Source organism: Tachyglossus aculeatus, chromosome 5, assembly GCF_015852505.1.
Source record: "Tachyglossus aculeatus isolate mTacAcu1 chromosome 5, mTacAcu1.pri, whole genome shotgun sequence".
Taxonomy (NCBI): domain Eukaryota; kingdom Metazoa; phylum Chordata; class Mammalia; order Monotremata; family Tachyglossidae; genus Tachyglossus; species Tachyglossus aculeatus.
This window is the reverse complement of record NC_052070.1, coordinates 1,674,494-1,746,055: the sequence shown is the minus strand read 5'-3', so window position 1 is coordinate 1,746,055 and position 71,562 is coordinate 1,674,494. Positions and strand designations below refer to the sequence as shown.

The following is a 71,562-nucleotide window of genomic DNA, read 5'->3' as shown; positions in this document are numbered from 1 at the left end:
GCAGATGAACCCAAGTAGCTGAGTGAAGTATGGATTGGAGAGGGGAGAGATTAGAGACTGGGAGAGAAGACTGTAAGCTCACTGTGTTATATCATACTCTCCCAAGCGCTTAGTATGGTGCTCTGCACACAGTAAGCCCTCAATAAATATGATTGAATGAAACAAGGAGGTTGATACAGTAGTAATAATAATACTAATTGTGGTATTTGTTGTCTACTATGTGCCGAGGACTGTACTAAGAGCTGGGTTGATATTATAATAATAATAACAGTATTTGTTAAGTGCTTACTATGTGCCAAGCACTGTGGTAGATACCAGGTAATCCGGTTGTCCCATGTGGGGCTCACAGTCTTAATTCCCATTTTACAGATGAGGGAACTGAGGCACAGAGAAGTGAAGTGACTTGCCCAAAGTCACATAGCTGATAAGTGGCGGAGCCAGGATTAAAATCCACGACCTCTGACTCCCATGCTCTTTACACTCAGCCACGAAGATAAACAATGGCTGAAGTGAGAAATGAGGGCCTGGACCAGGGTGGTGGCCATTTGGCTGGAGAGGGAGAGGCAAGTCCAGAAAATGTTATAGAGGAAAGTCGACAGAATTTGGTAGTAGACTAAATATGGGCATTGAAAGAGAGAGAGGACTCAAGGAGAATGCCAGGGTTACGGGCCTCAGTGATGGAGGGAGACTAGTTCAGTTTTAGACATACTGAGCTTGAGATGCTGGCCGGACATCCAAGTGGAGATGCCCTGGAGGCAGGAGAAGATACGAGATGACAGAGAAGGAGGGGTAGCGAGGTTGGCATAGAGGCAGTAGTTGAAGCCAAGGGTGCGGGTGAGAGCTGTGAGCTCCCTAAAAGAAGTGAGTGTAAAGTGATAAGAGAAATGGACCTGGAGCAGAACCTTGAGAGACACATACAGTTAGGGAGAGGAAAAGCCTGCAAAAATGACTGAGGAGTGTTGACCAAAGAAGTAAGAGGAGAACCAGGAGGTAACTGAGTCAGAAAAAGCAAGGTTAGATAGTGTTGTTAGGAGAAGGGTGGGAGCGGGGGGATGGAGGGTGAGAGGGGGGAGTCTACAGCATCAACGACAGCCAAGGAGCACTGGGACACAGTAGAAGCCATTAGATGAGGCAAGAAGGAGGTCATTGGTGACCTTGGAGAGAGCAGTCTCAGTAGGTTGAAGGCGACAGACACCAAGTTGTAGGGGTGAAGGAGGGAGTCGGAGAAGAGGAAGAAGTATCAGGTGCACAAGATCTGTTGGAGAATTTGAACTAGAATGGGTAAAGGGAAATGGGGGAATAGTTGGATGGTGCAGTGGGGTCCAGAGAGGGCCTTTTTTGGACGAGGAGAGATGAGTGACTGTGACTTCTAGACTGTGAGCCTACTGTTGGGTAGGGACCATCTGTATATGTTGCCAACTTGTACTTCCCAAATGCTTAGTACAGTGCTCTGCACACAGTAAGCGCTCAATAAATACGATTGATTGAGATTGAAAGCAATGGGAAAGAAACCATCGGAGGGAGATGCAGTGGGCACAGATGGAGACCACCCACCTAGCCACCCAGCCACCCCATGCGGTTTAGCTTCACCTCCTGCATCTCTTGCCTAGTGACGGGAAAACAACAGTGAGCGTTCTCACTCCGTTAGCAGATCACCTTAGCTGTTCTGCCTCCAAAACCGGGAACTTTGTCTATACAACCATAGAAAATCAGACTGAATGGTTCCCCGTTTTCTTTCTAAGAGCAAAGCAGATGAAGTCCTATTGAAGGGGATAAGGTTGCTGGCTCCCCTCTGGGTGGCTGTTTGCTATGCTGTAGATGCTGTGCTTCCTTTCGCACTCAATTCTCCTCTCCTTCCAAATGTCTCCAATAAATTGGAACATCAAAGATGGGCTGACAGTGTGTGCTGGGCATCCGGCGGGTCAGCTACGACTCCTGAGACCCCGTTCCTGCCTCACCAACATGGGCAAAGTGAAATGAAGAATTAGCGACATGTCCTTCTAATTTGAAGAAGCCACAACTGATGGTGACGTTCACCTGTTAGTGTGTGGGGGAGGGGAGGGAAGGGGAGGTGATGGAAAGGCCAGTGTGAGATCCACTGTCCCAGCCATATGGGGCACACAAAAATGTGGTCCCTTGTGATGTTATGCTTCATGTAAGAATTGAGTAGTTTCCCAAGGAAGCCAATCTCCACAGACAACCCATCCGGATTATGCCTTCCCACCCAAAATAATCCATTTTCCTCAAAAGCGAGTTATTGGGGCATTGCCAAAACTATCCATTTTTCAACTCTCTGGCTCAAACGTCCTGTTTGGATTCATTCATTCATTCATTCATTCAATCAATCGTATTTATTGAGCGCTTCCTGTGTGCAGTGCACTGTACTAAGCGCTTGGAAAGTACAATTTGGCAACAGATAGAGACAATCCCTACCCAACAATGGGCTCACAGTGTAGAAGGGGGAGACAGGCAACAAAACAATAACATCAATCACAACAAAATAGATAAATAGAATTATAGATATATATTGAACCCAAGTGCAGTGAAGAATGAACTGGCTGCAGGGCCTTGACAGATTCTGTAGTCCTCTCCCGACCCCTCACGATAAACTTCCTAGAAGCAGAGTGGCTTAATGGAAGGAGCCCCGGTTTGGGAGTCAGATGTCATGGTTTCCAATCCTAGCTCCTCCAGTTGTCAGCTTGGTGACTTCGGGCAAGTCACTTCACTTCTCTGGGCCTCAGTTATCTCATCTGTAAAATGGGGATTATGACTGTGAGCCCCACGTGGGACAGCCTGATTACCTTGTATCTACCCCAGTGCTTAGACCAGTGCTCGGGACATAGTAAGCGCTCAACAAATACCATTCATTCATTCATTCATTCAATCAGGTACATAGTACGCGCTCAACAAATACCATTCCTTCATTCATTCAATCATATTTAATGAGCGCTTACTGTGTGGCAGAACACTGTACTAAGCACTTGGGAAGTACAAGTTGGCAACATATAGAGACGGTCCCTACCCAACAACGGGCTCACAGTCTAGAAAGGGGAGACAGACAACAAAACAAAACATATTAACAAAATAAAATAAATAGAATAGTAAATATGTATAAGTAAAATAGAGTAATAAATCTGTACAAACATAGATACAGGTGCTGTGGGGAGGGGAAGGACGTAGGGCAGGGGGATGGGGAGGGGGAGAGGAAGGAGGGGGCTCAGTCTGGGAAGGCCTCCTGGAGGAGGTGAGCTCTCAGTAGATGCAATCTTTGTGTTAGAATGAATCTTTGAACTTCTTTCTGCTGCAGTTTCCCTGTCAAGGGGGACACGTTTTTTGATGTATCCATAGAAACACTCAGACACGCTTCCCTGAGAGCACCCACATGTTCATTCATTCCATACTAAGCGCTCAGGAGAGTACAGTACAGCAATGAACAGACACGTTCCCTTCCCATAAGAAGCTTATACTCTACATGTTCAAACCACCCCATCTCCACAGCAGGAAGCCCCGCAGTCAATGCCATCCGAGGCTGTCTATCCAACGGGAATGAATCTGACTGTGTGATATGAATAATCAACCTACAGTGGGAGGACTCTGTGGCCAAGCAGGGCTGAGAGGGAAATGTGAACCACGGAGAGTCGTTATGGCAACGGTTATGGGGCTCAGAAAAAAGTGAAGGTTTTATTTTAATTTTTTTAAAGGGTATTTTTTTTTTATAGTATTTAAGTGCTTACTATGCACCGGGCACTGTTCCAAGCGCTGGGAAAGATACATGCTAATCAAGTTGGATGCAGTCCATCTCCCACATGGGCTTGTAATCTTAAACTTCATTTTATAGACGAGGTAACTGAGACAGAGAGAAGCTAAATGACTTGCCCAAGGGCACACACACAGCAGACAAGTGTTGGAAACAGGATTAGAACCCAGGTCCTTCTGACTCCTAGACTCATACTCTAGCCATTAGACCACACTGCCTCTCTTCCTTTCAAGTATTTACTATGTGTCAAGCACTGGTCTAAGCACGGCGTTGCCATGAGATGATAATCAGTTTGAACACAGTCCCTGTCCCACATGGGGCTCCCAGTCCAAGACTGGGACGCTTCCCTCAGTTCTCCAGCTGTCCCGATGAAACCACAGGCACTGACCAGACCACGTTTGCGCATTTTGGCAGGGGTGTTCTGGTGCCACCTGGACCCAATTGCTTCCTTTCTTAGAGCCTTAGGAAACTCCAAAGGGTAAATAAGTTCCCGAAACACCCAAGTGTCTGATCTGCTGCTTTCCTGTCCAGTTTTATAGCCAAAAGTCATTTTTCTATGATGCAGCAGTGTCCAGTTCAGGGGCCAGAACACTGTTCTCTGGAGCAAGTCAGCACTTCCTGGAATTAGGAAATGGACAGCTCGTGGCTCAGTGGAAAGAGCACGGGCTTGGGAGTCAGAGGTCATGGGTTCTAATCCTGGCTCTGCCACCGCTCAGCAGTGTGACTTTGGGCAAGTCACTTAACTTCTCTGGGCCTCAGTTCCCTCATCTGTAAAATGGGGATTAAGACTGTGAGCCCCACGTGGGACACCCTGATCACCTTGTATCCTCCCCAGCACTTAGAACAGTGCTTTGCATATAGAAGTGCTTAACAAATGCTACTACTATTATTATTATTATTATTATTATTATTATGTCAAATGAAATGGATTCCATCTCAACTGAAAGGTGTGCTCTCAAAATCCTACGCAGGATTTGCGTCAGGATAATTGGTCTTTCTCACAGGTCGCTTGAACAGAAATCAGCTCCACTAGCATGGCACCACCCTGTTTCCTCCTTAGAGGCAAACATGAAATCTTGACTGATTTTAAGTGCTTAGTCCAGTGCTCTGCACACCGTAAGCACCCAAAAATACAATTGAATTAATTAATTTCCTGTGCTTCTCCTTCCCCTTCAACTACTCTGCTTCCCCGTCCACACCTGGGCTTCCCTGCTCCCAATCTCCTGGAGCTCTCCACGTCGGGGCCCACACTGAGACTCCTCACTCATCCTGGAGGCCCATTTACTCCACACAGGTAGAGGACAAGACTCATCTGTTATGAAACCCCTCTGCCCGGGACCTGGTCCAATCAATCAATCGGATTTATTAAACTCTGTTAGTCCCCCTCTAGACTGTAAACTCCTTGTGGGCAGTCTGTTAGTCAATCATTTGTATTTATTGAGCACTTACTGTGTGTGGAGGGAATGTATCTCACAGACAGTTACTATCCAACAGACAATGACTCTCCTCTCTTCAAAGCCTTATTGAAGGCCCATCTCCTCCAACAGGCCTTCCCTGACTAAGCCCTTCATTCCTCTTCTCCCACTCCCTTCTGTGTCACCCTGACTTGCTTCCTTTATTCATCTCCCCCTCCCAGCCCCACACCATTTATATCCATATCTGTCATTGATTAATTTATCTTAATGACTGCCTCCCCCTCTAGACGGTAAGCTCGTCGTGGGCTGGGAATGTGTCTGTCTGTTCTTAAATTGTACTCTCCCAAGCACTTAGTACAGTGCTTTGCACCCAGCAAGTGCTCAATAAATACAATTGACTGATTCTGCCCTCTGCCCCCTGTCTTCTGCCCCTTCCCTATTCCCTACTGTCTGCCTCTTGCCCCTCACCCTCTTCCCCCATCCTCTGCCCCTTTCCCTCTTCTTCCATCCCCTGCCATCCTGCCCCATCCCGTTCCCTACCCTCTGATCCCTGCCTCCGTGCCCCCTGTCCCCTGCCCTTGAGGGTGCATAGCACACCCTTTGTCTTCTCTCCTTTATCATGCCAGCCGGTTCTCAGCTAAGGGTTGGGTGGAGGTGGGGCTGGAAGTCTGGACAAAACAAGTAATTATGGCAAAGCAGCTCTAGTTGCCATGGAGACCATCATCAGCCTGCGTCTCACTGACTGGCTGTCTTCTGTTTGGTGACAGGCGTGGTTTCTGGACCCTCGCCCAGCCCAGCCCACTTCCCCCGACGTGGGAACGGGGTCTTTCCTGGAGTGGGGGCGGGGGTGGGGGCAGCATCACAAGGAGGAGAGGTGAGGAGCGTAGAGTGGATAACGTTGGCAGTGGGAGCCAGAGGCCCCACAGAATCTGAGGCCCCCTTGGGGGCTCTCGGTTTCTGAGACAGGACATGCCTTGCCCCGATCACTGGCTTTCCCCCCTGTGGTCCTCTGGGCTAGGAGGTACCCAACCGTTCCCAGAAATGACTCTACTAGCCCAGGGGTCTGGGGGTCTGGGGGACACAGGGAGCAGCATGCTGCAGAAGGCAGAAGCCACTGACAGTACTTTCAAGCCCACCCAACCATCCATCAGTCCTGCTGACAAGGTTCCAGACAGGCGGGTAGCCGTTTCTTCCTCTAGACTGCCAGCTCCTTTTGGGTGGGGAATGTGTCTACCGACTCTGTTGGAGTGTTCTCTCCCAAACGCTTAGCACAGGGCACTGCACACAGTAGGTGCTCAATAAATACCATCGATTGATTGATTCCTTTTCCTTACCCTGCCCGATGTCTAGTGAGGGTCAGGACACATATCTTTGACCTAAAGAGTACCGTTACCCCTTCAGAGACCTCCCTCCCACTCAAATTCACCAAATTGCATCCCCCACCCCTTCAAGGCCTCCTAGATACCTCCAGGCAAACCTCCCCTACCTCATTCCCTCTTACCTCCCCTCCCTTCTCCCCTTCTCCAGCCCAGCAAGCACCGTCCGCTCCTCTGCTGCCACTAACCTCCTCACTGGGCCTCATTCTCACCTGTCCAGCTGTTGACCCCCGGTCCATGTCTCACCTCTGGCCTGGAATGCCCTCCCTCCTCACATCTGCCAAATAGCACATTTCTCCCCATCCAAGCCTTACTGAAAGCTCACCTCCTCCAGGAGGCCATCCCAGACTGAGCCCCTCTTTTCCTCTGCTCCTCCTCCCTTACCCATTGCCCCAACTCCCTCCCTCTGCTCTACCCCCCTCCCTGCCCCACAGCACTTGTGTATATATGTATATATTTATGATTCTATTTATTTTATTAATGATGTGCATATATCTATAATTCTATTTATTTATTTTGATTCCATTGATGCCTGTCTATTTGTTTCATTTTGTTGTCTGTCTCCCCCCTTCTAGACTGTGAGCCTGTTGTTGGGTAGGGATTGTCTCTATCTGTTGACAAATTGTACTTTCCAAGTGCTTAAGACAGTGCTCTGCACACAGTAAGTGCTCAATAAATATGATTGAATGAATGAATGAATGAATGAATTACCATCCACAACATGGCCTAATGGATAGAACACAGGCCTGGGAGTCAAAAGGACCTGGGTCCTTATCCTGGCTCTGCCACTAGTCTGCTGTGTAACCTCGGGCAAAGTCACTTCACTTCTCTGTGCCTTAGTTACCTCATCTGCAAAATGGTCTCTCCTTGACCCCCTCCAATCCAATCTGGCTTCCGTCCCCTTAGCTCCCCAGAAATCACCCTCTCAAAGGTCACCAGTGATCTCCTTCTTGTTAAAACCAACAGCCTCTACTCCATCCTGATCCTCCTCAACCTCTCAGCTGCCTTCGACACTGTAGAACACCCCCTTCTTCTGGCAACGTTATCCAACCTTGGCTTCAGTGACTCTGTCCTCTCCTGGTTCTCCTATCTCTCTGGCCATTCATTCTCAGTCTCCTTCGGGGACTCCTTTTCAGCCTCCCACCCCTAATCGTGGAGGTCCCTCAAGGTTCAGTTCTGGGTCCCCTTCTATTCTCCATCGACACCCACTCCCTTGGAGAACTCATTCACTCTCATGGCTTCAACTACCATCTCTATACAGATGAAACCCAAATCTCCATCTCCAGCCTTGATCTCTCTCCCTCTCTGCAGCCTTGCATTTCCTCTTTACTTCAAGACATCCCTACTTGGATGTCCTGCTCTTACCTTAATCTTAACACACCTAAAACAGAACTCCTCATCTTCCCACGCAAACTCCATCCTCCACCTGACTTTCCCAACACTGTAGATGACACCACCACCCTTCCTGTCTCACAAGCCTGGAACCTGGGCATTATCCTTGATTCCTCTTCCTCATTCAACCCACGTATTCAACCCATCACTAAATCCTGTCGGTCCCACCTTCACAACACCGCTAAAATCTGTCCTTTCCTCTCCAGCCAAACTGCTACCACATTAATACAATCACTCATCCTATCCCACCTGGATTACTGCATCAGCCTCTTTGTTGACCTCCCAGCCTCTTTTTTATGGTATTTGTTATGTGCTTACTATGTACAAAGCACTGTTATAAGCGCTGGGGGGGATACAAGGTGATCAGGTTGTCCCACGTGGGGCTCACAGTTGTAATCCCCATTTTACAGATGAGGTAACTGAGGCACAGAGAAGTTAAGTGGCTTGCCCAAGGTCACACAGCTAAGTGGTGGAGCCGTCATTCGAACCCATGACCTCTGAGTCCCAAGCCTGTGCTCTTTCCACTGAGCCATGCTACTTCTCCAAGAGAGCCTCTTGTCTCTCCTCACTCCAATCTATACTTCACTCCGCTGCCCAGATCATTTTTCTACAAAAGCATGCAGGACACGTCACTCCATTCCTCAAAAAACTCCAGTGGTAGCCCATCCACCTACAAATCAAACAGAAACGCCTCACCATTGGCTTTAAAGCAGTCAATCACCTATTCCCCACCTACCTCACCTGGCTACTCTCCTACTACAATCCAGCCCGCTCACTTTGCTCCTTTAATGCTAACATTCCCACTGTGCCTCAATCTCACCTGTCTTGTGGCCGACCCCTAGTCCAAATCCTGCCCCTGGCCTGGAACGCGCTCCCTTCTCAAATTCGCCATTTACTCTCCCCCCACTAAAAAGCCTTATTGAAGGCACATCTCCTCCAGGAGGCCTTCCCCAACTAAGCCCACCCCTTTGCCTCTTCTACCACTCCCTTCTGAATCACCCTGCCTCTGCTCCCTTTCTCTGCTCCCTTTCTTCTTCCCCCTTCCCAGCCCCACTTATGTACATGTCTGTAATGTATTTATTTATATTAATGTCTGTCTTCCCACTAGTCTATAAACTCTTTGTGGGCAGGGAATGTGTCTGTTCATCACTGTATTGTACTCTCCCAAGCACTTAGTCCAGTGCTCTGTGCACAGTAAGCGCTCAATAAATATGATTGAATGAATGAAAGAGGTTAAGACTGTTAGCTCCATGTGGGACATGGATTGGGTCCAACCCTATTATCTAGAATCTACCCCGGCTCTTGGTACAATTCCTGGAACATAGTAAGCACTTAACCAATACCATAAAGGAAAAGAAAAACTCAACTCTCATTGAGCATTTGGTCCAGTGCAGTGCATCCAGTGGGCTCTCAGTAAGTACCATCACTACCATGGTCACTCTCAGATTCATGTATGTTGTTGTGGTTATTCCATTTATTTGTTCATTTTTATACTTATTTTGGTATTGCCTCTTGGGCCTGTTTTTCCTCGTTAGAAAAGCAGTGTGGCATAGTAGTTCTCTCTTATGGATTTGGTGGGCGTGTGCAGCCTGTCCTCCCAGTCTGTCCTTTACTGCTTTCAGTCTGGCAGATTCACTCATTCGTTCATTCACACATTCACTGTGGCATTTACTAAGGACTTATGATGTGCTCCACATTGCGGCAGGTACAAGATTTTCAGATTGGACACCGTCCTCGTCTCACACAGTACTCACAGTTGATCTTATCCCCATTTTCAGATGATGAAACCGAAGCTCAGAGAGGTTAAATGAGCTGCCCAGGGTCACAAAACAGGCCAGTGATGGAGCGGGGCTAGACCAAGGGTCTTCTTGACTCCTTATCCGGTGCTCATCCCCCTGGGCCAGGATGCAATCTGACTCCTTTTTGGGGAATGGGAGGGCTACCATTGAGGTGCCCCCCGTGGGTAGGTTCTCTGTTCCCCAGGGGACCAGCATCCCCAGAGGATGGCAGGAAAGCGGACTGTGAGCGGAAGGTGTCTAGTCTCTGTGACAGAGGGAGTGCAGCTTCCCACTACCGTTACATGGCTGGGAGGTTCGAGCCGGGCAGGGGGAGGATGGGCAGGGGGAAAGCAGGGAGAGGGCAAGGGAATAATAATAATAATAATAATGGCATTTATGAAGCGCTTACTATGTGCAAAGCACTGTTCTAAGCGCTGGGGAGGTTACAAGGTGATCAGGTTATCCCACGAGGGGCTCACAGTCTTAATCCCCATTTTACAGATGAGGTAACTGAGGCCCAGAGAAGTTAAGTGACTTGCCCAAAGTCAAACAACTGAGAAGTGGTGGAGGTGGGATTTGAACCCATGACCTCTGACTCCAAAGCCCGGGCTCTTTCCAATGAGCCACGCTGCTTCTCTGGGATGGGAAGGGAAGGGAAGGGAAGGGAAGGGAAGGGAAGGGAAGGGAAGGGAAGGGAAGGGAAGGGAAGGGAAGGGAAGGGAAGGGAAGGGAAGGGAAGGGAAGGGAAGGAAAGGAAAGGAAAGGAAAGGAAAGGAAAGGAAAGGAAAGGAAAGGAAAGGGCAGAGGCTCTGCACTGTGGCTCTGCAGCATATTTCACCCAGTTGCATGGAGTGGGGAGCCGGCTTCCAGTCCCTGCTTTGCCATGGCCCCGTATGGCAGGCTGGGCAAGTCATTTCATCTACCTGGGCCTTGGCGCCCTCCGTAAAATGGGGAATTCAATTCTTGTTCTCCCTCTCCGTGTGGGAGACTGAGTGGGTGCAATCCGACTAGGTCAAAGCTCCCCAGCTCTTAGCACAGTGCTTAGTATTCATTCATTCAATCGTATTTATTGAGAGCTTACTGTGTGCAGAGCACTGTACTAAGCACTTGGGAAGTACAAGTTGGCAACATATAGAGACAGTCCCTACCCAACAGCGGGCTCACAGCCTAGAAGGGGGAGACAGACAACAAAACAAAACGTATTATCAAAATAAAATAAATAGCATAAATATGTACAAATAAAATAGAGTAATGTGTACAAACATATATACATATATACAGGTGCTGTGGGGAGGGGAAGGAGGTAAGGCGGGGGGATGGGGACGGGGAGAGGAAGGAGGGGACTCAGTCTGGGAAGGCCTCCTGGAGGAGGTGAGCTCTCAGTAGGGCTCTGAAGGGAGGAAGAGAGCTAGCTTGGCGGATGTGTGGAGGGAAGGCATTCCAGGCCAGGGGGAGAACGTGGGTCGGGGGTTGACGGCAGGACGGGTGACAACGAGGTACAGTGAGGAGCAGAGGGTGCGGGCTGGGCTGAGGAAGGAGAGAAGGGAGGTGAGGTAGGAGGGGTCGAGGGGATGGATGGACAGCCTTGAAACCGAAGGTGAGGTCCCAGTAACTAGGTCCCAGCAAACCCCCGGGTTTGCTGATTCCACCCGCTGAAACTCCACCCGGGGGAGAAGAGTTAGAGGCCGGAGAGGAATGGAGTGAAGCGGACGGCCTGCCCCGCTCTGGCCTGAGGAAGGGGCAGAATGCCAGCCCACCTGCGCCCGGGGTGGAGGGCGCCTCCTTCTATTTGTCATGGTGCCAGCAGGAGAGTCTGGGACGCGATGACCATGGTGGAGGCGGCAGTGGGACTCCAGCGGTTCCATTGATCTCTGGGGTGGGCTGGGGTGAGGGCGGGGGCAGGGGCAGGGGCGGGGCAGGGGCAGGCACTGGGCCGTCCTGTGACCTTCCCCAGGAAGCTTTAGAGTCGAAGACTCAGATGGAGACTCAGGGACTGTAGGGAAAGGAAGGGATCTCCTCGGCCCAGTCTGGAGGAACCCCAACAGAGCACGCCCCCGTGGCCAGGCACCCCCTACGGCAGCTCCCCCCGACCCCCGGCTGACACAACGGGAAGCCCCTTCTTGGGCGCCCACTGCGGGCACACCAGGAATCCATCGTAAAGAAGTAGCATGGCGGAGTGGATAGAGTACACGTCTGGGAGTCACAAGGTCATGAGTTCTAATCCCACTTCAACACTTAATGATGGCATTTATTAAGCGCTTACCATGCGCAAAGCACTGTTCTAAGCGCTGGGGAGGTTACAAGGTGATCAGGTTGTCCCACAGGGGGCTCACAGTCTTCATCCCCATTTTACAGATGAGGGAACTGAGGCCCAGAGAAGTTAAGTGACTTACCCAAAGTCACACAGCTGACATTTGGCGGAGCCGGGATACGAACCCATAACCTCTGACTCCAAGGCCGGGGCTCTTCTCCACTGAGCCACGCTGCTTGTCTGCTGTGTGACTTTGGGCAAGACGCTTCACTTCTCTGGGCCTCAGTTGCCTCATCTGGAAAATGGGGATGGAGACTCTGACCCCACGTGGGACAGGGACTGTGTCCAACCCCATTTGCTTGGATTCCCCCTTCTAGACTGTGAGCCCACTGTTGGGTAGGGACCGTCTCTATATGTTGCCAACTTGGACTTCCCAAGCGCTTAGTACAGTGCTCTGCACACAGTAAGTGCTCAATAAATACAATTGATTGATTGATTGATTCACCCCAGTGTTTAGTACAGTCCTTGGCACATAGTAAATGCTTAACAAATACCATAATAATAATTATTATTATTACAACCAGGACTCCCCCTGGAGCCACACCAGGAAGCCCTGAACCCGGGATTCCCCTGCAAGTACACCTAAACCCTTTCCATCCCAGGCTCCCTCTACCAGTAAGCCATGAACCCCCAAGCCTGGACTCCCCACGCTACCACAACATGAGCCTCCTCAGCTCTGGCTCCCACTGCCACCTCAGCAGAAACCTCCCCACCAACTCCTTAGCCTACTCTTCCCGCTTCCCCTGCGGGCACACCAGGAATACCCCAAGCTGAGCTCCCCGCTGCCTGAGTACCGGGAACCCCCAGAGTCCGGGCTCCCCTGCTGGCGCTTCTCTTCTAGACTGTGTGCCCGTTGTTGGGTAGGGACCGTCTCTATATGTTGCCAACTTGTACTTCCCAAGCGCTTAGTACAGTGCCCTGCACACAGTAAGCGCCCAATAAATATGATTGAATGAATGGCACACCAAGAATGCCCCAGGCTGAGCATCCCCTGCCAGAATACCAGGAGTCCCCAGAGATGGGCTTCCCCTGTGAGCATACCAGGAATACCCCAGGCTGAGCTCTCCCCAGCAAAATACCAGGAACCCCCAGAGCCCAGGGTCCCACTACCGGCACACCGGGAGTATCCCAAGCTAAGCTCCCCTGGCCAGAATCCCAGGAATCCCCAGAACCCAGGCTGGCTCTGCAGCACACCAGGGATATGCCAACCCTCAGCTCTACTTTCCCAAGTACTTAGTTCAGGGTCTGAATCTAGAAAACACTCAATAAATACCAGCGATTGACTGACCCAGACTTCTCCTGCCAGCATACTAAGAACTCCTCGGAAGGGTCCCCTTGCTGGCACAATATTCCCCTAATCCCAACCCCAACGCACAAACACACTCTCTCTTTATCTTTTCTTCTCTTCTTGTGTGTCTCTCTCTCACTCTCTCTCTTCCCCACCCCGCTTCCAGAACATTAGAAACCTCTAAGATGGATCCACTCCCTGCTCTGACTCTCCATTTCAGCATACCAGGAACACCCCAAATCCCATCTTCTCTGCACGCAGTATACGTTGTGATTGGGGCACTCCAAGCCAGTTGGGACGTGTGCACTTGGTACCGATTATGATATGTGGGCTTGTTGCCAGTTACGTGTGCACTTGGTACCGGTTGTAATGTGTGGGCTCGGTGCCGGTTGTGATGTGCGCACTCAGTGCAGGTTGTGGTTCATGAACCAGTGCGTGCTGTAAAGTGTGTGCTTGTTAGTTTGTCCTTTCCACTCAACACAATTCCATGTCTCATCGGAGGTCCTAAAAAACTACTTCGGGTCAGCCGACCAGCGACTAGGGAGGCACTCTGGGGGAGAGAGAGGGCGGGAATGTGCCCACTAGCTCTGCTCTCCTGAGTGCAGAGTGCCATCAAACAAAACGTCCTCACCATTGGCTTTAAAGCCAATCATCTTGCCCCCTCCCACCTCATCTCCCTATTCTCCTACTACAACTCGGCCCGCACACTTCATTCCTCTAATGTAACTACATCTTGTCTATCTTGTTGCAGACCTCTCACCCACATCCTACCTCTGGCCTGGATCGCACTCCCTCCTTGTATCAGACAGCATCTATCAAGCATCTCTTAAGGGGGCCAGCCACATATCTGCCGTGCACAGGGTGGTGATTGTTTTTAATTGGCAGGGAACGTGTTAACCAACTCTGCTGCATTGTACTCTCCCAAGCACTTATAATAATAATAATGATGGCATTTATTAAGCGCTTACTATGTGCAAAGCACTGTTCTATGCGCTGGGGACTTAGAACTTCTAGACTGTGAGCCCACTGTTGGGTAGGGACCGTCTCTATATGTTGCTAACTTGTACTTCCCAAGCGCTTAGTACAGTGCTCTGCACACAGTAAGCACTGAATAAATATGATTGATTGATTGATTGACAATTGCTCTCCTCCACTTCAAAACCTTATTGAAGGCACAGCTCCTCCAAGAAGCCTTCCCTGACTCAGCCCCCCTCTCTTCTCCCACGCCCCTGTTAAATGCTCAATAAATACAACTGACTGATTGACTGTGCCGCTCTTATTTGCTCCTTCATTCATTCTCCCTCCCACAGCACATAGTATATCTGTAATTTACTTATTTATCTATTTATTCATAGCAATGTCTTTCTCCTGCTCTAGACCATAGGCTCACTGTGGGCAGGATGTGTCTGTTGTTATATTGTACTCTCCCAAGCGCTTAGTACAGTATGGCTTAGTGGAAAGAGCATGAACTCGCCTCTTGTCAGCTGGGTGACATAGGGCAAATCACTTCACTTCTCTGTGCCTCAGTCACCTCATCTGTAAAATGAGGATTAAGACTGCAAGCCCCACGTGGGACAACCTGATCATCTTGTAGCTACCCCAGCGCTTAAAACGGTGCTTGACACATAGTCCTTCAAAGTCCTACTGAGAGCTCACCTCCTCCAGGAGACCTTCCCAGACTGAGCCCCCTCCTTCCTCTCCCCCTTCTCCCCCCCGCCTTACCTCCTTCCCCTCCCCACAGCATCTGTACACATATATATATATGTTTGTATATATTTATTACTCTATTTTACTTGTACATGTTTATTCTATTTATTTTATTTTGTTAATATGTTTGGTTTTGTTGTCTGTCTCCCCCTTCCAGACTGTGAGCCCGCTGTTGGGTAGGGACTGTCTCTATATGTTGCCAACTTGTACTTCCCAAGCACTTAGTACAGTGCTCTGCACACAGTAAGCGCTCAATAAATACGATTGAATGAATGAATTGTAGGCTCTTAACAAATACCATTATTATTATTATTATCATTACTTTGCACAGAGTAAATGCTCAATAAATACGATTGAATGAACGAATGAATGAGTGGCTAGTGCGATGCTTCGACAGAGCAGGTGCATAGCCAAGATTCCGGAATGGCTGACAAGTGATCAGCCGGCCCTGGCCCTTGGATGGTTCATTTATTCATTCAGTCAGTCTTATTTATTGAGCACTTACTGTGTGCAGAGCACTGTACTAAGCGCTTGGGAAGTACAAGTTGGCAACATATAGCTGTTCTAAGTGCTGGGGTAGATACAAGTTAATCAGATTGGACACTAAGTAGGAGGGAGTAGGATTTAATTCCCATTTTATGGATTTTAACTAAAGCAGAGAGAAGTGAAGTGACTTGGTTAAGGTCACATAGCAGATAATTGGAAGATCCCGGTTTAGAACCCACGTCCTCTGATTCCAAGTCCACATTGCTGAGCTCCGTGTGTAGAGCACTATACTAAGTGCTTGGGAGAGTACAATATACCAATATAACAGAGACACTCCCTACCCACAACGAGATTACAGACTCTGTATATATCTGTAATTTATTTTAAGCATAGTGCCTCAGTGGAAAGAGCACAGGCTTTGAAGTCAGAGGTTAATCAATCAATCAATTGTATTTGAGCGCTTACTGTGTGCAGAGCACTGTACTAAGCGCTTGGGAAGTACAAGTTGGCACCACATAGAGACAGTCCCTACCCAACAGTGGGCTCACAGTCTAAAAGGGGGAGACAGAGAACAAAACCAAACATACTAACAGAATAAAATAAATAGAATAGATATGTACAAGTAAAATAAATAGAGTAATAAATATGTACAAACATATATACATATATACAGGTGCTGTGGGGTAGGGAAGGAGGTAAGGGGTGGGGATGGAGAGGGGGAGGAGGGGGAGAGGAAGGAGGGGGCTCAGTCTGGTTCAAAGCCCGGCTCTGCCAATTATCAGCTGTGCGACTTTGGGCAAGTCACTTAACTTCTCTGGGCCTCAGTTACCTCAGCTGTAAAATGGGGATTAAGATTGTGAGCCCCACGTTGGACAACCTGACCACCTTGTATCGCCCCGGCGCTTAGAACAGTGCTTTGCACATAGTAATCAATCAATCAATCAATCAATCGTATTTATTGAGCGCTTACTGTGTGCAGAGCACTGTACTAAGTGCTTGGGAAGTACAAGCTGGCAACATATAGAGACAGTCCCTACCCAACAGTGGGCTCACAGTCTAGAAGGGGGAGACAGAGAACAAAACCATACTAACAAAATAAAATAAATAGAATAGATAGGTACAAGTAAAATAGAGTAATAAATATGTACAAACATATATACGTATATACAGGTGCTGTGGGGAAGGGAAGGAGGTAAGATGGGGGGTATGGAGAGGGGGACGAGGGGGCGAGGAAGGAAGGGGCTCAGTGTGGGAAGGCCTCCTGGAGGAGGTGAGCTCTCAGTAGGGCCTTGAAGGGAGGAAGAGAGCTAGCTTGGCGGATGGGCAGAGGGAGGGCATTCCAGGCCCAGAGGAGGACGTGGGCCGGGGGTCGATGGTGAGACAGGAAGGCTGAGTAGGTGCGAATGAGGTTGTCCTTAATGTAACTTGGTGATAACAAGGAAGGGCCTTTTTCCCGGGGGGTGGGGGGGGGGAAGCGCTTAACAAACACCATCATCATTATTCTAGACTGTGAGCCCACTGTTGGGTAGGGACCGTCTCTATCTGTTGCCAACTTGGACTTCCCAAGCGCTTAGTACAGTGCTCTGCACACAGTAAGCGCTCAATAAACACGATTGATTGATTGATTTATTATTATTATTATTATTATTATTATTATTATATGGGTCGGTTCGATGTCAGCCGGCCCTAGGTGCCCGCCCGCCCGCGCGCCCTCAGGGCATGCACACACGCTGCCCACCGGCGTGCTTGTACAGGTACTGCCACCTCCATCGTCATCATCATCACCACACACACACACAGAGAAGCAGCGTGGCTCAGTGGAAAGAGCCTGGGCTTTGGAGTCAGAGGTCATGGGTTCAAATCCCGCCTCCGCCAACTGTCAGCTGTGTGACTTGGGGCAAGTCACTTCACTTCTCTGTGTGCCTCAGTGACCTCATCTGTAAAATGGGGATGAAGACTGTGAGCCCCCCGTGGGGCAACCTGATCACCTTGTAACCTCCCCAGCGCTTAGAACAGTGCTTTGCACCTAGTAAGCGCTTCATAAATGCCATCATTATTACACACAGACACCCGGCCCGGCCCCTCGCGGTTAGTCAGTCAGTCAATCGTATTTATTGAGCGCTTACTGTGTGCAGAGCACTGTACTAGGCGCTTGGGAAGTACAAGTTGGCAACAGCATCATCAATCGTATTTATTGAGTCAGCTGTGTGACTTTGGGCAAGTCGCTTCACTTCTCCGGGCCTCAGTTACCTCATCTGTAAAATGGGGATTAAGACAGTGAGCCCCCTGTGGGGCAACCTGATCACCTTGTAACCTCCCCAGCGCTTAGAACAGTGCTTTGCACATGGTAAGCGCTTAATAAATGCCATCAGCATTATTATTATAAAATAAATGGAATAGATATGCACAAATCAAATAAATAAATAAATACAGTCATAAATATCTACAAACATGTACACAGGTTAGCCCTCGGCCGACCCGCCGAGCAGGGCGCGGCCGCCCGGGGGCGCTAGCGCTGAGCACACCGCGCGCCTGCGCTGGGCTGGGCGGACCGGACCGGATCGGACCGGACCGAAGCGGAGGGGAGGGGAGCCCGGCCGGCCGCGGCTCCAGCCAATCAGAGAGTGGCGGGAGCCCGGCCGGCCGCGGCTCCAGCCAATCAGAGAGTGGCGTGGCTGCGGCGATGGGGCCTCCTCAGCCGGAGGAGGGGGGAGCCCGCACTCACGCCACCGCCCTCCCGGCCAATCAGATGCTAGCTGTCCCCCGCCCCCGTCGCGCAGGCGCACACACGCCCTCCCTCCCTCCCGCCGACAGGGAGCGGGGCGCCCCCTGCGGGCGGTGAGGGCCGTGCGGGCTGAGGAGCCGCGTGGCCCGGTGGAAAGAGCCCGGGCTTGGGAGGGAGAGGTCGTGGGTTCAAATCCCGCCTCCCCCACTTGTCAGCTGGGTGAAGCAGCGTGGCTCGGTGGAAAGAGCCCGGGCCTTGGAGTCAGAGGTCATGGGTTCAAATCCCAGCTCCGCCACTTGTCAACTGGGTGACTTTGGGCAAGTCACTTTAATCAACCAATCAATCAATCGTATTTATTGAGCGCTTACTGTGTGCAGAGCACTGTACTAAGCGCTTGGGAAGTACAAGTTGGCAACATATAGAGGCAGTCAGTCAATCAAGAGTATTTATTGAGCGCTCACTGTGTGCAGAGCACTGTACTAAGCGCCTGGGAAGCACAAGTTGGCAACATAGAGAGATGGTCCCTACCCAACAGTGGGCTCACAGTCTGAAAAGGGGCGACAGAGAACAAAACCAAACATACTAACAAAATAAAATAAATAGATATATACAAGTAAAATAAATAAATAGAGTAATAAATATGTGCAAACATATACATATATACAGGTGCTGTGGGGAAGGGAAGGAGGTAAGATGAGGGGGATGGAGAGGGGGATTCACTTCTCTGGGCCTCAGTTCCCTCATCTGTAAAATGGGGATTAAGACTGTAAACCCCCCCGTGGGACAACCTGATCACCTTGTAACCTCCCCAGCGCTTAGAACAGTGCTTTGCATGTAGTAAGCGCTTAATGTTATCCAAAAAAAAAAAAAGTCCCTTAACCTCTCTGGGCCTCAGTTCCCTTATTTGTAATCTCCCCCATCTAGACTGTGAGCCCACTGTTGGGTAGGGACCATCTCTATATGTTGCCAACTTGGACTTCCCAAGCGCTTAGTACGGTGCTCTGCACACAGTAAGCGCTCAATAAATACGATTGAATGAATGAATGAATGAATGAAAGAGCCCGGGCTTGGGAGGAAGAGGTCATGGGTTCAAATCCCAACTCCCCCACTTGTCAGCTGGGTGACTTTGGGCAAGTCCCTTAACCTCTGTGGGCCTCAGTTCCCTTGTCTGTAATCTCCCCCTTCTAGACTGTGAGCCCGCTCTTGGGTAGGGACCATCTCTATATGTTGCCAACTTGGACTTCCCAAGCGCTTAGTACAGTGCTCTGCACACAGTAAGCGCTCAATAAATACGATTGAATGAATGAATGAATAAAATAGGGATTAACGTGAGCCCCCCGTGGGACAACCTGATCACCTCGTAACCTCCCCAGCACTTAGAACAGCGCTTGGCACATAGTAAACACTTAATAAATGCCATTATTATTATTATTATTATTATTCTCTGAGCCTCAGTGACCTCATCTGGAAAATGGGGATGAAGACTGTGAGCCCCCCGTGGGACAACCTGATCACCTTGTAACCTCCCCAGCGCTTACAACAGTGCCTTGCACATAGTAAGCACTTAATAAATGCCATTATTATTATTTATTATTATCTGGCGGCTCCTCAGTCCGGGCAGGGACGAGAGCGGCATCACTGGCCGTTTCCGGTCTGTCGGGGGAAGCCGGCTCTGCGAGCAGACCAGTGGTCGTGTCAGGACAGGGGCTGGGTGGAGTCCAGTCTAGTTCAGCTAGTCCCGAGCCCAGAAGAAACCCCGGGGCCACCGTCCGTCCAGCTCCCTCGGGGCAGAGCGGGAGTCCTGGCACTGGAGTCCCCTCCAGATGGCCCAGGGCCACAGTCCCGTCTGGTCTGGCTGGCCCAGGCAGAGATCATGGGCCCCGAGTCCAGTCAGCCCAGGGCCCACCAGACCTGCCGGGGGCCTGAATAGGGCCAGCTCCCTCAGGCAGACCAGACCACACCACCTGTCTACTCGTTTTGTCGTCTGTCTCCCCCTTCATAATAATAATAATAACGATGATGGCATTTGTGAAGCGCTTACTATGTGCAAAGCACTGTTCTAAGTGCTGGGGGGATACAAGGTGATCAGGTTGTCCCACGCGGGGCTCACAGTCTTAATTTCCATTTTACAGATGAGGTACCTGAGGCCCAGAGAAGTGAAGTGACTTGCCCATAGTCACACAGCTGACATGCGGAGGAGCCTGGATTAGAACCCATGACCTCTGACTCCCAAGCCCGGGCCCTTTCCACCGAGCCACACTGCTTCTCTGCCCCTTCTACACTGTGAGCCCATTGTTGGGTAGGGACCATCTCTGGAGGCCTCCCCCTCCTCTCCCTCCCCATCCCCCCGTCTTACCTCCTTCCCCTCCCCACAGCACCTGTATATATGCATATATGTTTGTACATATTTATTACTCTATTTATTTTATTTGTACATATTTATTCTATTTATTTTATTTTGTTAATATGTTTTGTTTTGTTGTCTGTCTCCCCCTCCCAGACTGTGAGCCCGCTGTTGGGTAGGGACCGTCTCTATATGTTGCCAACTTGTACTTCCCAAGCGCTTAGTACAGTGCTCTGCACACAGTAAGCACTCAATAAATACGATTAAATGAATGAATGAATGAATGAATCTCTGTTGCTGATCTGTACTTCCCAAGTGCCTAGTACAGTGCTCTGCACACAGTATGTGCTCAATAAATACAATTGAATGAATGAATGAATGAAATCCTGGTGCTGAAGTCCAATTCAGCTCACCCTAGATCCTAGAGCCCGAGTCAGTCCAGCTCCCCAGGGCAGACTGGGAATCCTGGCACTGGAGTCCCTTACCAGCTGGCCCAAGAGCCCACCAGAGATGCCAGGGCTAGAGTCTGGTCCAGGCAGTCCAGGACCCTCCAGAGATCCCGGGGTTGGAATTAGCCCAATTCCCCCAGGAAGATCAGAAATCCCGGCCCTGGAGTCCAGTCCAGTTAGCCCAAGGCCCACCAGAGATCAGAGAGCTGGACAGTCTTAATCCCCATTTTACAGATGAGGTAACTGAGGTACACAGAAGTTAAGCGACTTTCCCAAAGTCACCCAGCTGACAAGTGGTGGAGCAGGGATTAGAACCCATGACTTCCAACTCCCAAGCCCATACTCTTTCCACTAAGTCACACTGCTTCTTGTCAGACACTAAGCTCCTTGACGGCAGTGACTGTTTCCACTGTGTTCTGCCAAGCGCTTAGTGTACGGTGCTTAGCATTTTACTCTCAGTTGAATAAACGTCAATCAATGTATTCTCAGGACTTACTTTGACCTAATTTGAAAACAAAAACACAGTGCACTTCCTTTGTGACTTCCCAGCTGTTATTCCCAGTGCCTCCTCTCCTGCTCAAGTTGGGACCTGGTAATTATTAAGCATTCCCTATGTGCCAAGCACTGTACTGAGCACTGGGGTAGACAGGAGAGAATCCCAGCATGTGTGCCAACACTTTTTGAGCCACGTTGCCATGCGTTCTGTGCTTGTTCTGCCATCTGTGCTGGCTCGTGCCCATTCAGATTCCACCCAAGGGCCGCTTGGGCACCATGCGACTCCCAAGTCTCTCAGCAACGCCATGCTGCTGGCAAACTGTTCCTGAACAACGTGCTGATCACTCACCTTTAAACCCACAGCTCTCCACATCGCCAGAGCCCTCCTGAAATTCCCCCCATCCTCCTCCAGGAAGCCCTCCCTAATATCTCTTCCCCTTCAACTACCGCTTCAAGAATTCTGCAGCCACTTCCCACCTGGGTTCTCACAACTACCCAGATCGCTTCTGAACATAGCCACCTACATGCCCTACTCTTGAAGGACTCTCTCATATACATAATAATAATGATGGCATTTGTTAAGCACTCACTAGGTGCCAAGCACTGTTCTAAGCACTAGGGTAATAATAATAATATTAATGATGGTATTTGTTAAGCTCTTACTATGTGCAAAGCACTGTTCTAAGCGCTGGGGAGGTTACAAGGTGGTCAGGTTGTCCCATGGGGGGCTTACAGCTTTAATCCCCATTTTACAGATGAGGTAACTGAGGCACAGAGAAGTTAAGTGACTTGCCCAAAGTCACAGAGCTGATAAGTGGTGGAGGCAGGATTAGAATCCATGACCTCTGACTCCCAAGCCCACGCTCTTCCCACTAAGACATGCTGGTTCTTTAAGCCACACTGTTTCAATCAATCAATGGTATTTATTGAGCTCTTACTGTGTGTAGAGCACTAAACTAAGCACTTAGAACAATACAACAGAGTTGATAGGAGCAAACTTCCCTGCCCACAAGGAGCTTACAATATGCACAATATTCCTCCTATGTGTTATTTCTTGCCCATCTCACTCACTAGACTGTAAGCTCCTTGAAAGCAAATATTATGTCTACTAACTCTGTTGTAGCCTCCCAAGCACCTAGTCCAGTGCCCTGCCCACAGTAGATTGTTAGCTCCTGGAGGGCAGGGATCGTGTTTCCTAACACTACTGTACCCTCCCAAGGGCTCAGTACAGTGTTCTGCCCATTTCAGGTGGTCAGGAAATGTCACCGACTGATTGATCTGGTTTGGCCATTTTGCGTTGCTGCTAGCAATGGTCTGGGATAATAATAATAATAATGATGGCATTTATTAAGCATTTACTATGTGCAAAGCACTGTTCTAAGCGCTGGGATGCCAGCCTCCAGCAACCTCTTCATAATCCTGCTACCCCTGCCAGGTTACTGGAAGCTGCTTTCATCCTGGAGCCCGCCTCCTACCAAATCGGTGGAATCAGTGGGAAAAAAATCTTCCCTTCCCAGCTATTGCATGGGATTGGGCGGTTTGAGTGTGGTGGAGGTATATATGTATATACCTGTATATATGTATATATATTTGTACATATTTATTACTCTATTTATTTATTTATTTATTTTACTTGTACATGTCTATCCTATTTATTTTATTTTGTTAGTATGTTTGGTTTTGTTCTCTGTCTCCCTCTTTTAGATTGTGAGCCCACTGTTGGGTAGGGACTGTCTCTATATGTTGCCAATTTGTACTTCCCAAGCGCTTAGTACAGTTCTCTGCACATAGTAAGCGCTCAATAAATGCGATTGATTGATTGATTGAGGTAAAACTACAAGCAGAGCCTGGGAACTGGGGGGTGGGGGCGTGTGTGTGTGTTTTCATTCATTCACTCACTTGTTTTATTGAGTATTGTGTGCCGAGCACTGTACTAAGCTCTTGGGAAAGTATAATACAATAATAAACGGTGACATTCCCTGCCCACAACACGCTTACAGTCTAGAGAGGGGAAGACAAACCTCATTACAAATAACGTTACAGATATGTACATAAGCACTGTGTGGCTGCGAGGGGGGAAGGACAAAGGGAGTAAGTCAGGATGACATAGAAGGGAGTGGGAGATGAGGAAAAGTGGGGTTTAGTCTGGGAAGGCCTCATGGAGGAGCCGTGCCTTCAATAAGGCTTTGAAGTGGGGGGAGAGCAATTGTCTGTCTGAGTTGAGGAGGGAGGGCATTCCAAGCCAGAGGGAGGATGCGGGCCAGGAGTCTGCGGCCAGACAGGCGCCTGCTGTGACTGTGTTTTGGCCTCTTGTGTGTGTGCTTGTGTATGTGTGTAGGTCAGCCTGTCGTGTGCAAAGGTGTGCCTTTGCCTCTCATATAGGTTCATTCATTCAATTGTATTTATTGAGCGCTTACTGTGTGCAGAGCACTGTAGTAAGCACTTGGGAAGTACAAGTTGGCAACATATAGAGATGGTCCCTAGCGAACAACAGGCTCACAGTCTTGAAGGGGGAGACAGACAACAAAACAAAACATGTGGACAGATGTCATCAGAATAAATAGAATTAAAGCTAAATGCACATCATTAACCAAATAAATAGAAGAGTAAATATGTACAAGCAAAATAAATAGAGTAATAAATCTGCACAAACATTGTATACAGGTGCTGTGGGGAGGGGAAGGAGGTAGGGCTGGGAGAGAAGAGGAGAGCAAAAAAGGGGGCTCAGTCTGGGAAGGCATCTTGGAGGAGGTGAGCTCTCAGTAGGGCTTTGAAGGGAGGAAGAGAACTGGCTTGGCAGATGTGTCTTCCCTCCTTGTCTTCCCTCCCAAACCCCGCCCTCTCCCTGACTTTCCCATCTCTGTTGACGGCACTACCATCCTTCCCGTCTCACAAGCCCGCAACCTTGGTGTCATCCTCGACTCTGCTCTCTCATTCACTCCTCACATCCAAGCCGTCATCAAAACCTGCCGGTCTCAGCTCCGCAACATTGCCAAGATCCGCCCTTTCCTCTCCATCCCAACCGCTCCCCTGCTCATTCAATCTCTCATCCTATCCCGTCTGGACGACTGCATCAGCCTTCTCTCTGATCTCCCATCCTCGTGTCTCTCCCCACTTCAATTCATACTTCATGCTGCTGCCCGGATTGTCTTTGTCCAGAAACGCTCTGGGCATGTTACTCCCCTCCTCAAATATCTCCGGTGGCTACCAATCAATCTGCGCATCAGGCAGAAACTCCTCACCCTGGGCTTCAAGGCTCTCCATCACCTCGCCCCCTCTTACCTCACCTCCCTTCTCTCCTTCTCAAGCCCACCCTGCACCCTCCGCTCCTCCGCCACTAATCTCCTCACAGTGCCTCGTTCTCACCTGTCCCGCCATCAAGGCCCACGTCATCCCCCGGGCCTGGAATGCCCTCCCTCCGCACATCGCCAAGCTAGCTCTCTTCCTCCCTTCAAGGCCCTACTGAGAGCTCACCTCCTCCAGGAGGCCTTCCCAAACTGAGCCCCTTCCTTCCTCTCCCCCTCGTCCCCCTCTCCATCCCCTCATCTTACCTCTTTCCCTTCCCCACAGCACCTGTATATATGTTTGTACATATTTATTACTCTATTGATTTATTTATTTTACCTGTACATATCTATTCTATTTATTTTATTTTGTGAGTATGTTTGGTTTTGTTCTCTGTCTCCCCCTTTTAGACTGTGAGCCCACTGTTGGGTAGGGACTGTCTCTATATGTTAGCAACTTGTACTTCCCAAGCGCTTAGTACAGTGCTCTGCACAAAGTAAGCGCTCAATAAATATGATTGATTGATTGATTGATGTGTGGAGGGAGGGCATTCCAGGCCAGGGGAAGGACGTGGGCCGGGGGTCGATGGAGAGACAGGCGACAACGAGGTACAGGGAGGAGGTTAGCGGCAGAGAAGCGGAGGGTGCAGGCTGGGCTGGAGAAGGACAGAAGGGAGGTGAGGTACAGGTGGCGAGGTGATGGACAGCCTTGAAGCCTAGAGTGAAGAATTTTTATTTGATGCGTAGGTTGACTGGCAGCCACTGGAGATTTTTGAGGAGGGGAGTAACATGCCCACAACGTTTATGCACAAAGATGATCTGAGCAGCAGCGTGAAGTATAGACTGAAGTGGGGAGAGACAGGAGGTTGGGAGATCAGAGAGGAGACTGATACAGTAATCCAGTCGGGCTATAATGAGAGATTGAACCAGCAAGGTAGCAGTTTGGATGGAGAGGAAAAAGCAGATTTTGGCGGTGTTGCGGAGGTGAGACCGACAGGTTTTTGTGACAGATTGGATGTGAAGGGTGAACGAGAGAGCAGAGTCGATGATGACGCCAAGTTTGCGTGTGTGTGGGTGTGTCTCTCTTGGGTGTATGTGTAGGTCTACCTCTCTCTGCCTCACTTTCCTGCCTTCTCCCCACTCCCTCGCTAATCTCCACAGAGCCCAGGAAGGGGATTTCCCCCTTTGACTCCCGGTGACCCCAGTCACGCTGGTTTGGGATGATTTAGTCCCCAAAAATGTCCTGTCAACAGCGTGGCCCCAAAATAGCCATCACTCACAATTCCCTAATTGGCTTTGGCCAATTAGCTTTCCACACATGTTTCCTCCTCTCTTTTTAACAGAGCCTATAACCATCTGAAGGCATAGGAAGCTTTGCTACTCAGAGATCCTGGGCCCGGAATAAATAACTGAGCCCTGGGGTGTTCCTGCTCCACCTGGGTGGCTGGGTGACCGCTGCTGCCGTGTACTTAGTGGGGTGATAGGCATTGGGGGTTGGGAGGGAGCCATGCCCTCTGGCCCAGCAGCTCCTCAGGACACCCTACTTGCTCTTTTCATTCATTTATTCATTCATTCAATTGTATTTATTGAGCCCTTACTGCATGCAGAGCACTGTACTAAGTACTTGGGAGAGTACAACACAACAATAAACAATCACACTCCCCTCCTTCAAAGTCTTATTGAAGGCACATCTCCTCCAAGAGGCCTTCACAGATTAAGCCCCATTTTTCCTCATCTCCCACTCCCTTCTGCATCCCCCTGACTTGTTCCCTTTACTCTTCCCCCCTCCCAGCCCCACAGCACATATGTACATATCTGTATTTTTCTTTATTTGTATTCATAGCTGTCTCTCCCCTTCTAGACTGTAAGTTTGTTGTGGGCAGGGAATGTCACTGTTTATTGTTCTATTGTACTTTCCCAAGCGTTTAGTACAGTGCTCTGCACACAATAAGAGCTCAATAAATATGACTGAATTCATTCATTCATTCCTATTTATTGAGCACTTACTGTGTGCAGAGCACTGTACTAAGCGCTTGGGAAGTACAAGTTGGCAACATATAAAGGCGGTGGCTACCCAACAACGGGCTCTCAGTCTAAAAGGGGGAAACAGACAACAAAACAGGTGAACGAATGAACAAACAGACACATTCCCTGCCCACAGTGAGCTTACAGTCTGGAGCCCCAATCACAGCTCCTCGACTGGGGCTTCAACCTGTGGGGAAATTGAACCATTTAACCTTTGGCCAGCTGGCTGGCCGGCCGGCCAGACGCCCACCTGTGCTTACACACCCACAGGTAACACCTGATGTGGCCTAGCCAGGGTAGGCCAGGCCACCCAGACCTGAATCTCGGGTCCGGTTACCAGCCCCCGGGCTGGGCCGGGCTTGGCTCGCCAGCCCCCTTGCCTTCCGGGCTTGAGTCTCTGCCCAACACGGGCCGGACGTGACTTGGCAGCCCTCTGATCCTGCGGCACTGCAGCGGGAGGAGAGGCAAAGAACCGAGTGGAAGGAGCGACATGCGGTGGGTCAGAGGTGCAGAGGCCGGCCCAGAGCTAGCTTACCCATTTCCGTTCTCCCCAGCCCGGGCCTGGGCAGGCATGCCCAAGTACTAAGCACTGTGCTCTGCACACAGTAGGTGCCCATTGGACGTTTCTGGCTACTCAGTCGCCGCCACTCGCTTTCAACTAGGGGAAGCTGGCCAAAGAGTGGCACCAGCCCCAAAGTGGGGCAGGAAAACCTAGAGGCTACAGGCCAAGCAAAGCCAGCTCGGTCAGTCCCTCCTCTCCCAACTCCCCCTCCCTGAGGAAGCCCTGGCCTCCCTCCCATCCGCCCCCGGGCAGCGGGCAAGTGTCCTGGCTGTCTGGCAGCCCGTGACCCCCTGGCTTATGGCTCCGGACCCCAGAGTTTGCGATGGTCGAGCTAGTCAGCTCCCCCTCCCCGACCTGCCACTGTGCCAGACCGACACTTCAGCCCACGAACCAGGATCCAGTGGGCTCTGACCTAAGGCTGAAAGCCGGCAGAGCCAGGCGGGCACCACAGATCCGCCTAGACTTGGACAGGAAGAGCATTGGGGAGGTAGCTGCTTCTCGAGGAACAGTTCAAAATGAAACGTTTAAGGGTTTGCCCGGCACTTATCCTATCCCGCCTTGATTGCAACATCAGCCCCCTTGCTGACCTCCCTGCCTCTGGTCCCTCCCGGCTCCAGTCCATACTTAACTCTGCCGCCTGAATCATTTTTCCATAAAAACACTCAGTCCACGTTACCCTGCTCCTCAAAAACCTCCAGTGGTTGCTCATCCACTTCTAAATCAAACACAAACTCCTTACCATTGACTTCAAAGCACTCAATCACCTTGTCCACCTCCTACCTTCACTGACTTCCTCCTACAACCCAGCCCACTCCCTACACTCTTCTAATGCCAACCTACTCACTGTACCTCAATCTCGTCTCCCTGCCCACTTCTCGCCCCTGTCGTGCCTCTGGCTTGGAACGCCCTCCCTCTTCATATCTGACTGACACTCTCCCCAGAGTGCCTCCTCTTCCTCCTCCTCACAGAGGCTTTCCCTAAGCCCTCTTTTCGTCTTCTCCCACTCCCTTTTGTGCTCCCCTAGCTCTTAGATTTGCTTCTTTTATTCACCCCTCCCTCAGCCCCAAAGCATGGAGCCATAATTTATTTATATTAATGCCTGTCTCCCCTTCTAGACTGTAAACTCATTGTGGGCAGGGAACACGTCTACCAACTCTGATAATGATAATAATTGTGGTAGTTGTCTTCCCTCCCAAACCTTGTCCTCTCCCTGACTTTCCCATCTCTGTTGACGGCACTACCATCCTTCCCGTCTCACAAGCCCGCAACCTTGGTGTCATCCTCGACTCTGCTCTCTCATTCACCCCTCACATCCAAGCCGTCACCGAAACCTGCTGGTCTCAGCTCCGCAACATTGCCAAGATCTGCCCTTTCCTCTCCATCCAAACCGCTACCCTGCTCATTCAAGCTCTCATCCTATCCCGTCTGGACTACTGCATCAGCCTTCTCTCTGATCTCCCATCCTCGTGTCTCTCCCCACTTCAATCCATACTTCATGCTGCTGCCCGGATTATCTTTGTCCAGAAACGCTCTGGGCATATTACTCCCCTCCTCAAAAACCTCCAATGGCTACCAATCAATCTGCACATCAGGCAGAAACTCCTCACCCTGGGCTTCAAGGCTGTCCATCACCTCGCCCCCTCCTACCTCACCTCCCTTCTCTCCTTCTCCAGCCCAGCCCGCACCCTCCGCTCCGCCACCGCTAATCTCCTCACCGTACCTCGTTCTCGCCTGTCCCGCCATCGACCCCCGGCCCACGTCATCCCCCAGGCCTGGAATGCCCTCCCTCTGCCCCTCCGCCAAGCTAACTCTCTTCTTCTCTTCAAGGCCCTGCTGAGAGCTCACCTCCTCCAGGAGGCCTTCCCAGACTGAGCCCCTTCTTTCCTCTCCCCCTCGTCCCCCTCTCCATCCCCCCGTCTTACCTCCTTCCCTTCCCCACAGCACCTGTATATATGTATATATGGTTGCACATATTTATTACTCTATTTATTTATTTATTTATTTTACTTGTACATTTCTATCCTATTTATTTTATTTTGTTGGTATGTTTGGTTCTGTTCTCTGTCTCCCCCTTTTAGACTGTGAGCCCACTGTTGGGTAGGGACTGTCTCTATGTGTTGCCAATTTGTACCTCCCAAGCGCTTAGTACAGTGCTCTGCACATAGTAAGCGCTCAATAAATACGATTGATTGATTGATTGATTGATTGTTGGGTAGGGACTGTCTCTATGTGTTGCCAATTTGTACTTCCCAAGTGCTTAGTACAGTGCTCTGCACATAGTAAGCGCTCAATAAATACGATTGATTGATTGATTGATTGATTGTTAAGCACATACTATGTGCCAGGCACTGTTCTAAGCCCTGGGGTGGATAGAACCAAATAAAATTGGACACAGTCCTTAACCCACATGAGACTCACAGTCTTAATCCCTATTTTACAGATGAGGTAACTGAGGCACAAGGTGAAGTCACTTGCCCAGGGTCACACAGCAGACAAGTGGTGGAGTCAGAATTAGAACCCAGGTCCTTCTGACTCCCAGGCTCTATCCACTAGGCCTTCCTGTTTCTCTCTACATATACACACACAATATACCTGTTATTTTGTACTCTAAGTGCTTAGTACAGTGATCTGCACACAGTAAGCTCTAAATACAATTGAATGAATGAATACAACTGATTGATTGCCAACCCAATCAACCAATGTCAATCAACCAATTAATCAATTCTAATCCAAGATGCCACCTTGAACTACCACTGTTCATCCTAGCTAATGGTTCTCCTCCTCCTCCACCCCACCCCAATCAAATCTAGACTCCTCCTGACCCCTCCCTTCCCTCCACGCCCCCCAGCCCCACCGCCCCGAGAGGGGATTAAGCCCAACAGGCGGGGGGACGAGCAACCCCATGCCCCAAAACATGTCTAACTCCCTTATGGCAGATTTAGCTTGTGTCTCTCTCCCCACTCTTCCCTTGTTCCCTCCCTTCCCAACATGTAAGTATTTGGGATTTGGGGCTTGCCCATTGTTCTGTGCCAACTTTTCTTTCAAGGCAAAAACTCCAAAAAAAAAAAAAAAGAGACTACGTAGGAAGACATTGTAGCTTGACTTTTAGTCTTTTTCCAATCAAACAATCAATCAATGGTACAGCAACTACACACAGGAAAGTTTCTGCTGGATTCGCTGAGAGCGCTTAAACATGCTACGATTTTTTAAGCGGTCGCTACCTTTACCTCATAGATTTTCCCCAAATCTTTCAGAGAGACAGCTATGTGTATCTGTTCATTAAGGATCCCCTCTGGACTGTTAGCTTGTTATCTGCAGGGAACATTTCTGCTAACTCTCCTTGTTGTACTGTGTACAGAGCAGTCATTCATTTAATCATATTTATTGAGCACTTACTGTGTGCAAAGCACTGTCCTAGCTCTTGAGAGAGTAAAATACAATAGAGTTGGTAGTCACCTTCTCTTCCCACAAGGAGGTCATAGTACAGAGGGGAAGAAAGCTTCGGTCTTCTCCCTTGAGGTTGATCGCTGATAACAGCATTTTTTTTAATGCTATTTGTTAAGCGCTTACCATGCTCCAGCCACTGTTGTAAGCACTGAATAGATACAGGCTAATCAGGTTGGACTCAGTCTAAACCCCATGTGGGGCTCGCAATTTTAATCCCTATTTTACAGATGAGGAAACTGAGACACAGAGAAGGTAAGTGACTTGCCTAAGGTCACAAGGCCAACAAGTGGCAGATTCGGGATTGGAACCCAGGTCCTTCTTACTCCCGGGCCCAGGCTCTATCCATTCGGCCACACTGCTGCCCAGGGCCAACGACAGCAGAGAAGCTGGCACCAATTCACATGACTCTGAATGGGGCCAGTCTGACGGGTAGCCACTCCTCCGCACTCGTGCATACATGGCACCTCTATTCATTTTGACACTGTTCGATATAGTTTCGTGGCTCTCTCCCTGGTTAGAGTGGGCATGATGATGATGGGCAGGAGACGAGTCGCTGTCTATTCAGTATTTCCAAGCAACTAGTAGAGTGCACCATACCAAGTGGTTGCCCAATAAATCTACTACTCTTACCAACACGAGAACCTGAGATGAAGACAACCCTTTCGTGATTAGTACATAGGAGCTGAAAGATCACAAAGGCTTCTTTCTGCAACATTCTGATTTTTCATGGAGAGGCAGCATAACCTAGTGCAGAGAGCCTGGGCCTGGGAATCAGAGGAACTGGGTTCTAATCCCAGCGCTGCCACTGACCTGCTGTGGGATCTTGGGCAAGTCACTTCACTTCTCTGGGCCATTTCCTCATCTGTAAAATGAGGATTCAACGCCTGTTCTCCTTCCCCATTAAGACTGGGAGCCCCACGTGGACAGAGACAGTTCCCAGCCTGATGATCTTGGCTCTACCCTAGCCCTTCATGTTGGCACATAGTGAGCTCTTAATGAAGACCACAGTGATTAATATTATGATGCCTCAAGACAAACCCTGAGGGAAAATGGCAATCTTGTCATTCAATCGTATTTATCGAGCACTTACTGTGTGCAGAGCACTGTACTAAGAGCTGGGGAAGTACAAGTTGGTGACATATAGAGACGGTCCCTACCCAACAACGGGCTCACAGTCTAGAAGGAGGAGACAGACAACAAAACAAAGCATGTGGACAGGCGTTAAGTCAGAATAAATAGAATTAAAGCTAAATGCATTAACAAAATAAATAGAATAGTAAATATGTGCAGGTAAAATAGAGTAATAAATCTGTACAAACATATATACAGGTGCTGTGGGGAGGGGAAGGAGGTAGGGCAGGAGGGGACGGGGAGGAGCAGAGGAAAAAAGGGCGCTCAGTCTGGGAAAGCCTCTTAGAGGAGGTGAACTCTCAGTAGGGCTTTGAAGGGAGGAAGAGACAATGACAAGAGATATGTTGCCAATTTGTACTTCCTAAGCGCTTAGTACAGTGCTCTGCACATAGTAAGCGCTCAATAAATACGACTGATGACAAGAGGAGAACCACCTAGGCTGGGAGCCATATATCGGGCAGGGACCATGTCGACTTTGTATTCAGTGCTTAGAACAGTGCCTGACACAAAGTAAGCGCTTAACCAATACCCTAATTATTATAATTCTACAATAAGCACTCAGTAAATACCATCGACTGGTAACATCTGTACCTCCCCCAGTGTTGAGCCTGGTGCTTGGCCCTCATTCAGCACTGAATGAATACCGTAACAAACAGGAAAGGGTCACAGTCCGCTCTGGGTGCTGACATACCAGCTGGGCAGTAGTGGTCCCAGTGGGCTGGAACTCTGCCAAAGTCTGCCCGCACCAATCAATCAATCGTATTTATTGAGTGCTTACTGTGTGCAGAGCACTGCACCAGCTCTGGATACTAATCGTGGGCCCAACTGGCATTAACCACAGGACGCTTCTCGTCTCCAAAACATCCTGGAAGGTGGAACCAACAGGATTTAGTGATGGATTGACTATGTGGGATGAATGAAAGAGGAATGGAGGATTCAATCATTCAACCGTATTTATTGAGCGCTTACTGTGTGCACAGCACTGTACTAAGCGCTTGGGAAGTACAAGTCAGCAACACATAGAGACGGTCCCTACCCAACAGCGGACTCACAGTCTAGAAGGGGGAGACAGACAACAAAACATGTAGACAGGTGTCAAAATCGTCAGAACAAATAGAATTATAACTATATGCACACCAGTAACAAAATAGAATAGTAAATATGTGCAAGTAAAATAGATAGAGTAATAAATCTGTACAAATATATACAAGTGCTGTGGGGAAGGGAAGGAGATAGGGCAGAGTGGGTGGATGGGGAGGAGAAGAGGAAAAAGGGGGCTCAGTCTGGGAAGGCCTCCTGGAGGAGGTGAACTCTCAGTAGGGCTTTGAAGGGAGGAAGAGAACTAGCATGGCGGATGTGGAGGGAGGGCATTCCAGGCCAGGGGAAGGACGTGGGCCGGGGGTCGATGGCGGGACAGGTGAGAATGAGGCACAGTGAGGAGGTTAGTGGCAGAGGAGCGGAGGGTGTGGGCTGGGCTGTACAAGGAGAGAAGGGAGGTGAGGTAGGAGGGGGCGAGGGGATGGACAGCCTTGAAGCCGAGAGTGAGGAGTTTTTGCCTGATGCGTAGGTTGACTGGCAGCCACTGGAGATTTTTGAGAAGGGGAGTAACATGCCCAGAGCTTTTGTGTACAGAGATGATCTGGGCAGCAGCATGAAGTATAGACTGAAGTGGGGAGAGACAGGAGGATGGGAGATCAGAGAGGAGGCTGATGCAGTAATCCAGTCGGGATAGGACAAGAGATTGAACCAGCAAGGTAGCGGTTTGGATGGAGAGGAAAGGGCTAATCTTGGCGATGTTGTGGAGGTGAGACTAGCAGGTTTTGGTGACGGATTGGATGTGTGGGGTGACAGAGAGTGGAGTCAAGGATAATGCATTTACTATGCTCCAGGCACTGTAGTAAGCAACTGGGGTAGATACAAGCTAATGAGGCTGGACACAGTCCATGTTCCACATGGGGCTCACAGTAACATAACCCTATTCCATGCCAACAGAGGTGACCACAGGCCTCCCCGCCAGGCTCTCCAGAACCCAAACCCACAGCTGTGGGCAACTTTCAGGCTATTCAGTGGCCCGGCAGAGTGCCGGGAGCACGAGTTGGCATTGGAGTTTGAAACAGTGGCCCCCCTCTAAACTGTAAGCTTGCTGTGGGCAGGGAACACATCTACCAACTCCATTGTCTTGTACTCTCCCAAGCACTTAGTACGGGGCTCTGCATACAGTAAGCACTCAACAAATACCACTGATTGATTGAAACAAAGGCTGTGCAAGAAGACCTGATCAGATTGGTGGACCCCCCAAGTGTGTCCCGAATGCAGGATCATCGACACAAGCCCTCTCCCTTTCACAGTTCACAGATGCGGGCAGCCCATCTGCCCATTCTGAGACCCCCACTGCACCTGCCCAGGATCATGCCCGCAACAGACAGCATGTTCGGGCGCTCCTGGGGCCATGGCTGACCCATACGGGCCGAGCCAGTGCTGGCCAAAGTTGCCCTCTCCGCGCCCAGACGGCTGCTTCAGATGGCTTTGTGGGGAAGTGCCTGCTCGACGGGGGTTCCAGATCTCTGGCATGAGATTCGGGACTTCTGGAAGGAGATTCACCAAGCGCTACCAAGCTCCTGCTCGGCCAACACAAGGAATGAGCGCCTGACAACCAATTCCAGCTCCCCGTGTCGTGCCCACCTGCTTCCTGCGGCTTGGCTCTCGACCCGAGAGGCTCAGTTGTCCAGTTGTCCATCCCCTCATCCCCTCGAGGACCCCGGCAGAGGGGCCGCCTCCAACTACCCTTCCCCGCAGGGTCGGGGAACCCGCCAGATGAGAGTAGCACCGTGCCGGCTCGCTAACAGGGATAAAATGCCCAGACTCGCCCGGTCCGACTGGAATGGGGACTTTCCACAGGCGGCCGGCCCCGATGTCGGGAGGACCCGGGGAACCGGTTGTCCAACCCCGTGGGTGGCTGGGGGTCTGGCCATCAAACAGTGTTGGGCACCGCGACCCCAGCTCTCCCAAAGCACAGAAGGGCCACGCTGGCGCATCTAGGCCCAGGCTCGGGCACCCAGCCTCCCGCCGCTCCCTCGGGGACCCCCACAGAACCCCGCACCGTTCCCAGAGAGAAAGGGCTCCCCGAGGCCGAGGGGGCCGCCCGGACCACCCGGCCCGCCGAAAGAAGTTCACCAAGTCCCAGCGGGGGTGCAGGTCCTTCTGACTTTGGGAGAAGCAGCCGTTGCCCCAAACCCACCGGCCCAGCTGGACGCAGAACCCGCCGCCGCTCTCCTCGTTCTCCAGGCAACAGCAAATGATGGACGACGAGGCACCACGCACAGTTTTGGGAGAGCTTTAATGGCACAAAATGTCTAGAGCTAGAACTTATACATGTGCTGTAAACTGTATAGAATGTGACAAAGTGCTAACTAAATAGATGAAGAATGCATAATAATCACTTTGGCTCAGTTATCACTCCAATCATTTCCAAAAATGTGGCCAACGAAAAAAGAAATCTGAACGGTTGACTCTTCGGCTTTCGCTTTTTAAAAGAGGAAATGTGTTTCGGCTGCAGTCAAGTTAACTTGCTGCATTTTTTAAAATGTGCGAGTTTATGCATTTTTGCTCTTGATCCTATTTATACACATTTTAAGCCAGTTTTCTCTGAATGTAAGAAAAATGAAGAAGCCTGCATTTTTTTTCCAAAACTGTAAACAGGTATAAAGCTTTTTAAACAACATTATTCTTAACAAAACTTTCAACTCTTAATAGTTGAAACCCCTTCCCAATTATGCAACAATCTACCTCTGTTCACTGCAAAATTAGGGTACTTAGACTTTCATCCCGATTTAACACCGGGGGGAGGGACGAGGGAGGGGATGAATAAATACTGCCTTGGACCTTTTGAATATGGCAGGCTCTGCAGGGATCACACAGCCATTTTGCCCCTTCAGAAATACCCCGCAAACAGTTAATTTAACAAGACGTTTGAGAAGTAGTAGGTAGAGCTGGATTTAATCTCTAGGAGCTACCATCTTGTAAGGAAATTCAAATTCCAGACACACAAAGGATGAAATTGCTATTTCGCTGGGAAAGGGGTAAATGCGATTCTTTCCAGGAGTGGTCCCCTCTTTTAAATAGAAATCTACCCTGCACTTTCCTGCCCTCCACCTCTGCCAATTAAATACGAAAAGAGGTGCTTTTCGTTAGTACTGACAGGTAGACCACAGCTTTTTCCATTTCATTTAGGGTCTATCAAAATCCATCGGAGCTCAGTATTCCACGCCCCCTCAGCCAACACTTCCAGGGGACTCTCACTTCCCTCCTCAGGAAACCCAGCACGAACCACATGGGAGAACTGGGGGCCCAAAGCCAGCCTAGGGGACCCAGGCCTCAGGAACAAGAAGGCAGACAGGAATAAGACGGGGAAAAGATACTGAAACAGAATTGGTCGGTCCTTCCATTCCAGGTTTAGCTCAAACTAAACCCACTTCTACAGGTGGTGAAGATAGACTAAATGTGTTGGGGGGGGGGGGGAGGAGGTGGGAGGGGGTAGGGAGGAATCTACTCCTGACCTTGCTTTAGGGACCCCAGCTCTTCGCTGGAAAAACTAAGCTCGGGTAGGAATTGGCTTTTGCATGCGCACGCTCGCTCTCTATCTCCGTCTCTCTCTTTCTCTCTATCAAATCTGGTGCCAGCCAAAAACAAAACCAGAAAAAACCCCAAAACAAAACAGCAACAACAAAAACCCCCAAAACACAAATAAAGGAGCATAGAGCAGTTTGAGCCGAGCCGCCAACCTGGCTACTACCGTACGGTTTTCCTCCGGTCAGCCCAATGCTCCTCTTTCACGTGTGCAGATTGCTAGCTTCCAAATGAACAGTTTCTCCAAGTGCTCAGTATTACAGTCTATGTCCCAAACAGTCATTATTTCACCCTAAAACAGAGTCGTACCCTTCAGAGTCAGGCTACATGTTCTCAGCTCCGTTCAAAGCTAAAAGAGGACATCTCGCTGGCCCAGCTGCCCTCTAACAATTTGGTACTACAGCTTCACATTTGGAAAACAGTGGGTCCCACTGAAGGAGGAGGACGAGGAGGAAGAGGATGATGAGGAGGAGGAGAGTGAGGAGGACAAGGAGGAGGATGAGAAGGAGGACAAGTGTTCCCAAAGTCAAGAGTTTGTTACTGTTGGTAAAAAGAATGTCTATGTATGGGGCGGAGGGGAGGGGCGAGGGGGGGGGGGGGGTTCACAGGTCTCTCCCAGGGGAAAGAAGGTACAGGGGAGAGACCGTACACAGCAGTTAAGGGGGAGCACTGAGCACCAAAATGATGGTATTTCAAGGCTTTGTCAATCCCCTCCTGCACACTGCTCCCAGGCTGGTCCCCAGAGCTGCTCGTGCCCTTGGACAGCTCGGAAAACAAAAACATCTTCAGAAATTAAGCGGTTCCAGAAGGAAGGAAATTCCTACAAGGAGAATGTCAATGCACCAAACCAATCAGAACACTGTCCAAAGCTACTTTGTGAAGAGAGAGATTTAAAAAAAAGCACAAAGGAAGAAGCACTGAGAAGAGAAAACTTCTTCACAGGCATTGTTCTTCTCCTCCCCTGAAAGAGAAAGTCACCCACAAAACCCAAAAATTCAAATGCAATTTTTCCTCAATTTTCTAGGCCCGAGACACACTCTACCCCGCAAAAATCCCCAGCAAACCGGGGTTCCACGTCATAGAAAAGATGACATCGGGACAACACACTAGTATGAAAATTTGCTGATGTATTTCGGTTCTCACGGCTGAAAAGTCTCTGCCTCCCGCTACTGAAAAGGTGCTAGTCCACACTAGGGGGTTTGGAGAGGAAGGGACCCCCAAGCTGGTTTAAAACATTTCTTTTTATTGCCAAGGACTCCTTTTTTCTTTTTTTGGTTGCTGTTTACATCTACCAACGGCGAGGGCACAGGAGTACCCCACCCCCTGCAGCCAGGTTGGCTGGGCCAAGGGCCACCACCGCTGACCGGGTGACTTTTCTGCCGAGGGGGCGGCGGCGCCTTGAGAAGAGTCAAGGTTTGGGCCGGAAAGAATAGCACAGCGTTAACTCTGTGGCACTAAAAGGAGGCAGCGGCCTCGCTGACCAAAATCATAATCTGCTGGTGACACCGGCATTGGAAAGAAGCCCTTGCACATTTCTAGACAAGTGTAAACTCGGTTAGGAAACTCGGAAGGGAGCTGCGGGCCAGGGAGGGAAGAGGTTAGTAAAACGCCTCAAACGGAGTTCGGCTAAAATACTGAGTTCGGGGAGCGACTGGAACGTGGGTCTGTCCGGAGGGGGCGTGGGGTTGGGTCATGCGGACAGTGGTCTCGAGTTCAAACGGACGATGAGACGATAATGCAGGTCACGGCCGGGCCGGAGACCCTCCCTCAGTAGGTGCTGGCCGAGGGGGTGCTCAGTCGCTTCCCGATGTAAATGCTGAAAGCAAACAACCGGTGCGTGTTACTGTCTGCTCTGACGCTGTGGGCCGGACCGAAGCTAACGCTAAATCCCCAACTCCACTGCGGGGTGGGGGCTCTTGACACCGAGGTTTCCAGCCCCTTTAGGGGAAATCGTTGTCAGGACGGGGGCGGGGGTGCAAACACAGACTTGCTCTTCGGACTCCAAGAAGATGCTGCTGACAGTCAAGTTCACCCTAGAGTGTGTCTGTGGCTGAAAAGGTCAAGGCAGGCCCCTCGCCATCCCAGCCACACTAGGCACACAGCCATCAGGTCCGCAGGGCCTGGTGCTGTCTCCTTAGGAAGCAGCGTGGCTCAGTGGAAAAGAGCACCGGCTTTGGAGTCAGAGGTCATGGGTTCAAATCCCGGCTCCACCAACTGTCAGCTGTGTGACTTTGGGCAAGTCACTTCACTTCTCTGAACCTCAGTTACCTCATCTGTAAAATGGGGATTATGACTGTGAGGCCCCCGTGGGACAACCTGATCACCTTGTAACCCTCCCAGCGCTTAGGACAGTGTTTTGCACATAGTAAGCGCTTAATAAAAGCTATCATTATTATTATTATTATTCACTTCTCTGGGCCTCAGTTCCCTCATTTGCAAAATGGGGATTCAACACCGGTTCTCCTTCCTACTTAGACTGTGAGCGCCATGTGAGACCTGATTATCTTGGCTCTACCCCAGCGCTTAGTAGAATGCTTGGCACATAGCAAGTGCTTAACAAAGACCACAATTATTATTATTAGTATTGTGGGCAGGTGGATATGCTTTGAACTAATTGGGTGGTTTTCTTCTCAGGGAAAGCGAAGTTAGGAAAGCGCAACTGGGGAGAGGGGGTGAGGCTGTGGGGACTCCAATATGGCCGTAGAGGCCCCGGAGGCAGGCAGGCCAACCAGCTGGCTGTCCTTGCCTCTACTACAGCCTAGCCCCCTCCACTGTGTCTGGAGAATCAATCAATCAATCGTATTTATTGAGCACTTACTGTGTGCAGAGCACTGTACTAAGCGCTTGGGAAGTACAAGTTGGCAACATATAGAGACAGTCCCTACCCAACTGGCTGACACAAATGGCTCTCACTCCACAGTGACCCTGGTGCCCCGGCGGCTAGAGCTGTCATCAGTAGTTGGGATAAGGTTAGGGTTAACCTGTTTCCCCTAAGAACCATCAGGGAGGGGATGGGACACCGGAAAGGATGGACTCGGGGGCCACAAGAACCACCCGCACTTCTCGTTACCCTTATCACCTCTTGAATGCTCCTCGTTCTTCCTCTTCTCCTTCTCACCAGAAACATTCCCCACTCCCCGTTCCCACTCCCCTCCTCTCCCCTCAGAAATGCAGAAAGAAACCAAGGCAGGGGCAAACTCCGCTGTGACCCCTATTGTGCCCGGGAAGGTTCCTGTACATTAAACTCCACCCACGTGTTGTTGGAACTACGCACGGCAACTATGCACAGGAGGGTTTTGGCTCAATTAGCTGCAAGCACTTAAACATGATGGGTTTTTAAGTGGTCACTGCCATTATCTCACAGATTTCTCCCAAATCTTTCAAAGAGATAGATATGCTTAGCCATTCATTAAGGCCCCCCTCTAGACTGAAAGCTCATTATGGGCAGGGAATGTGTCTGGTAATTCTGTTACATTCTCCCAAGCGCTCAGTACAGTGCTCTGTGCTCGATAAATACCACTGATCGACTAACTGATCAGCACAAACCCAAAAGGAGTATCAGAGTAAGGATTTGGTGGTAAACTGCCTCCTATGCTGCTGGCCTGGAGGGCTGGGACCAACGTGACTTTTCATAGTCCTCTCTCAAACCCTGGGCAGTGCTCTGCACACCGCAGAGGCTCGATAAATGCTACCGAACAAAAGTAAGAAAACACAATTTTTGCACTGAAGGGGGCTTCAGCTAGCAGTCAGGATCTAGTCAGAAATGATCAAACCTAGGAGGAGGGACCAGGGGCTAGTGGAGGGCAAGACCGGGACAGTGGAGAACGTTGCTGCCGTGGCCCTATGGACCCACCAGGACAGAGGTTCAAAGATGACAGCAAGGCACCTCATTTCTGGAAACGCGGGAAAAACCTCCAAGTCCATCTCCAGTTTCCGGAACACTTTGCTAGGGAAGACTTCTTTGAAAGTCAGCTGATAGCTGAGCTCACTTGAGAGGGAAGCATTTGATTCTCTGTTCTTCCTCATTGATGAATAACCCATTTTCTTATACCCACAATCAAAACGCCCTCTAAGCCTCCATTTTCAGGAAAGGGCAGACATCGGTTTCGGCTTCCCCCCTTCCTTTCCCGGTCCCTGCCACGTCCCCTGCAACACTAGATGGAAGCGGAGGGTGTGTAAGCAAACCAGGTGCGTGCACATACCCTAGTCCGAGAGCCAAAACGTGGGAGATGAAGAGTGACGGAATGAACACCTTGAGAAACTCTGCAGAGAAGATGCCCCCTTTCTTCATGGCGCCGCTTTTTCTCATACTTAGAGAAACAGAACGCTTGGGATGCCTGAAGTGGAACTCCCTGAGAGAGAGAAAAAGAGATAGAGAGAGAGCGGTGAGCAGCATAGGCTTCCTAGAAATGATACCTGGCTGGGATAAGCAACTGCTCACTCAGCTTTCCCCCCACCTACCAAACCTCACTCCTCTCCCACTACAAGCCAGTCTGCAGAATTTGCTCCTGTAGCACAAGCCTAGCCGATAGAGCCCAGGCCTGGGAGCAAGAGGACCCAGCGCCACCACTTGCCTTCTGGGTGGCCTGGGGCAAGTGGAGCCTCTGTACCTCAGTTTCCTAACAATGGGATTCAATGCCTGTTCTCCGGCCCACTGAGAATGTGAGCCCCATGTGATATACAGGGACTCTATTTGTCGTGATCATCTTGCATCTACCCCGGCACCCAGTACAGTGCTTGGCCCATAGTAAGCGATTAAATACCACCACCACCACCACCATCATCAACATCTTGCAGCCGACCCCAGTGGAAAAGAGCACGGGCTGTGGAGTCATGGGTTCAAATCCCGGCTCTGCCAATTGTCAGCTGTGTGACTTTGGGCAAGTCACTTAACTTCTCTGGGCCTCAGATACCTCACCTGTAAAATGGGGATTAAGACTGAGCCCCCTGTGGGACAACCTAATCACCTTGTAACCTCCCTGGCGCTTAGAAAAGTGCTTTGTACGTAGTACACGCTTAATAAATGCCATCATTATTATGATGACCTCCCTCCTCCCTGGAACTGCCCCTCCCACCCCCCCTCACCATCCTATCCATCAGACCACAACTCTCCCCACCTTTAAAGCTCTAATAAAATCATTTCTCTTCCAGAAAGCCTTCCCAGACTAACATATCATCTTCCCACTCTATTCTCCCTCTCTTCCGCAGCATCTATGTACTCGTCTCTGCACCCCTTTAAGCCTTTGATACTCAGCCCACCACTATTGCACTTATTTCTATCCATATTCTTATATTCTTTTTCCCCATCTGTAATTTAACTTCTGTCTCCCCCACTAGACTGTAAGCTCCTTGTAGACAGGAAGAGAGACAGGGATCTCTCCCAGTTCAATTGCATTATACTCTCCCAAGCACTCAGTACAGTACTCAGCACATGGTAAGCACTCGATAAATATCATAGATTGAAATAGAAAAAGCAACCAAAAAGCCGCCACTCACTTTGGTGGAATGTTTTCAGGTCTACTAGACCAATCTGATACCCAGTCCACACTTTTCTTCAAAACTTCCACCTCCTTCTCTCCTTCTATGGCTTCTTCTTCGGACTGAAAAGAAATTTTGAAGTTCACATTTTGAAAAGAGAGAAAACGGCAGGCTCATTCCCGGTGGTACTAACAGAAGCTACTTGGAAAACCCAACAGCATATTTTTCAAATTGAGCCCATCAACTTGTGTGTGGACACGAGGAGCTGAGACGGGGGCTGGGCAGATATCCTTGGGGAAGAATCGCATGGCGTCTGGTTTAGTTGAAATCAAAGCATCGCCATCGTTTAATGCCTTACCAATAATTCAAGTAGGCTGCTCCGCCAATACCTTTAAATGACTATTATTTGTCAATTTGTACTTCCCAAGCGCTTAGTACAGTGCTCTGCACATAGTAAGCGCTCAATAAATACGATTGATTGATTGATTGATTATTATTAAAACCTAAAGCCTGCATTTTCTGAGTTTGTCACAACTAGTCCAAACAGCGAGAGAAGCAGTGTGGCCTAGTGGAAAAAGCACAGATCTGGGAGTCAGAGGATCTGAGTTTTAATCGTGGCTCCGTCTCATCTGCTGTATGACCTCGGGCAAGTCACTACTTCACTTTTCTGGGCCTCGGTTACCTCATCTGTAAAATGGGGGTTAACTCCTACTCCCTCATTCTTGGACTGGGAGGCTACTACCCGCTTCTAGACTGTAAGCTCGTTGTGGGCAGGGAATTTGTCTGCTTGCTGTTGTACTGTACTCTCCCAAGCGCTGAGTAGAGTGCTCTGCACACGGTAGGTGCTCAATAAATACAATTGAATGAATGAATGACAGGGACTGTCACCAACCAGATTGTTTATCTCTTCTCTGAAGAGAAGCAGCATGGCTCAGTGGAAAGAGCACGGGCTTTGGAGTCAGTGGTTGTGGGTTCAAATCCCGACTCCGCCAATTGTCAGCTGTGTGACCTTGGGCAAGTCACTTCGCTTCTCTGGGCCTCAGTTACCTCATCTGTAAAATGGGGGTTGACTGTGAGCCCACCCCCGTGGGACAACCCGATCACCTTGTATCCCCCAGCGCTAAGAACAGTGCTTTGCACATAGTAAGCGCTTAATAAGTGCCATCATTATTATTATTATTATTTATCTACTCCAGCACTAAGTACAGTGCTTGGCACAACATAAATGCTTTTCAAGTACCATAAAAATAAAAACTGAAAAAACCCAAGCAGCATGGGAAGTTCAAAGTCACTACTTAAGGACAGTAGTGACAGATGATTGAAACAGGAGTCTTGGGAATGGTAGAATGAGGCCATTCTACTTTTCCTCAGAGTTTCTCCAGGCCTCGGCTCTAAAGTTGCCCTGAAATTCTGCAGCGCTCTGATCACAGAGATTAGTTGAAGTATGTTACAGCAGTTCCCACAGTGCCCTCGGATGATGTATCCAACAACGGGGCTTCCCACGCAGAAATTTCCGGTGTCCTGGAATGAGGACTCCAACGAGTAGTCCCCTAGAAGTTTTGGGGTGCTCACACCAACAAAATCAAAATAATCGTGCTCCTTCGGCTTTCCATTTTTTCAGAAACGTCATCAAGCTCGTGTCAGCCTAGACGGCCTGCACCTTAAAGTCCTGTATGAACGGCTGACGGTCTTTATTAAGCACTTGCTCGGCACCAAGCACCGCGCTGAGCGCTGGGAGAGACTCAGTACCACTGCTAGCCTTGCTCTGCTAGGTAACTGTGAGGTTTCAAAACATGCACGTGAAGCCAAATAGTCTGTGAGCATCACTGAACTAGCAGTGTTTTGCTAATACATGAACTGTTCTGACTCAAAGACAACTGTGGGAGGGGGCGGGAAGACGAGGAATGTCACTAGGGAAGAGGACTCCATTCTCTCGTGCCAATGACGGACAAAAAAGGCAGGTGCAAGCCCCCACCCCAAGGATCTTCGCCAGGGAAGATGGCCGGGGCCAGAGATGACTTCTGACGGCCCCCTCTGCCAACCTTGCCCTCGGGCACAGCTGGATCTGGATTTCTGCTGAGCTGGGAATATTTTTATTATCTCATAGTGCTGAAATGGGCAGATTCCTCTGCACGCTCCAGGGTTGCATATTTACAATTCAGTATTTTCATTTGGATTAGTGTGTTGAGATGACTCAATCATATGAGTAGACTGACTCTGAAGCAACACATAAAACACCTCAGGACAAGGAAACAATTTCAGTCAGTATCCAGAGTTAATGACTGGCTTCCTCGCGGGCCAAATAGCATTCTTTCAAATATTGGCATCTCCCTTTCCTAAGTGATCCGAAGCGAAGCACCCGATGCAAATTCTTCAAATGTCTTGTAAGGAAAATGTACATTTTTGGAGGCCAAATCTTTAGGCCAATAAAGTTTGTGTCACATTAAAGGGCCTCAGAATAATAGGATATATTGTCAACCCTTTAGAGGCCCTGCAAAGTGAGGTCTAATTCATTCATTCATTCAATCGTATTTATTGAGCGCTTACTATGTGCAGAGCACTGTACTAAGCGCTTGGAAAGTACAATTCGCCAACAGATAGAGAAGTGACATTTGTTAAGGACTGACTCTGGGCCAAGCACTGTGCTAAGCACCAGGGTAGATCCAAGAACATCGGGTGGGACTCCAGCCCCCAAGCGCCTCACCCAACAATTGACAGCAAGCAAGGGCATCAGCATCAACTGGCACCCTTCCTCTTCAACGCTCTTTTCCTTTTTCCAGTTGAGAGTCCCCAAACCAAGGGGAGTGGCCAACCGGCACCTCCAGGACTCCGGCCACCCGGGTTCAGTCCCGCCACCCCCTCAGTGTTGTGTGGGTCAGCAGTGACGGCACCGGGCAGCTCCCCCAGCCCGACCCAGCCCAAACCGCCACCATAGGCAGGCAGTAGCCAAAAGACCAACCGTTCCTCTTAACTCTACTTGGACCCCTGGAAGCAAAACTCAATTTGTCTTCAGAAGACAAACAAAAAGCAGCTGGCTGGCCCCATCCAGAGACGGAAGCTGCCGGCAGACGGACATGGTACCTGAGAGCTGGGGTCCCTGCTGGGGTGCATCTCCACATCAAACATTATCTGTCCATCTTCTTGAGGGGAAGGGCTATGGAGGGAAAAGAGCCAGGTCATTAACTTCAGTTCTCCCACTACTAGCTATGATGGTTCTGTCAGACGCCGAGGACAAGCTGGAGCCGAGATGAGGGCGGGCAGACAGAGAGCCGGGGGCTGCGGCCCAGCCCCATCCCCGCTGCCAAGTCTTCAGGAGACCTGGGTGCGGAATTTGGGCACTTGGCTGGATACTCCTCGTTTGGAGGCTGAGGTCGACAGCCAGGCATTTCAGCCTGAGATTACCATGGTGCACACCGTAGTGGGGGATGAGGATGGCTCAGGAGTGATGCAACCCCACTGCCTTCCTCCTCCTCCTCCCACTCCATTCCTTTCTGCCCCACAAAGAGGTGTTTGCTAATGACTCACTTCTGCATTCGGTCTCCGAAGGAAATTTCAACCCCTGAACCAGGGTATAAGAAATCAATGACTCAGGCAAAGGGCAGGAGGAATAGCTGGAGATGCAAAACAGACTTAAGACCAAAGAGGGTCGCTGGGATAATAAAAAACACAGGAGGACCAATCAAGACTGAGAATTGCACACAATCATTGTCATGAGCCTTGGAAAAAGTTTCCAGCTGGAAGAGACAGGGTGAACCCAAGCAGCAGAGAGGGCCTCCCCCTGACCTGAGCCACTGGGGAGGAATGAGGCAAAGTCTGTGGAAGCTGGGAGGGACAAGAAAACGGAAATACAGTTGGCTTTTCTTTTACATTTCCAGGTTCTCCTTGCCCATCGGCCAAGGAGGATGCTTGCCCTGCTGCTTCGGCCATTTTCCCACCCTAAATCCTCCCTGCTTCCATGCCAGCACTGCCCATCACCCAAGCTTTTGGAGCCTTGACCCCTACCACAGCACTTGTGCCAAATCTTTCTACTCTATTACTTCCTCCTGACTGTGATTCCTTTCAAAGTTGGTCCCCGCGGTTAGACTGTATGCCTCTTGAGAGCATGGGTTGTGCCTACTGATCCCCCGAAGAGCTTAGTACAAGGCTCTGTACACAGTAAGCGCTCAATCAATACTACTGATTGACTGTCATCATTAGTAGTACTCACTGAGCACTCCTAGCTGCAGAGCACTGCACAAGGCGCTGAGGAGTGCTCCTGCCTCTTTGGAGCCCCTCTTCAGTGACAGGACCCTGGTGAGGAGGACTGCAGTGGGGGCTGGAGGGGGTGGTGCTGTGGTGAACTGTGGCTGCTCAGAGCCTGGGACCAGACTCGCCTCCAAAGGGCAGCCCCTAAACTCTGCAACGCTGTCAACAACTCGCCCCAGCCAACTCCTACCAGGACACGGAGATCAGATGCCATCACACGCTTGGCTTGCGGAACATAAAAGGGTCAGCTACGTCGGAAGCAGCCGGTCTCTGTCCAAGTTAAAGAGATCGTGGAGTTCTATTCGTCCTCTTTCCACATCCCACCCCCCACATCCTCCTCCTCCTATTCGTCGATTCTCCATTTTGGCATGTCCCTGTCTCTTCCCGTGAATTTGGACCTCTCTCCTGTCTCCTCTTCTTTTGCGCCCTCATCCGCATTTATTTCCACCCTCTCCCTCTGAGATTAGTCTGTTTCTCAACCAGTCCCTCTCCTCCCCTTCACGCCACAAAGCCTCCCCCATCCCCAGATCTCATTTTGTTCTAACTCCTCCTGCCCGCAGTGATGACGGTAGTGGCCACTGAGTCCCCGATCCTCATCTCCATGGGGGGTGGGGGTTTCCACCGAGCCATCTACAATGTTACCTGGACACAGTCCGCCGTCTGGCGATGACCAGAGAAAATGAGGTAGTGGGGGCTGTGGGGGTGAGGGTTCTACAGATAAGATCGCTCTACTGTCCAGGAACAAAGAAGCTACCGGGTTTTGTGCCCACTACGGGCCACTGATGGTCAGGATGATCGACAATTCTGGACCAGGGGAACTGAGCAAGCTGGCTAGCTTTAAAGGCCCTCCCCACTGTGACTCCAGGATAATCAGAGCATAGGTGAATGTTTTCACCCAATTACCCCAACGTCAAACACTCCTCTTTGGTGGCTTTCCATCATCGTTGGAACTTGACCTGGAGGAGAGGGCCAGCATGGAGCCTGCTGTAGCCTGTCCTGGCCGGGGCAGTGAGAGCAGAGAGACAACGGTCAGAGGTCTGTGGCAGCTTGTCAGAACTGCATGACTTCTTGGTTTTTCTATTTTCTTTTTTTACGTTAGCAGATCCCTGTCATGTTGCCAATGAATGGCCGACTGGTTCAGATGGCAGAGATTTCAAGTGGTACAAACCCGCCCCCTCGTACCCTGTCTAGGGACAGAGAGGACAAACCCACCCGGCTCACATATTTCCACATCCAGGGACAGAGCGCATAAACCCGCCCTCTCGTACCCTCTCTAGGGACAGAGAGCACAAACCTACCTAACTTGTATACCCCTGATCTAGGGACAGACAGAACAAATCCCCCCGCCCCGACCTCACTCTTGTCCCGGCGGAGGAAAGGACAGTGGGCCCCGGCTCCAGGCCCGGCTCTAGGCCTGCGCTTGTGCTCAGCCAAGGAGGAGGTGGCAGGCTGGGGATGGCCTGCAGAATCCCCCCGTGGCAGGCTCGGATCCCACACCCCTCTCCTCACAGCACCTTCTCCTTCACCCCCTCTCCCGCCAAATGAAGAGAGCCCGGAGCTCGGGACTTGACCAGGTGGCTGCCTGTGAAGAAACTCCATGGCACCGGGCTGCCGATGGGAACTGAGCTTTCCGAGCCTGCCGGTACCACCAGTCCAACTGGGTCCTGTCCGGGGAAGCCAGTGGGCCGGGGGATCTGGGGGCGGTGAGGGAGGGAGCCACCTTCTCGGTACCTGTCGCAGTGCGAGCTGGCTCTGGAGCTGCTCTGGCCCGACTCATGCTGGGCGTCTAGGAGGATCTTCTCCATGTCTCCGTTGTGGATGGAGGAGGAGGAGGGCACGTGCTCCAGACCCCCGGACTTGCCATTGCCGTTATCGTTGCCGTTGCCATTGCCGTTCATCTGCAGCTCCACCCAGGAGCCTGTTGGCCGAGCCAGATAAGCGACGTCAGTCCAGGCCAAGGGCCAGTGGGCACCCGGACAGACACAAACTCGAGGACCCAGATAACAGCCTGCTGTCACCACCCCCAAAACAGGGATGCCACCAAGGGAGCAAGCCTGGAAGTCCCCTGCCCTCACCCCCAGAACAGACTGCTCGGGAAGCTCAGGGCGCCCCTCTGCCCGGGGACATCCAGGGGACAGTTTTCAGAAATCCAGCTGGAAGCAGCTGGAATCCACATTTTCTACTGGCCTGCTGCCTTCTCGCTCAGACTGCTCACTGAAACCACGGACTTTCCAATCAATACTTGTTTGGGGATTTTTTTTTTTTGTCCCTTTAGAACGTTAGAGAGTTGTCAGAGGATCACACCAGCTATCTTGAATGATTTTCAGCCAACAAACTGTTCACAGGCTGCTTCTGCTGGGTCCTGAGGCGCCCCACACACAAAAAACAACAGTCCAGATCAGGAACTGAGCTAAATACAATCAAACAGGTGGATCCTTACCACTAATGATCACTACCAAACTCACGAGCAAACCGCGCTTGGCCTTAACAAAATGTTTTAGTCTATTCCACAGTACTAGCACCCGGCCCTGGATACCGGGGTTTATTCCCCTGCCCAGGATGAGAAAGAAAATTCCTGTTACTGAAGAAAAAGACAAAACCAGAAAAACAAAATCAGGTCAACAGGCCTGAAGACCTCGAAAGCCTTTAGGTTTTTTCCCCGAATCGGGCAGCCGTCGCCGCTGCCAACCCTGCTTCTGAACCCCCTCCGGCCCCCGGCCCTACCTCCCACCACCGGCCTGCTGGGCTGACAAACGTCCTGGAAACCCACCTGCCAATGCTGGCTGCTTCGGCCTTCTGTCCTGAAGGAGCTTCGTACTGCTCCCCCGTTAGGGGTTCATGGGGTGGGGGTGGAGGGCAGGGACCGGGTGACCCCAAGCCTGCTCCTTGGGGGCAGATTCTTATGCCTCTCTGAGCGAAGGGCCCCAGGACTCAGACCTCACAGGCGGGGCGGGGTCTGACGCCACGAGGGGTGGGATCCGATGAGGGCAGGGGGAGGAGCTGTTATGAAGGACGGGAGATGACTGGGGTTTCATTCATTCATTCAATCGTATTTATTGAGTGCTTACTGTGTGCAGAGCACTGTACTAAGCGCTTGGGAAGTACAAGTTGGCAACCTATAGAGACGGTCCCTACCCAACGGCGGGCTCACAGTCTAGAAGGGGGAGGCAGACAACAAAACAAAACATATAAACCACATAAAATAAATAGAATAAATATGTACAAGTAAAATAAATAAATAAATAGAGTAATAAGCTTTTGATCATCATCATCATCAATCGTATTTATTGAGCGCTTACTATGTGCAGAGCACTGTACTAAGCGCTTGGGAAGTACAAATTGGCAACATACAGAGACAGTCCCTACCCAACAGTGGGCTCACAGTCTAAAAGGGGGAGACAGAGAACAAAACCAAACATACTAACAAAATAAAATAAATAGAATAGATATGTACAAATACAATAGAGTAAAAAAATATGTACAAACATATATACATATATACAGGTGCTGTGGGGAAGGGAAGGAGGTAAGATGGAGGGGATGGAGAGGGGAACGAGGGGGAGAGGAAGGAAGGGGCTCAGTCTGGGAAGGCCTCCTGGAGGAGGTGAGCTCTCAGCAGGGCCTTGAAGGGAGGAAGATCACTACTGATCACTACTGCCCTTGTCTAGGTCAACATCTTCTTTAGGGCAAAACTCTCAGATGACGAACTATCGCACTGGTCCGTGGTGCAACTTCATAGGACAGAGTTGGTAGGCCTTCCCCCTGCCTGTAATGAGCTTAATAATAATAATAATGATGACAGGATTTTTTAAGCACTTACTATGTGCCAAGCACTGTTCTAAGCACTAGGGGGTTACAGGGTAATCAGGTTGTCCCACATGGGGCTCACAGCCTTAATCCCCATTTTATAGATGAGGTACCTGAGGCCCAGAGAAGTGAAGTGACTTGGCCAAAGTCACAGAGCTGACAAGTGGCAGGGCCCGGATTAGAAACCACAAAACCCACAACCTCTGACTCCCAAGCCCGGGCTCTTGCCACCAAGCCACGCTGCTTCAGTCTGGAGTGGGAGATGGACATTAACAGAAATAAATACATTTCAGAGGCGGCATGGGACTGCCGCCCATTCCAGCTCCACCACTTGTCTGTTGTGAGAATCTGGCAAGTCGCTTAATTTCTCCGGGCCTCAGTTTCCTCCTTGGTAAAATGGGAATTAAATACCCACTGGATTGTGTCCGACCAATATCTTGGGTCTAACTCCGCACCTGGTATCAGGCCTGCTTGCACATAATAGGTGCTTAATCGATCCATCAATCAATGGGATTTATTGAGCACTTACTGTGTGAGGAGCACTGTACTAACCGCTTGGGAGGGTCCTCTAAAGCAGAATGAGTAGAGCTGTTCCCTGCCAATAACGAGCTACGATTCTGATTATTATTCTGCTCTGGTGGCCATTCCCAGGGTGCGCCTCCCACCCTCTGCCCCCTCACCGGCTCTGAAACTGGCCTAGGGTGCCCGCCACCCACCCTACGAACCCCAAGCCGGCCCACTGCTTCACCAGTCTACAGTGGAATTTCCTGCGCCTCCTTCCCAAGATCATTATGGGCAACATGGCAAAGAATCCGGAAACAACCCCAGCGATGAGTGAAAATCAACGGCATTTACCCCTGCTGTACCTTGGGGATGGTTAGCAGACCAGGGACAAGCAGACTACTATCCTGAGCTCTTGGCTGGCCTCCCTCCAGCCCCTCGGCACTCCCGCCCCACGCTTCGCTCCGCTGCCTGATCGCCTCTTCCAACAACACGGCTCTGCACGCGGCTCAGGTCCCGCCCCCGTCCCCACCAGGGACCTGGGCATGTTGAGCGGTTGCCTGCTCCTCTGCAAGGATTTGCTTGTATTCACCCCAGCGCTTAGTACAGAGCTGGCACACAGTAAGCACTTAAAAAATACTAAAATATTATTATATTATTATTATTATTATATAAAGGCAAACAAACTCCAGACTCCGTTCCACTCCACGGACCTGGCCACTCCTCTCCCACTCTGCTGCTCCCAAGCCTGCTTTCGCCCTGTGCCCCCATCTCGACTCTGCCGCCTCTGACTCCCACCTCACATCCATCCCCTTGTCTGGACCTCTCTGACCCTTCAGATCCACCAGATCACAACCCTTCCTGCCTTCAAAGCCCCTATGAAATCCCACCTACTCAAGGATCCCCTCCATTATTCATTCTTCTTCATTCATTCATATTTACTGAGCGCTTACTGTATGCAGAGCACTGTACTAAGCACTTGGAAAGCACAATTCAGCAACAAAGAGAGACAATCCCTGCCCACAATGGGCTCACAGTCTAGTTCTTCCCCAGGACCCACCATCTCTAGCACCGTAGTTTTTTGTTTAATGACATTTGTTAAGCACTAATTATGTACCAGCATTGTACTAAGCACTAGGGTAGATACAAGCTAATCAGGTTGGACACATGGGGATCACAGTTTAAATCCTCATTTATATAGATGAGGTAACTGAGCCACAGAGAAGTCAAGTGACTTGCCCAAAGTCACAGAGCAGACAAGTGGCAGAGCTGGGATTAGAACCCAGGTCCACGCTCTATCCATTAGGCCACACTACTTTTCTGTCTCACCACTTTTGCGCTCACAACCGCTCACTGCACTTTTGCACCTACTGGTTTATATACCCTACTACTCACTATAATTGCTAAAATCTGCCCTTTGCTCTCCTGTTTCTAGTGTATCTACCTCAGCGCTTAGTACAATGCCTGGTGCATAGTAAGCTCTTAACAAATACTACAGTTTTTATTAATCCAAGCACTTATCCTATCACGCCTTGATGACCGTAACAGCCTCCTTGCTGACCACCCAGCCTCCTATCTCTTCCGACTCCAGTCCATACTTTACTCTGCGGCCCAGATCATTTTTCTACAAAAACGTTGGGGTCATGTTTCCACCCTCCTCAGGAACCTCCAGTGATTGCCCATCCATTTTTGCAAACAGAAAATCTTCACCATCAGCTTTAAAGCAGTCTATCACCTTGCCCTCTCTTACCTCAACTCGCCGCTCTCCTATTACAACCCAGCACGCACAGGTCACTCCTATAATGCCAACCTTCTCTCTGAACCTCGAACTTGTCTCTTGCTGCCGACCCCTCATCCCCATAATAATAATAATAATGGCATTTATTAAGTGCTTACTACGTGCAAAGCATTTGTTCTAAGAGCTGGGGAGGTTACATACTACCTCTGGCCTGGAACGCCCTCCCCCCTCATATCCGACAATCACTCTCCTCCCCTTCAAAGTTTTATTGGAGGCCCATCTCCTCCAAGACGCCACCCTTGACAAAGCCCTCCTTTCCTCTTCTCCCACTCCCTTCTGCGTCACCCTGACTCGCTCCCTTTATTGAGCCCCCTGCCCAACCCCAAAGCACGCATGTCCATCTCTGTCACTTATTCATCTTAACATCTGTCTCCCCATCTAGGCTACGTGGCTCAGTGAAAAGAGCATGGGCTTTGGAGTCAGAGGTCATGGGTTCAAATCCAGGCTCTGCCAAATTAATTTAATGATAGCATTTATTAAGCACTTACTATGTGCAAAGCACTGTTCTAAGCGCTGGAGAGGTTACAAGGTGATCAGGTTGTCCCACGCGGGGCTCACAGTCTTAATCCCCATTTTACAGATGAGGTAACTGAGGCACAGAGAAGTTAAATGACTTGCCGTCACACAGCTGACAATTGGTGGAGCCGGGATATGAACCCGTGACCTCTGACTCCAAAGCCCGGGCTCTTTCCACTGAGCCACGCTGCTTCTCAAATGTCAGCTGTGTGACTTTGGGCAAGTCACTTCACTTCTCTGTGCCTCAGTTACCTCATCTGTAAAATGGGGATTAAGACTGTGATCCCCTTGTGGGACAACCTGATCACTTTGTAACCTCCCCAGCGCTTAGAAGAGTGCTTTGCGCATAGTAAGCGCTTAATAAATGCCATTATTATTATTATAAGCTCATTGTGGGCAGGAAATATGTCCATTTGTTGTTGTACTGTACTCTCCCAAGCACTGAGTACAGTGCTCTGCGCACAGCAGGCGCTCAATAAATACGATTGACTGTCTACTGAGTGCCGGGATGGATCTGAGATGATCAGGTGGGACGCGGTCCCTGCCCCATCTGGGGTTCCCAGTCCAAGTCCCATTGTAGATGAGGTCCACCAACCTGCCCTGCACAGGGTCCACGCTCAAGCGACACTGCCGACGGACAGCCGGATGGATTGAGCGAGAGGGTGAATCAGAGAGCTTCCACACGCCACCTCCTCCCCCAGCTGCTCCACCCCGGGCCGCAGCCCTCTCTCTTTCAGGTTTCCTCTCCTCCCCTTTCCCCAGTGCCTCGTCGGGCCTTCCTGCCTCCCTCCCAATCAATCAATCGTATTTATTGAGTGCTTACTGTGTGCAGAGCACTGTACTAAGTGCTTGGGTCCCCTAGCCTGGGCTTCGAGGGACACTTGTACCTTGGGGGGCTTCTTGGGCCCGGCTGACCGGCCCGTGGGGGCCATCTCCACCACCGAGACTTAATTTTTTTCCAACTTTCATTGTGGAAAGGTCTTCCAAGTCAAAAAATAATAATAATAATTAGAATATTTGTTAAGCGTTGACTGTGTGCTGGGCACTGTACTAAGCGCTGGGGTGGATACAAGCTGATCGGGTTGGACCCAGTCCCTGTCCCACGTGGAACTCACAGTCTCGATCCCCATTTTACAGATGAAGTAACTGAGGCACAGAATAGTGAAATGACTTGCCCACGCTGCAGACAAGTGGCAGAGCCTGGATTAGAACCCCTGACCTTCTAACGCCCAGGCCCTCGTTCTGTTCACTACACCATGCTGCTTCTCTAGACTGTCAGCTTGTTGTGGGCAGGGAACATATCTATCTACCTGTATATATGTATATATGTTTGTACATATTTATTACTTTATTTTACCTGTACATATTTATTCTATTTATTTTATTTTGTTAATATGTTTTGTTTTGTTGTCTGTCTCCCCCTTCTAGACTGTGAGCCCGCTACTGGGTAGGGACCATCTCTATATGTTGCCAACTTGTACTTCCCAAGTGCTCAGTACAGTGCTCTGCACATAGTAAATGCTCAATAAATACGACTGAATGAATGAATCTACTTTGTTGTATTAGACTCTCCCAAGAGTTTAGAAGAGTGCTCTGCATTCAACAAGCACTCAATAAATACCACTAAAGGACTGATTGATCCTTACAATTTTCTTTCGTGCGCCTTAGGACAACAACAGTTGCAGAAAAGCAGCATAGCTTAGTGGCAAGAGCACTGGCTTGGGAATCAGAGGTCGTTGGTTCTAATCCTGGCTCTGCCACTTGTCCCTGTGTGACCTTGGGCAAGCCGCTTAACTTCTCTGTGCTTCAGTGACCTCATCTGTAAAATGGGGATTAAGACTGTGAGCCCCACGTGGGACAACCTGATTACCTTAACTCTACCCTAGCGCTTAGGACAGTGCTTGGCACATAGTGAGTGCTTAAATACTGTAATTATTATCAGTATTCATAGGCTTTCCCTAATCCCTCATTTTCCCAGCCTATTTGCCCTGGTCTAATGCACCTTGGCTCTGTCTCCCTTAAGCACTTTGCTATTAAGCCCCTCCTCAGCCCTACAGCACTTAGATCCCTGTCCTTACACTTTGCCATTTCCCATTTCGGTAATTTATTTTAATATCTGGCTCCCCCCTCTAGTCTGCAAACTCTTGAGAAGTGGGTCTATAAACTCTACTGTATTGTACTCTTCCAAGCACTTTGTTCAGTGCTTTGCACGCAGTAAGCACTCAAATACCACTGATTGAATGCTTCTTTTTTCTGCAAAAAGGACTGACGACGGAAACTAGAGAGTAAGATGACTAGGGGCTGCTTCTACCACTGACTTTTTTGTGGTACGGCAAACTCCTGGGGAGCAGCAAAGATGCTCAATCAAAGACAATCAATCAATCAATCAATGAGAAGCAGCGTGGCTCAGTGGAAAGAGCCCGGGCTTTGGAGTCAGAGGTCATGGGTTCAAATCCCGGCTCCGCCAATTGTCAGCTGTGTGACTTTGGGCAAGTCACTTCACTTCTCTGTGCCTCAGTTACCTCATCTGTAAAATGGGGATTGAGACTGTGAGCCCCCGTGGGACAACCTGATCACCCTGTTTCCAGCGCTTAGAACAGTGCTTTGCCCATAGTAAGTGCTTAATAAATGCCATCATTATTATTATTATGAAAGACAACCACGGCTGAACTCTTTGGACATGTTCCCCCAGCACGAGAGCTAGTCACAAACCTCTGTGGGAGCAACTCATCCATTTCCCCATTTTCTTCAGCTTTAGAAATCAAACCTGCTTCTTCTCTGAGACGACCTGCCCCATTCGCTTTCCCAACTGCATACCATCAGCCAGTGCGTAGACAATTGAGGGATTTCTAAATGACCGTTAACCAGTGCTCTCACTTTGCCTAAGGGGAAGTGGGGCAAGTCCAACAGAGTGGAGTGGAGAGGAGAGGAGCATGGGCACCAGATATAATAATTATGCTATTTGTTAAGTGCTTTACTTACACGCGAGGCACTGTACTAAGCGATGGGGTAGATAAAAGCAAATCGGGTTGGACACAGTCCCTGTCCCATGTGGGGCTCACAGTCTCAATCCCTAGGTTACAGATGAGGTAACTGAGGCACAGAGAAGTAAAGTGACTTGCCCAGGGTCACACGGCAGGTAAGTGGTAGATCCAGGATTAGAACTTGAGTGCTTCTGACTCCCAGTCATGTGCTCTATCCACTACGCCGTGCTGATTCTAATATGCCATGCTGGGATGCAGAGGGACACAGAACAGGGAGGAGGAGAGATGCCCTCTCCCCCGACAACTTCAAGGCTTCATCAACAGCCTCAACAGCACTGCCTTAACCCAACTGCCTGAAGCTAACTTTTTTTCTTCGCGGTATTTGTTAAGTGCTTACAATGTGCCAGGCACCGTACTTGTGGCTCAGTGGAAAGAGCATGGGCTTTGGCGTCAGAGGTCATGGGTTCGAATCCCCGCTCCGTCACATGTCTGCTGTGTGACCTTGGGCAAGTCACTTAACTTCTCGGAGCCTCAGTTACCTCATCTGTAAAATGGGGATGAAGAGTGTTGAGCCCCACCGTGGGACAACCTGATCACCTTGTAACCCCCCCAGCGCTTAGAACAGTGCTTTGCACATAGAAAGCGCTTAACAAATGCCATCATTATTACTCAGCCCTGGGATAGATACAACATAATCGGGCTGGACACAGTCCCCGTCCCACGTGGGGCTCACAGTTTTAATCCCCATTTTTACAGATGAGGTAACTAAGGCCCAGAGAAATGATGTGATTTGTCCAAGGTCTCCCAGCAGACGAGTGGTGGAGCTGGGATTAGAACTCAGGTCCTTCATTCATTCATTCAATCGTATTTAGTGAGTGCTTACTGTGTGCAGAGCACTGTACTAAGCACTTGGGAAGTACAAGTTGGCAACATATAGAGACGGTCCCTACCCAACAGTGGGCTCACAGTCTAGAAGGGGGAGACAGAGAACAAAACATATTAACAGAATAAAATAAATAGAATAAATATGTACAAGTAAAATAAATGAGTAATAATTTACTCTATTTATTCTTGTCCTTGTGATTCCCAGGCCCGGGCGCTATCGATTAGGCCACGTGGCTTCTCGACGACTTCTGTGCCAGGTCGAGGAGAACAAGACCTTTTAGACTGTGAGCCCACTGTTGGGTAGGGACCGTCTCTATATGTTGCCAATTTGTACTTCCCAAGCGCTTGGTCCAGTGCTCTGCACACAGTAAGCGCTCAATAAGTACGACTGATTGAATGAATGAATGAAGAACGCGCTGTGGTGTGAAACCCAGAGTTTCAGAAGGAAACACCTCTTCTAAATATCAAGTTGTTTCTGTTCTTTTCGAACGGCATTTGCTAAGCACTTACTTCGTGTCAAGCACTGTTCTGAGCACTGGGGTAGATACAAGGGACATAGTCCCTGTCCCACAAGGGGCTTACATGTCTAAAGCAGCATTTAACAAATGAGGTAACTGAGGAACAGAGCAGTTCAGTGACTTGTCCAAGGTCACAAGGCAGACAGGGCCAAGCTGGCATTACAACCCAGGTCCTTCTGTCTCCCAGGCCAGTTTCCCCCAAAATGGTTAGGGAAACCTTGTTAAGATGAAAAGTCTTAAATCAACAGAAATAGTCCAACCCAACTGGAAAGGATTTGAACATATTTATTCCTCTATTTATTTATTTATTTATTTATTTTACTTGTACATATCTATCCTATTTATTTTATTTTGTTAGTATGCTTGGTTTTGTTCTCTGTCTCCCCCTTTTAGACTGTGAGCCCACTGTTGGGTAGGGACTGTCTCTATATGTTGCCATTTTGTACTTCCCAAGCGCTTAGTACAGTGCTCTGCACATAGTAAGCGCTCAATAAATACGATTGATTGATTGATTGATTGGCGCTGAAGCCCTCTCCATGGGCCCCTTTGCTGACGCCCGCGGACGGGTCCCATGGGCCTGCCTCCCGATGCCCAGGCCACCCACCTCCCTTACCTGGCCGGAGGCGTCCCTGGGCTGTGGGCCCCCTCCCTCAAGGCTCACGGCTGGCGTCACCCACCCCTCCTAGCCGAGGAGATGGGGGCAAAGGGGCGTCTCCCTTCACTCTCCCAACTCCCCTGGGGCTCAAACTGCTGAGACCCACTCTCTGGGCACTGACACCCCCCCACCCCTCGACCCCCTGGAGCCCATTCACTCCACTCTGGGCCGGACTGGGCTCCCTGCCTTACCCAGCCTGAAATTTCTACTTAATAATGGCATTTATTAAGCGCTTACTATGTGCAAAGCACTGTTCTAAGCTCTGGGGTGGTTACAAGGTGATCAGGTTGTCCCACAGGGGGCTCACAGTCTTAATCCCCATTTTACAGATGAGGGAACTGAGGCACAGAGAAGTGAAGTGACTTGCCCACAGTCACACAGCTGACAAGTGGCGGAGCCGGGATTTGAACCCATGACCTCTGACTCCCAAGCCCGGGCTCTTTCCATTGAGCCACGCTGCTTCTACTTCTAGTAGAGCAGCCTGGCCTACCAACTCTGATCCAGTGTCCTCCCCCAAGGGCTTAGTACAGTGCTCTGCACGCAGTAAGTGCCCAACAAATACCACTGACTGACTCATTGATAATGAAAAGACCATGGGCCAGGGAGCTAGAGGACCTGGGTTCTAATCCCCTCTCCACCAACTGCCGTTGGGTGACCCTGGGCAAGTTACTTCATGTCTCATCTGCAGAACGGGACCTCAATCCCTGTCCTCCCTCTTACGTAGAGTGTGAGCCCTATGTGGGACAGAGACTGTGTCTAACCTGACTGTCCCACAACTATCCCAGCGCATAAAACAGTGCTTGGCACACAGTAAGCACTCCACAAATACCACAGTTATTATTATATTATTAATAAAATAATAAGTACCTATGCTGGAGGACCAGTCACTGCCCTACCGTAAATTCACTGTGAGCAGAGATTATGTCTGCTTATTGTTAAATTGTACTCTCCCAAGTGCTTAGTACAGTACTCTTCACACAATAAGCGCTCAATAAATATGATTGAATGAATCAATGAATATAACTCCAATTGGATTTCCAGCATTTAATTTCCTCCTCCCGGAAGAATGCCTCTGCGGCAAGTTAACTAAGGGTCTCTTTTTTTGGAAAGCAAGTTTTCGTTAAACACCAGGCTGAGAAGAAATGTTCCCCAAACAAATGCACAAATGCGGTTTCTCCCTCTCGTTCTGGATCCTCTACTGACCCTTGCGGGTTCCTGGGAATCGGGGGCCTAGTGGGGCTATGTGGCAGAGAAACCCCCAACCAGTTCTGGGCCAGACAAGGAGCTGGGTCAGTCAAGCCACTGTATCTATTGAGCACTTCCTTTTTTTTTTTTCCAAGCTGTATCTATTAGGCACTTACTATGTGCCAGGCACCGTACTACAAGCTTGAGTAGATACAAGCTAATAATAATGATAGCATTTATTAAGCGTTTACTATGTACAAAGCACTGTTCTAAGCGCTGGGGAGGTTACAAGGTGGTGAGGTTGTCCCACGGGGGGCTCACAGTCTTATTCCCCATTTTACAGATGAGGGAACTGAGGCCCAGAGAAGTGAAGTGACTTGCCCAAAGTCACACAGCTGACAAGTGGCAGAGCCGGGATTTGAACCCATGACCTCTGACTCCAAAGCCCGGGCTCTTTCCACTGAGCCACACTGCTTCTCCAAGCTAATAAAGTCGGACACAGTCCATGTCCCACATGGGGCTCACAATCTAAGTGGAAGGGAGAACAGGTTTTGAAGGAACTAAGGCACAGAGAAGTTAAGTGACTTGTCCAAGGTCACCCAGCAGGCAAGTAGTGGAGCCGGCATTAGAACTCGGGTGCTCTGGCTCCCAGGCCCGTGTTTTATTCCTAGGCCACTCTGCTTCCCTGGAGTCTCTACATCTTCATTGGATTCTCCCAAGCTCTTAATGCAGTGCTCTGCCCAGAGTGGATGCTAGGAAGTGACTGGAGTGAACAGTGGTGTCCCCATTACCAGTAGTTGGGGAAAATGGACTCTCTTGGCCCTGGAAAATCAGCCCCGGGGCGGGCAGGTTTTCCCTGGACTCCTGAGAAGGCTTTGAGATCCACAATGAAGACATCCAGAGGCCCAAGCCTTTGGGCTTTTCATCATCTTGAAACACTCGTCACCAAATCTCCTTTAGTCTTTCCACGGGGACAGCACTAGTTACCTGAAGAAATTCCCTGCTCAAGGCCTAATATCATCTGGGGAATCAATCAGGCCATTCGTCTGGTTCAGCCCGGTGTTGGGTAATGAGCTCAAGAATAATCTCTCCATCCCAGGGTGAGCAGAGGGACAAGCAGGAGGCAGTAATTAAATACAGCATTATCTAGAGAGCTTTTCAATAACTTTGAATGGCTGGTTTTTTCTTTTTTATTTCTCACAATAACCCTTTCTATCTAGCTGCTCTCCCAGCAGCACCTTAAAATCAGGCAGAGTTGGGCTTGCCAGCACCCCAAGAATTGCCCAGAGAAATCAGGAGGACCCAAGACTGGCCAACTGCGGCAACCAAAACAATTACTTTACTTCGTTTCCCTTCTAGATTGGAAGCTCCTTGTGGGCAGGGAATGTATCTACCACTCTGGTCTGTGTACTCTCCCAAGTGCGTAGTACAGTGCTCTGCACACAGTAAGCACTCAACACAGAGCACTGACTGGTTCTTTCTCTCTATGGAGGAGAGAGAAACAACAATCTTTTACTCAATCAGTGATATTTATTGAGCACTTGTTTGAATCAATCAATCAATGGTATTTACTGAGCACTTACTGTGTGCAGAGCACCACACTAAGCGCTTGGGAAAGTACAATACGACAGAGTTGGGAGACATGTTCCCTGCCCACCAGGAGCCTGCAGTCTAGAGGGGGGAGACAATCAATTAATCACTCATATGCATTGAGTGTTTAGTGCAAAGCAGCGTATTAAGCGCTTGGGAGAGTATATTATAATGGAGTTGGTAGACACATTCCCTGCCCACAAGGAGATCACAGTCTGGGGGGAAGCGGACATTAATATAAATAAATGAATAAATTATGGATATCTACGTAAGTGCTACAGACAGACATTAGGAGGAATTATGGCTAAATACATAATTCAGTTGTACAGTACTCTCCCAAGCACATGGTACAGTGCTCTGCACATAGTAAGTGCTCAGTAAATACATTGCTCAATAAAGTGCTTGGAGAAGCAGCATGGTGTAGTGGCTAGAGCACGGGCCTGAGAGCCAGAAGATCATGGGTTCTAATCCTGGCTCCACCACTTGCCTGCTGTGTGACCTTGGGCAAGTCACTTAACTTCTCTGTGCCTCAGTTCCCTCATCTGTAAAAAAATGGGGATAAAGAGTGTGAGACTAATGTGGGTCAGGGACTGTGTCCCACCTGATTAACTTGTACCTACCCTAGTGCTTAGCACAGTGCCTGGCACATAGTAAGCACTTAACAAGTACCATAATTATTATGATGATAATAAATACAATTGATAAATACTGAAGGTGGGGTGGATATCAGCACCCAATTTACCACGAGAAGCTCTGGAAAACATTTTACAAACAGAGGGCTACTTTTGTAGTCCAACTACACAGAGATTGAGGGAATGAGACTTAGCCCCAACAATGTGATTAAATCATCATCAATCATCAATCGCATTTATTGAGCGCTTACTATGTGCAGAGCACTGTACCTCGGCTGAAGGGCCAGAGGAGGGAGAAGGAGAGGAAGGGGGCTGTTTTCACAGGAGCAGAGGAAGAGAGATTCTGGAAACAAATAAGGAACAGCACAGAAGCGGCACGGCTCAGTGGAAAGAGCCTGGGCTTTGGAGTCAGAGTTCATGGGTTCAAATCCTGGTTCTGCCAACTGTCAGCTGGGTGACTTTGGGCAAGTCAACTAACTTCTCTGGGCCTCAGTTACCTCATCTGTAAAATGGGGATTAAGACTGTGAGTCCCCCGTGGGATGACCTGATCACCTTGTACCCTCCCCAGTGCTTAGAACAGTGCTTTGCACAAAGCAAGCGCTTAATAAATGCCATTATTATTATTATCATTGTTATTATCGTTATTATTATTATTATAATTACAAGACAGACACGGGCCTGGGAGTAAGAGAACCTGGGGTTCTAATCCTGGCTCTGTCACTTGTCTACTGTGTGACCTTGGGGGAAATCGCTTCACTTCCTCTGGACCTCAGTTACCTCATCTGTAAAATGGGGATTAAGACTGCAAGCCCCACCTGGGACAGGGAATATGTCTACTTACTGTCGTATTGTACTCTCCCAAGAACTTCTAGTACAGTGCTCCGCACACAGTAAGCACTCAATAAATACGGCTCAATGAGTGAACCCGACTAGCTTGTTTCTACCCCAGGACCTGGCACGTAGTTTGTGCTTAACGAATACCATAAAAAACTCCTCTGGGCCTCAGTTTCCTCATCTGTAAAAGGGGCTTCACTGCCTGGTCTCCCTCAGACTCTGAGCCCCGGGTGGGACCTGATTTTCTTGAATCTATCCCGGCGTTTAGAACAGTGCTTGACAAATACCGTAATACTGCAATATTATATAGCTACTCTAAGCTACTATATAGCTTTAATTCTATTTATAGCTTTAATTCTATTTGTTCTGATGACTTTGACACCTGTCCATACGTTTTGTTTTGTTGTCCGTCTCCCGCTTCTAGGCTATGAGCCCGTTGTTGGGTAGGGACCGTCTCCATCTGTTGCCGACTTGGACTTTCCAAGCACTTGGTACAGTGCTCTGCTCAGAGTAAGCGCTCAATAAATATGACTGAATGAATGAATATTAAAAGAATGTGCAGCAAATTTAACTGCTACCACTACCACCACTCACAACAGCGGATGAACCGTGAACACAATCAATCAACAGGATTTGCTGAGCACCTACTGAATGTCGGGTACTGTACTCAGGGCATGGGGAGAACAACTGATTAGAGGACAGGATACCTGCCTTCAAGAAGCTTACAGCAGAGCCGGGGGGAAGAGGGAGGAAGTGGATAAGGCAGGCCGACAATAAATTAAACTGCCAAAAGGAGGAAGTTACCTAAAGATATGTACCTAAATGCTGCAGGGCTTGTGAGTAGTTAAGTGATTAGGTGGCGTGGCAGTGCTGACATGGGAGTTGGGGAATTTAAGATGAGCAGATTAGACACGAATTAAGGAAGGCCTCCGGGAGATGGGATTTCTGAAGGTCTTTGGAGATGGGGAGAGCTGTGATCTGTGGGATAAGAAAGAGGAGTAGGTTTCCAGGTGCGGGAGGGAGTGAATGAACTAGACATAGTACCTAAGTTATGTTGAGAGAAAGAAGAGTGTGAGCGGGGCTGTGGTGGGAGAGGAGCGAGGAGACGTTGGTGGGTGAGAACTGCTCAAGTGCCTTAAAGCCTTGGCTCGGGAATTTCTGTTTGGGGCAGCGATGGTCGGGCAACCATTGCAGGCTCCTGAGGAGTGGGGAGACTCAATGGGGTGCAATGCGATGAGCCCGGTGTCTCATGTTTTTAATGGTATTTATTAAATGCTTTCTACGTGCCACGCTCTGTTCCAAGCACTGGGGTAGATACAAGCCAATCAGTTTGGGCACAGTCCGAGTCGCACAGAGGATCACAGCCATACTCCCCGTTTTTCAGATGAGGTGACTGAGGCACAGAGACGGGAAGTGACCTGCCCAAGGTCCCACAGCAGACAAATGGCGGAGCCGGGACTAAAACCCAGGCCCAGGTTCTATCCACTAGGCCAGTTGGTCAATCAGTCAGTCGTTTTTATTGAGTGCTTACTGTGTGCAGAGCACTGTACTAAGTGGTTGGGAGAGTACAACACAACGATAAACTTACGGATTCCCTGCCCAAAATGAGCTTACGGTCTAGAGGGGGAGACACCCATCAATATACACAAATAGATGACAGATACGTACATAAGTGCTGTGGGGCTAGAAGGTGGAACGAATAAGGGAGCAAGTCAGAGTGATGCTAAAAGATGTGGGAGAAGAGGAAAGGAGGGTTTAGTCAGGGAAGGCCTCTATATATCTGTAATTACATTTATTTATATTGATGCCTGTTTATCTGTATTGATGTCTGTCTCTGCCCCTCCAGACTGACAGCTCGCTGTGGGCAGGGGTTGTCGTTCTTTATTGCTGTACTGTAATTTCCCAAGCACTTAGTACAGTGCTCTGCATACAGTAAGCACTTAATAAATATGACTAACTAAATGAATGAATGAGATGTGCCTTCAGCGTGGCCTAGTAGAAAGAACACAGGTCTGAGAATCAGAAGGACTTGGGTTCTTGTCCTGGCTGCACCACTTGTCTGCTGGGTGACCTTGGCTAAGTCACTTCACTTCTACGTGCCTCAGTTACCTCACCAAAAATGGGGATGAAGGCTATCAGCCCCATGTAGGGCAGGGCCTGTGTCCAACCCCATTACCTTATATCTACCCCAGTGCTTAGAACAGTGCCTGGCACATAGTAAGCGCTTAACAAATACCATAAGAAAGACTCTGGGGTGGGGGGAAGACAGTTATTCTTCTCTCAGAATGCTCTATTCATTCATTAATTCATTCGATAGTATTTATTGAGCGCTTACTGTGTGCTGAGCATCATCATCATCATCAATCGTATTTATTGAGCGCTTACTATGTGCAGAGCACTGTACTAAGCGCTTGGGAAGTACAAATTGGCAACATATAGAGACAGTCCCTACCCAACAGTGGGCTCACAGTCTAAAAGGGGGAGACAGAGAACAAAACCAAACATACTAACAAAATAAAATAAATAGGATAGATATGTACAAGTAAAATAAATAAATAAATAAATAGAGTAATAAATATGTACAAACATATACATATATACAGCTGCTGTGGGGAAGGGAAGGAGGTAAGATGGGGGGGGCACTGTACTAAGGGCTTGGGAAAGTACAATACAGCAATAGAGACAATTCCTGCCCACAATGAGCTAACGGTCTAGAGCGGGGGAGACTGACATCAATACAAATAAATAAAATTACAGATCTATACATAAGTGCTGTGGGGCAGAGAGAAGGGGAAAGAACAAAGGGGGCAAGTCACAGTGATGCAGAAGGGAGTGGGAGCCGGGGAAAAGTGGGGCTTAGTCTGGGAAGGCCCCTTGGAAGAGGGGTGGCCTTCAGTAGGGCTCTGAAGAGGAGGAGAGTGATTGGTGGATTTGGCTCAGTGGAAAGAGCATGGGCTTGGGAGTCAGAGGTCATGGGTTCAAATCCCAGCTCTGCCGCTTGTCAGCTGGGTGACTTGGGCAAGTCACTTAACTTCTCTGTGCCTCAGTTACCTCACCTGCAAAATGGGGATTAAGATTGTGAGCCCCACATGGGACAACCTGATCCCTTTTGTATCCTCCCCAGCGCTTAGAACAGTGCTTTGCCCATAGTAAGTTATTAACAAATACCAAAATTATTATTATTATTTGAAGGGAGAGGGTGTGCCAGGCCAGAGGTAGGACGTGGGCCAGGGGTCGGCAGCGAGACAGGCGAGAATGAGGCCTAGTGAGGAGGTTAGTGGCACCAAATAAACGGAGGGTGTGGACTGGGCTGGAGGAGAGAAGGGAGGTGAGGTAGGAGGGGGCACGGGGATGGAGAGCCTTGAAGCCGAGAGTGAGGAGTTTTTGCTTCATACAAAGGTTGACAGGCAACCACTGGGAAGTTTTGAGGAGAGGGATGACAAGCCCAGAGTGTTCCTGTAGGAAGATAATCCGGGCAGCAGAGTGAAGTACAGACTGAAGCGGGGAGAGGCAGAAGGTTAGGAGGTCGAAAGGAGGCTGATGCAGTCATCCAGTCGGGACAGGACGAGAGATTGTACTAATGTGGTGGCGGTTTGGATGGAGAGGAAAAGGCGGATTTTAGCCCTTTGGATGTCCCACAATGACACCTCTTCTAGACCGGAAGCTCACTGAGGGCAGGAAACCTGTCAGTTATATTGGTACACTGCCCTCTGCCAAGTGCTCAGTACAGCGCTGTGCCTACAGTAAGAGCTCAGTCAATGTGATGGATGAGGGGGGGAGGAGGGGAGAAGAGAGAGAGAGAGAGAGAGAGAAGGGGGGGAGAGGAGACAGAGAGGGAGGAGAGAGGGGGACGAGGTGGGGGGAGAGAGAGGTGGAGGCAGGGAGGGAGGGGAGAGGAGGAGGGGGGAGAGAGAGAGAGGAGGAGAGAGAGAGAAAAAAGAGCTCTCTGTCTTTCTCCCCAGCCGTTGTTCATTCATTCATTCAATCGTATTTATTGAGCGCTTACTGTGTGCAGAGCACTGTACTAAGCGCTTGGGAAGTAAGTACAAGCTGGCAACATCTAGAGACGGTCCCTACCCAACAGCGGGCTCACAGTCTAGAAGGGGGACTTGTAGGGGGGTGGGGGTCGGGTCCCTGAGCAGGGGGCTGGGCCCGGCCCGGCCCCCAAACCGGGGAAGGGGAAGGGTCAGGGTCCGGCGGGCCCCCCCACCCCACAACTTCGGCCCGGCCCCGCCCTCCGCCCCCCGCCCCCCGTCCCGCGACCATTCATTCAGTCTTTCAATCGTATTTATTGAGCGCTTACTGTGTGCAGGGCACTGTAGTAAGCGCTTGGGAAGCACAAGTTGGCAACATATAGAGACGGTCCCTACCCAACACCGGGCTCACAGTCTAGAGGGGGGAGACAGACAACAAAACAAAACATATTAACAAAATAAAATAAATAGAATAAATATGTACAAGTAAAATAAATAAATTTCGTTCTCGCCTGTCCCGCCGTCGACCCCCGGCCCACGTCCTCCCCCTGGCCTGGAATGCCCTCCCTCCACATATTCACCAAGCTAGCTCTCTTCCTCCCTTCAAGGCCCTACTGAGAGCTCACCTCCTCCAGGAGGCCTTCCCACACTGAGTTCCCTCCTTCCTCTCCCCCTCCTCCCTCTCTCCATCCCCCCCGCCTTCCCTCCTTCCCCTCCCCACAGCACCTGTACATATGTATATATCTTTGTATGTATTTATTACTCTAAGAAGCAGCGTGGCTCAGTGGAAAGAGCCCGGGCTTTGGAGTCAGAGGGCATGGGTTCGTATCCCGGCTCCGCCACATGTCGGCTGTGTGACTTTGGGCAAGTCACTTCACTTCTCTGTGCCTCAGTTCCCTCATCTGTAAAATGGGGATGAAGACTGTGAGCCCCCCGTGGGACAACCCGATCATCTTGTAACCTCCCCGGCGCTTAGAACTTAGAAGCGCTTAGTACAGTGCTCTGCACACAGTAAGTGCTCAATAAATACGATTGACTGATAGCTTTGCACTGTTATCAGCTGGGTGGCTTTGGGCAAGTCACTTCGCTTCTCTGTGCCTCAGTTACCTCATCTGGAAGATGGGGATGAAGAATGTGAGCCCCCCGTGGGACAACCTGATCACCTTGTAACCTCCCCAGCGCTTAGAACAGTGCTTTGCACATAGTAAGAGCTTAATAAATGCCATCATCATTATTTATTCATTTACTTTATTTGTACATATTTATTCTATTTACTTTATTTTGTTAATATGTTTTGTTTTGTCGTCTGTCTCCCCCTTCTAGACTGTGAGCCCACTGTTGGGTAGGGACCGTCTCTCTATGTTGCCAACTTAGACTTCCCAAGCGCTTAGTCCGGTGCTCTGCACACAGTAAGCGCTCAATAAATACGATTGAATGAATGACATTAACAGAGTAATAAATCTGTACAAACATATATACACATATGAGAGAAGCAGCATGGCTCCCTGGAAAGAGCCTGGGCTTTGAAGTCAGAGGTCATGGGTTCGAATCCCGGCTCCGCCACGTGTCAGCTGTGTGACCTTGGGCAAGTCACTTCACTTCTCTGGGCCTCAGTTCCCTCATCTGTAAAATGGGGATGAAGACTGGGAGCCCCGCGTGGGACAACCTGATCACCCTGTAACCCCCCCCAGCGCTTAGAACAGTGCTTGGCACATAGTAAGCGCTTAATAAATACCGTCGTTATTATTATAATTATTATTAGATCCAGGTGCTGTGGGGAGGGGAAGGAGGTAAGGCGGAGGGGGCTGATTGGCGAAGCTAGCTGTCCATCAAACCGGCGCGGCCCGCCCCCACCAAGGACCCCCACGGGGGGGCGGGACGATGGGCGGAAGTGGTGGTCGGCCCCCCGCGCTCCGATAGGCCGGCGGCGCTGTCAGTCGGGCCGGACGCTCCCGGCGCCGGCCAATCCGATCGGCCGGCGGGGCCCTCCGTCCCGCCCCCCCCTTCGCCCAACGCGCGCGCGCGCGCGCGTGAGGGGGGCGGGGAGGGGCTGGAGCCTGAGGCGGCGGCGGGGCCCCGCTCTCCTCGTCCCCCCCTCCTGGGCCCCGGCGGTCGCGGACACTCACTGTTGAGCCCGGCGGGCGGCGGCGGCGGCGGCGGGTCCCCGCCCTCGTCGCAGTTGTTGTTGTTGTTGTTGGGCGGCGGGGGCGGCTGCTCAATGAGCGGGGAAGACATCGTCAGGAGGCGGAGGCGGCGGCGGCGAGGCCCGTCTCCGGCTCTCGGGCAGCGCCACAACAAGCCCAGTCCCCCGCCCCTTCTCCTGCGCCTGCGCGGCCCCGCCCCCCCCGCGGTGACGTCACGGGCGGCCGGACCCGCGTGATGACAACACCGCCCCGCCCCTTCTCCTGCGCCTGCGCAGCCCCGCCCCGCGGTGACGTCACGGGGCGGCCGGGCCCGCGTGATGACAGCGACACCGCCCCGCCCCTTCTCCTGCGCATCCCCGCCCCTCGGTGACGTCACGGGGCGGCCGGGCCCACGTGATGACAGCAAACGGCCCCGCCCCCCATCCCCTCAGACCCCGGAGATGGGGGGAGGGGGGGCTGTTACAGTGTAATAATAATAATAATAATAATAATAATGATGGCATTTTTTAAGCGCTTACTATGTGCAGAGCACTGTTCTAAGCGCTGGGGGAGAGATACAAGGTGATCAAGTTGTCCCACGTGGGGCTCCCAGTCTTCATCCCCATTTTACAGATGAGGGAACTGAGGCTCAGAGAAGTGAAGTGACTTGCCCAAGGTCACACAGCAGACATGTGGCGGAGCCGGGATTCGAACCCATGACCTCTGGCTCCAAAGCCCGGGCTCTTTCCACTGAGCCACGCTGCTTCCCGCGCCCTACACTAATAATAATAATAATAATGGTGGTATTTATTAAGCGCTTACTATGTGCAAAGCACTGTTCTAAGCGCTGGGGAGGTAACAAGGTGATCAGGTTGTCCCACGGGGGGCTCATAGTCTTCATCCCCATTTTCCAGATGAGGTACCTGAGGCACAGAGAAGTTAAATGACTTGCCCAAAGTCACACAGCTAAGTGGCGGAGCCGGGATTTGAAGCCATGACCTCTAACTCCAAAGCCCAGGCTCTTTCCACTGAGCCAGTGGGCTCCTACAGTGTCAAGCAAAAACGCCTCCCTCTCGGCTTCAAGGCTGTCCATCCCCTTGCCCCCCCCCCCCAACCTAATAATAAAAATAATAAGGATGGCATTTATTCATTCATTCGAATTTATTGAGCACTTACTGTGTGCAGGGCACTGGACTAAGCGCTTGGGAAGTACAAGTTGGCAACATAAGCACTTGCTACGTGCAAAGCACTGTTCGAGATACAAAGTGATAGGGTTCTCCCACGGGGCGGGGGGGCTCACAGTGAATTCCCATTTTACAGATGAGGAAACGGAGGCCCAGAGAAGTGAAGTGACTTGCCCAAAGTCACGCAGCTGATAATTGGCGGAGCCGGGATTCGAACCCATGACCTCTGACTCCAAAGCCCGGGCTCTTTCCTCTGAGCCACGCCGCTTCTCATGAGCCACGCTGTACCTCACCTCCCTTCTGTCCTCCCCCTCGTCCCCCTCTCCATCCTCCCACCCTACCTCCTTCCCTTCCCCACAACACCTGTATATATGTATATATGTTTGTACATATTTATTACTCTATTTATTTATTTATTTTACTTGTACATATCTATTCTATTTATTTTATTTTGTTAGTATGGTTTTGTCGTCTGTCTCCCCCTTCTAGACTATGAGCCCACTGTTGAGTAGGGACCGTCTCTATATGTTGCCAACTTGTACTTCCCAAGCGCTTAGTACAGTGCTCTGCACACAGTAAGCGCTCAATAAATACAATTGATTGATTAATTGATTTATTCTCCAGCCCAGCCCGCACCCTCCGCTCCTCTGCCACCGCTCACCTCCTCACCGTGCCTGATTCTCGCCCGTCCCACCGTCGACCCCCGGCCCACGTCCTCCCCCGGGCCTGGAATGCCCTCCCTCTGCCCATCCGCCAAGCTAGCTCTCTTCCTCCCTTCAAAGCCCTACTGAGAGCTCACCTCCTCCAGGAGGCCTTCCCACACTGAACCCCCTTTTTCCTCTCCTCCTTCCCCTCCCCGCAGCACTTGTATATTTATTTGTACAGATTTATCACTCTATTTTACTTGTACATATTTGCTATTCCATTTATTTTGTTAATGATGTGCATCTAGCCTTAATTAATAATAATAATAATGATGATGGCACTTGTTAAGCACTTACTATGTGCAAAGCACCGTTCTAAGCGCTGGGGGGGGATACAAGGTGATCAGGTTGTCCCACGGGGGGCTCACAGTCTTCATCCCCATTTTACAGATGAGGTAACTGAGGCACAGAGAAGTTAAGGGGCTTGCCCAAGGTCACACAGCGGACAAGTGGCTGAGGCGGGATTCGAACCCATGGCCTCTGGTCACACAGCTGACAAGTGGCTGAGGCGGGATTCGAACCCATGGCCTCTGACTCCCAAGCCCGCGCTCTTTTCACTGAGCCACGCTGCTTAATTCTATGTGTTCTGACGATTTGGACCCCTGTCTACATGTTTCGTTTTGTTCTCTGTCTCCCCCTTCTAGACTGTGAACCCGTTGTTGGGTAGGGACCGTCTCTATCTGTTGCCGACTTGGACTTCCCAAGCGCCGAGTCCAGTGGTCTGCACAGAGTAAGCGCTCAATAAATATGATTGAATGAATGAATGAATGAATGAATGAATGAATGAATGAATGACTAATGGCTTGAGGGCATTGCAGCCTAATGGATGGAGCACTGGCCTAGGAGGCGGAAGGTCACTGGTCATGCTGGGAAGGGATCGTCTCTGTTGCCGAATTGTACTTTCCACACCCTTAGTACAGTGCTCTGCACACCATAAGCTCTCAATAAATACGATGTAATGAATGAATAATACCGGTTCTACCACTCCATTCATTCCATCGTATTTATTGAGGCCTTACTGTGTGCACAGCACTGTACTAAGAGCTCGGAAAGTACAATTCGGCAAGAGACAGTCCCCGCCCACACCTGATTTACACTCTAGAAGGGGAAATAACATCATCATCATCAATCGTATTTATTGAGCTCTTACTATGTGCAGAGCACTGTACTATATAACAATATACTGTACATATACACAAATGTATATTTAGTACATATACAATGTACTAAATAACAATAATGGGCCAAACACTGTTCCAAGAGCTGAGGTAGATACAGGGTAATCGAGTTGTCCCACGTGGGGCTCATAGTCCTCGTCCCCTGTTGCCTGCTGTGTGACCTTGGACAAGT

The 71,562-nt window shown here is 50.0% G+C and overlaps 1 protein-coding gene across 2 annotated transcripts; it reads right to left on the bottom strand.

Moving 5' to 3' along the window:
* Positions 1–35,289: 35,289 nt before the first annotated feature.
* BNIP3L (BCL2 interacting protein 3 like) lies at positions 35,290–68,503 on the bottom strand. Of its 2 annotated transcripts, none has more exons than XM_038746359.1 (6): positions 68,328–68,503; positions 48,053–48,239; positions 45,158–45,230; positions 42,095–42,198; positions 40,801–40,950; positions 35,290–38,414 (listed from the first exon to the last, which is right to left on the bottom strand). In XM_038746359.1, the coding sequence occupies exons 1-6, from the start codon at positions 68,434–68,436 to the stop codon at positions 38,366–38,368; spliced, it is 672 nt and encodes a 223-aa protein (XP_038602287.1). In that variant the 5' UTR covers positions 68,437–68,503; the 3' UTR covers positions 35,290–38,365. The 2 variants fall into 2 exon arrangements, with proteins under 2 accessions (XP_038602287.1, XP_038602288.1); XM_038746360.1 differs by lacking the exon at positions 68,328–68,503 and adding an exon at positions 49,092–49,217.
* Positions 68,504–71,562: the final 3,059 nt, after the last annotated feature.

Bases quoted from the DNA above. Each gene is read 5' to 3' on its own strand.
- BNIP3L (XM_038746359.1), bottom strand. From the start codon at position 68,436: ATGTCTTCCCCGCTCATTGAGCAGCCGCCCCCGCCGCCCAACAACAAC. The intron at 45,231-48,052 runs GTACCGAGAAGG...TTCCCTCCATAG, and splicing joins GCCAGCTCGCACTGCGACAG to CCCTTCCCCTCAAGAAGATG. The intron at 38,415-40,800 runs GTATGTGCACGC...GTTTGCTTTCAG, and splicing joins GTTTTGGCTCTCGGACTAGG to CATTTACATCGGGAAGCGAC.